The 53,851-nt window shown below is 56.9% G+C and overlaps 4 protein-coding genes across 4 annotated transcripts; all 4 read right to left on the bottom strand.

Annotated features, from left to right (window-relative positions):
- Positions 1–7,727: 7,727 nt before the first annotated feature.
- LOC134146990 (protocadherin alpha-3-like) lies at positions 7,728–10,289 on the bottom strand. Its single transcript, XM_062587687.1, has one exon. The coding sequence runs from the start codon at positions 10,224–10,226 to the stop codon at positions 7,728–7,730; it is 2,499 nt and encodes an 832-aa protein (XP_062443671.1). The 5' UTR covers positions 10,227–10,289.
- Positions 10,290–21,095: 10,806 nt separating this feature from the next.
- Positions 21,096–23,627, bottom strand: LOC134146989 (protocadherin alpha-8-like). Its single transcript, XM_062587686.1, has one exon. The coding sequence runs from the start codon at positions 23,595–23,597 to the stop codon at positions 21,096–21,098; it is 2,502 nt and encodes an 833-aa protein (XP_062443670.1). The 5' UTR covers positions 23,598–23,627.
- An 8,747-nt stretch (positions 23,628–32,374) lies between these two features.
- Positions 32,375–34,942, bottom strand: LOC134146988 (protocadherin alpha-3-like). The gene has a single exon (XM_062587685.1). The coding sequence runs from the start codon at positions 34,877–34,879 to the stop codon at positions 32,375–32,377; it is 2,505 nt and encodes an 834-aa protein (XP_062443669.1). The 5' UTR covers positions 34,880–34,942.
- An 11,130-nt stretch (positions 34,943–46,072) lies between these two features.
- Positions 46,073–48,598, bottom strand: LOC134146986 (protocadherin alpha-13-like). Its single transcript, XM_062587684.1, has one exon. The coding sequence runs from the start codon at positions 48,596–48,598 to the stop codon at positions 46,073–46,075; it is 2,526 nt and encodes an 841-aa protein (XP_062443668.1).
- Positions 48,599–53,851: the final 5,253 nt, after the last annotated feature.

Here is a 53,851-nt window from a genome sequence, read left to right as displayed (position 1 = left end):
GATCAACATACTTTCCCTGTGCCTTCCACCTACCTTGAGATTGGCTCTTCCACCTGTACCCTATAAACTACTAAGTATGCTAACAGCATCCTTGAGTTGGGGCTTTTTTAAATGATAAGATTCACCTCTCAAGATAAAAGTCAAGCTGTTGCTCTTTATGCAGATGGAGGAGTGACATCTTGCACCTGCAGAGTCAAGGTAAGGCAGTATGTAACAGCATGCGATTACTTCTGCTTTGCCTGGAACCCACACAGAGGCACTGGAAACAGTATGTCTCGAGACAGTGTCCTTTACCACTAAAATATAGCTGAACACGAGTGCCAGCTGCAGTACAACTACATCTTATGACACAGCTAAGCATGAGTATATAGCAGTATATAACTTGAGAGAAGGAAACTTCTGGCACAGTCACACAAACAGCACACAGGAAAACACACGCAAGAAATAAAACCGTCAAGAGAACAACCAAGCATGTAGCACAAATGTGAACAATGTCTGCTGGAACAACAGACTCTGGAGGGAAGACCTGAGGTTCTCTCCCAGTTCTCGTGGATGGGGACTAAGAAGTATGAGCAGGACTTCAGGAAAAAGCTCCCAGGAATCTTCCTCTTTGAAATCCATTGAGTCTTGGCAATGACTGATGCTTCCACAACTAGGATGTCTGCATGGGAAGGGTTCATAGCTCATGCTCCACCATGAGCAACAGGCACAGGAGATTACCTTCTGCTCCTGGATGATACAATGGATCCTGCAGTGAACAAACGTGCTTCACCTGCTTCCTTTGGTGAGGAGGGGGCATGAGTCAAAAACCAGAAGGGATGCAGGAGAACAGCGGAGCCCATGAGAAACAGCTCACTTCAGACTCACCTACCCTTTGTGAGGAGCTCTCAGATTGCCTCCACCTCAATGGCTGACACCATCACAGGCAGAACCATCACCACTTACTATGGGGGATCAGCTCCCTGGCATGGCACACTCGCATGTGATGAAGGGTAAGCTCATTTGGGACTAGAGCAAGCCATCATGTTTGTGCATGTGGGTGAACTCTTTTCCCCTTTCCCTCATCTTTCTATTCTTTCCCTTCTAAACTCTTCCAAATGCTTTTCACCCCTCCACATTCTCCTCTTCCCTCCATTCCTCCTCCTCTTTCTTTCGTCTGCACCACTCCTCACATAAGGCTCACACATGACTTGAGGCAACCCTTCAACCCCAACCTCTTCCTGACTCCTTCCCATCATGTCTTGCACGAGGTGCGTGAGTACTGAGGATTCTGGAGGACTCTCAGAAACTGCTTTTCGGGGCAATCTCCCCACTCCCCCACCATGTGCCTGTGGACTCGGAGCCACAGAGCACACCTGGGAAGGCCATTCACAACAGGACCCTGCCCCCGCCTCTCTCCCCCTGGGCTTGTCCTCACTTCTCTCTGCTCACCAGGCAATACAGGTCTCTTGGCTACTTGCAGACTGGGCACAGCAGGCAATCTCCCCCTGTACTTCTGCTCCCTTTTGGGGAGAAGACCTCCATCCATTGCAACTACTGAGGCTTGCATAACAACTGTCATCACATGGGACTGATTTCTGAATGATCACTGCTAACAGCAGGCACAGATTAGTCCCCCTCCCAAGGCTGGGCTTGAGACAAAAACACATGTGGCTCCGTGGCTTCATGCACTCCCCTTCTTCTTCAGAAGATGAAGATCAACAGCTGATGGGGAGAGATGGGATCTACCTCACTTAGTGGGGCATACATGTCTTGGCCAACAGGTTGGCCTGCCTGGTAAAGAGGGCTTTAAACTAGGTGGGACAGGGGAACGGGACAGTTATAAAGACAGGGTAGTCAACAAAACAGAGTTCAAGTCAGGAGGCCTCCAGAGGGTCTGTGCAGCCGGGGATGGGCATATGAGACATGGCTATGGGGGATCCCCTTGCACCCCTCCTGGGAAACCTGTGTCCACAACTACCTCTCTGAAATGCCTGTACACCAAGGAACGCAGCATGGGGAATAAACAGGAGGAACTGGAGATCTGTGTGCAGTCACAGGGCCACAATCTCATTGCGGTTCCAGAGACATGGTGGGATAGCTCGCATGATGGGAATTTTGTCATGGATGGCTACGTGCTTTTTAGGAAAGACAGGCCAGGCAGGTGAGGTGGTGGAGTGGCTCTTCATGTGAGAGAGCAACTGGAATGAATCGAGCTCTGCCCAGGGGTGGATGAACAGGGAGCAGAGAGCTTAGGGGTAAGGATTAAAGGGCAGGCTAACATGGGGGACACTGTTGTGGGTGCCTACTACAGGCCACCTGATCAGGAAGAGGAAGTCGAGGAGGCCTTCTACACACAGCTGGAAGTAGCCTCACAATCACAGGCCCTGCTTCTCATGGGGGACTTCAACCACCCCGATATCTGCTGGAAGGACTACACAGCTAGGCACAGACAGTCCCGCAGGCTCCTGCAGAGCATCAATTAGGACTTTTTGACACAGGTGGTGGAGGAGCCAACAAGGAGGGGTGTCCTGGTGGACATTGTCCTAACCCGCAAAGAAGGACTGGTTGGAGATGTGAAGGTTGGGGGCAGCCTTGGCTGCAGTGACCATGAGATGGTGGAATTCAGGATCATGCATGGAGGAAGCAAGCCAATAAGCAGGATCGCAACCCTGGACTTCAGCAGATCCAACTTTGGCCTCTTCAGAGGCCTACCGGGAGGAGTCCCACGGCTTAAGGCCCCAGGAGGAAGGGGGGTCCAGGAGAGCTGGCGAGTATTCAAGCATCACTTCCTCCAAGATCAAGAGCATGCATCCCAAGGAGAAAGAAGTCCAGCAAAGGGGGCAGGAGACCTGCATGGATGAGCAAGGAGCTCCTGCCAAAACTCCAATGGAAGAGGAAAGTACACAGAACGTAGAAGAAGGACAGGCTACTTAGGAGGATTCTGAGAATGCTGTCAGAGTATGCAGAGATTCAACGAGGAAGGCTAAGGCCCATTTGGAATTAAGCCTGGCAAGGCATGTCAAGGACAACAAGAAGGGCTTCCTCAGACACATCAGTAGCAAGAGGAAGACTAGGGAAAATGTGGGCCTGCTCCTGAATGGGGTGGGAGCCCTGGTGATGAACGATACAGAGAAGGCAGAGTTACTCAGTGCCCTCTTTGCTTCAGTCTTCACTGCTAAGGGCAGCCCTCACCAATCCCAGAGCCGCGAGAGGAGAGAGAAAGTCTGGAGAAAGGAAGACTTTCCTCTGCTCAAGGAGGATAGGGTTAGAGATCTTTTGGGCAAACTTGACATCTGCTGATCCATGGGCCCTGATGGGATGCACCCACGAGTACTGAGGGAGCTGGTGGATGTTGTTGCTAGGCCACTCTCCATCATCCTTGAAAGGTCGTGGAGAACTGGAGAGGTGCCCGAGGACTGGAAGAAAGCCAGTGTTACTCCTGTCTTCAAAAAGGGCAAGAAGGAGAACCCACGAAAAAACGGCTGGTCAGCCTCACCTCCATCCCTGCAAAGGTGATGGAACAGCTCGTTCTGGACATCATCTCCAAGCAGACGGAGGTAAAGAAGGTGATCGGGAGGAATCAGCATGGATTCGCCAAGGGCAAACCACACTTAACCAATCTGACAGCCTTCCACGATGGAATGACTGGCTGCGTAGGTGAAGGGAGAGCAGTGGATGTTGTCTACCTTGATTTCAGCAAGCCTTTTGACATTGTCTCCCATAACATCCTCCTAGGCAAGCTCAAGAAGTGCAGGTTACATGAGTGGACAGCGGGGTGGATTGAGAACTGGCTGAAAGGTAGAGCTCAGAGGGTTGTCATCACTGGCACACAGTCTAGCTGGAGGCCTGTAGTTAATGGAGTTCCCCAGAGCTCAGTACTGGGGCCAGTCTTCTTCAACTTACTCGTCAATGACCTGGACAAAGGGACACAGGGCCTCCTCAGCAAGTTTGCTGAGGATACCAAGCTGGGAGGAGTGGCTGATACACCAGAAGGCAGTGCTGCCATTCTGAGAGATCTGGACAGGCTGGACAGCCTGGACAGTCGCGCAGAGGGGAGGTTCATGAGGTTCAACAAGGGCAAGTGCAGGGCTTTGCAGCTAGGGAGGAATAACTCTTTCAGTTATTCACCAGTACAGGCTGGGGGCTGACGTGCTGGAAAGCAGCTTTGCAGAGAAGCACCTGGGAGGCCTGGTGGACAAGTTGACCATGAGCCAGTAATGTGCCCTTGTGGCCAGGAAGGCCAATGGGATCCTGGGGTACATTAGGAAAAGTGTTACCAGCAGGTTGAGGGAAGGGATCCTGCCGCTCCACTCAGCCTTGGTGAGGCCTCACCTCGAGTCCTGTGTCCAGTTCTGGGCTCTCCAGAGCAAGAGAGACACTGTGCTACTGGAGAGTGTCCAGCATAGGGCTACAAAGATGATCAGACGACTGGAGCATCTTTCCTATGAGGAAAGGCTGCAAGAGCTGGGTCTGTTTAGCCTGCAGAAGAGAAGACTGAGAGGGGATCTTATCAATGTCTACAAATACCTCAAGGGAGGGTGTCAAGGGGATGGGGGCCAAACTCTTTTCAGTGGAGACATTCAACAGGACAAGAGGCAACAGGCACAAACTGAACCACAGGGAGTTCTGCCTGGCCATGAGGAAGAACTTCTTTACCATGAGAGTGCTGGAGCACTGGAACAGGATGCCCGGAGAGGTTGTGGGGCCTCCTTCTCTGGAGATATTCAAAAGCCGCCTGGATGCAATCCTGTCTAACGTTCTCTCGGTGACCCTGCTTGAGCAAGCAGGTAGGACTAGGTGATCTCCAGAGGTCCCTTCCAACCTCTGCCATCCTATGATTCTGTGATCAGAAAGTTTAGCACAAGGCAAGGAAGTCACACTGCAAAGAACATCCCTACTAGGCCATAACAGACTGGTCCACCCTTTGAAAGACAAGCCCAGCCTGAGACACGGTGAGTGTGGACAGAAACAAACATGAGGTTTGCCTAGGAAAGCATAGTCTCTCAGCTACACAGTTGTCATTCTGAAACACCATCTGGCCTAAGTCAGATAGCTCCATGCATACATCCCCTTAGGGTTCAGAGGCCACCAAAGTGCTACAGATTCCAAGAATACTGAGAGGAGGAAAAGAACAAAACAGAACAGAACAGAAAAGAAAAAGAATGGACAGCCACAGCTCCTTAGTGCAAGACATGTTCCTCTTCCTCATTTTCTGATTGCGGCTGCATGATGCATGTCCAGTTCCTGCTTATCTCTCCAGACAGGCAAGCACTTGCAGAGCAACAGAGACAGAGGTTCAGTACGCACAGTAATGAGATCCCACACATTGCCTCACACCCGTTCACTTACATGACAGGTGTGTGATGATGTTAACAGAAGTCGTGACAGTTACACTCCTGCATTTTCCCGCAGAACATAACCACACACTCCCACTTCATGAGCTGCGATAAATGTATGCACTATGTCCACTTCCATGAGAAGGGTAGCAGCAGAAAGGAAGTTTGTCATCTGATGTCATTCCCTCGAGGTCAAACGCACCTCCGTACAGGAGAAAAGAAGTGCCCACACCGATGGCACACGGCCCCAGTTTGGATATCCCACAGACATCAGAATGAAGCGGTCTGCATCTTGCACACAGTTACTGAGATATCTCCCAAGTCATGCTGGCGACGGGGAAGGGAGCCAGTTCCAGTGGGGGGAAATGCTGTCGCAGCTGGAACCCACATGCTCACCACCAGGCACCGTGGCACCATCACAGCATATTTATCTCCACGCGCACAAAACAAGCACCGCCCACCACCACGGGACACATGGAACTGGCCCACTCAGCAACCATGAGTGACAAGCTTTCACCAGGGCTCCTGGTGACCAAAGGCAGCTCCTCGACTTATACGCCCTGGCTTACTGAGCAACACACTTTTTCATGTCTTCCACCTACCTCGAGATTTGCTCTTGCACCTGCGCCCTTTGAAGTACTAAGCATGTTAACAACGTCCTTGAATCGAGGCTTTTTCAACGACAAGATTCACCTCCCAGGATAGCACTCAAGCTGTTACTCCTTCTGTAGACAGCAGAGTGGCTTCGCGTGCCTGCAGAGTCGAAGCAACGCAGCATGCCGCAGCACGCAATTACTTCCGCTTTGCCTGGCACTCAGACACAGGCAATCGAAAGCAGTCCGTCCCGAGACACTGTGCAAGTATTCTGCAACACTGAGTCACAGCCGAACACGAGTGCCAGCTGCGGTAGAACTACACTTTCTGGCAGAGCTACGCATGAGTATGTAACAACATGGAACCCCACAGGGGGGAAACCTGCACTACAGCCGCGCAAACGGCACACAGGAAAACACACACAAGGAATGAAACCATCAAGATGACAACCAGGGATGCGGAGCGAACGGGAACCACGTCTGCTGCAACAAGACACTGGGTGGGGCACAGCTGAGGTTCTCGTTCTCTCCCGCTTCTCGCGGGCGGGGACTAAGAAGGTGGGGAACACAAATCCAGAAGGAAGAACGAGCAAAGGCAAAGAAGAAAGAAAATGAGGGAGAGAAGTCACCCGCCCCCTTCTCACCTTTCCTCCGCGAGGAGCCCTTCAGGGGCCTCACCCCCACTCCCCGCCCCCTCAGACCATCAAAGACGGAGCCATCAGCGCTAATTACGGCCACCAGCTGCCTGGCATTGTCCATTCACACCTAATGAAGGCTAAGCTCGTTAGGCACTGACTGCAGGCACTACATGGAGGTGATATCGGTTAATGACGGCAATCTCCTGAGTTTTTTTTCTACCCTTCCCTTTCCTCCCTTTCCCTTCTTTGTCGCAACATCCCCTGCCGTTACATTCCCGTCCACAACACCCTCTTCTCGCTTCCTCGTCTCCAATCCCGCCTTTTCCACTGTAGCGCTTTCTACATGTCGACTCCACTCCTGCACTAAGGACGCGCAGCACTTCAGGAAAAAGTCCTCAGGCCTCTGCCTTCCTCATTCCCACCGAACCTTCGCAAAGGCCGAGGCTTCCACAACGAAGCTGTTTGCGTGGGAACGACTCATAGTCGGCCTAATGCAGATCCTTACACTAGCAGCCACACTATTACTAAAGGAATATACGGATTGTGCCAAATAGGCAGCTTCTGGCAGAGCGTCTCAGCCAGAACCTACACGACGGGCATCGAAGCAGCAAACGGTTGCTGGGAACTCCACACACTGGAGGCAATAACATTTGTGAAGGTGCTGCCGAGACAGCTCCAACCACAAGCGGCTCTCACTTCATTCTCTGAGACGACTACCCAACTCGGGAAGAGCGAGCGACAGCTACCAGGCAGCAGATTTGGTCTGCTGGCTTTCAAAGAGCCGAGGGGCACCCTCCTCCTCATGCCTCGCTGGAAACCATCTCTGAGAAGGATAAGGCCCCAGCATCACAGCCCCAACACCTCCGGAGCCCGAGGCAAGCTCCCGGCGCCGCACGCCACGAGAACACCCCTCCGCAGCACTGTTCCCAAGAACGAAACGGGAAACGCTCAGGAGAAAGCGTTCTGGGGAGAACCCTCGGGAAGACCTCTGCAGAAGGGATCCCACCAAGCCCCACGCTCCAGAGCGCGGACTCCTTCTCCAAGCACGCACCGGCTCTGAACGCCGAGAGCGTTTGCAAGTAAAGGGAGACACAGCGGGCATCGCAGTGCCAAGAGGCGCAGACCAAAAGGCTGCCAAGTACCGGCCGAAAGGCAGAGGCAAAAGCGGGCAAGGAGCGTCAGGGCAGGCGGAAGGGTGGGAGGGGAGGAGAAAAGAAAGTGCCACTGACCGTGTCCAGCAGAGCGGGCGGATCCTGCGGCGTCTCCTTCGCCGCGCCGCCGGCGGGCGGCGGGAAGTTGGGGCTGAAAACCATGAGGTCGCTCTTGCCCGCGCCGTCCGCCACGCACAGGCTCCGGCTCTGCCGCTGCGAGTACGACCAGCTGCCCACTTCGCTGGCGCACACCAGCGTCGCCGGCCCGGGCCCCGAGAGCACGGCCGCCCGCGGCGCACACCGCCACGCCCCGTACAGCACCAGCGCCAGCAGGAAGAGGCTCGACACCGCGCAGATGGCCACCACCAGCCACACGTTCGTCGCCGCCGCCGCCGCCCCACCGCCGCCGCCCTCGGCGCCCGCCGCCGGCCGCAGCCCCAGCGACGGCGAGCCCGCCGCCGCCAGCGCCGCCTCGCCGCCCTCGCCCAGCGACACGCTCAGCGTGGCCGTGGCCGAGCGCGCCGGCTCGCCGTGGTCCCGCACCACGATGAGCAGCGTCTGCCCCGGGCCGTCCGCCTCCTCCAGCGCCCGCGCCGTGCTCACCTCGCCGCTGTACAGCCCCACGCGGAACGCGCCCTTGCCCCGCGGCTCCCGCAGCTCGTAGCGCAGCCACGCGTTGTAGCCCGAGTCCGCGTCCACCGCGCGGATCTTCGCCACCACCTGCCCCGCCGGCCACCCCCACGCCGCCCACGCCCACAGCGACGCCGACGCCGACGGCCCCGCCGACGCCGACCCCGACGCGCCGCCCGCCCAGGGCCCCGCGCCGCCGCCCGCCGGCGGCAGCAGCGCCGGCGCGTTGTCGTTCTCGTCCACGACGAAGAGCTGCACCGTGGCGTTGCCGCACAGCGCCGGCTCCCCCGCGTCCACCGCGCGCACCTCGAACTGCAGCACCTGCACCTCCTCGTAGTCCAAGGGCTGCAGCGCCCACAGACGCCCGCTCTCCGCCTCCACCGACACGTAGCTCGACGCCGAGCGCGACGGCCCCCCCGCCACGCCCTCCGCCAGCGAGTAGCTCACGCGCCCGTTGCCCGCCTCGTCCGGGTCCCGCGCCCACAGCCGCGCCAGCTCCGCGCCCGCCGCGTTGTTCTCCCGCGCCAGCACCGTGTACACGGCCTGCGCGAATGCCGGCGCGTTGTCGTTCACGTCCGACACCGGCACCCGCAGCCCGCGCCTGGCGCGCAGCGGCGGCGCCCCGCCGTCCTCCGCCCGCACCTCCACCTCGTACTCCGCCACCCGCTCGCGGTCCAGCGCCTCCCGCAGCACCAGCGAGTACGAGCCCTCGAACGTCGCCACCAGCCCGAACGGCGCCGCCGGCCACACCGCGCACCGCACGCGCCCGTTCGCCCCCGAGTCCCGGTCCGACACGCTCAGCAGCGCCACCACCGTGCCCAGCGCCGCGTCCTCCGGCACCGGCACCGACAGCGACGTCACCCACACCTCCGGCGCGTTGTCGTTCACGTCCAGCACCTCCAGCTCCACTCTGCAGTGTCCCGACAACGAAGGAGAACCCTTGTCTCTCGCTTCGATCTCCAGGTCATACGATTCTACGTCCTCAAAGTCCAGTTTCCCTACAGTACTTAGTTCCCCTGATTTCGCGTCTATTCTGAACAGATCCTTCACTTTGGCAGCAGTAGTGTCGCTAAAGGCATAAGAAACCTCTTGATTAATTCCCTCGTCCTTGTCTGCCGCTCTTAGGTGAAGAATCACCATTGCCGGAGGTGAATTCTCGGGTAACTGCACTTTATAGACCGACTGGTTGAACTCGGGCGCGTTGTCGTTCACATCCAGCACCGAGACCACCAGCTCCATGGTGCCCGACAGCGACGGTCTGCCCCCGTCACTCGCCGTCAGCAGCAGCCGGTGCACAGGCATCGCCTCCCGGTCCAGAGCCTTCGTTACCACGAGTGCTACGGATGTTTTCTTTACGTCTTTAGATATCACTTCTAGAGCGAAATGCTCGCTCGGGCTGAGTTTGTAGGAGAGCTGCGCGTTGGCTCCGATATCTGCGTCCGACGCGCCCTCCAGCGGGAAGCGCGAGCCGGGAGGGGAATTCTCCGATACGCTGAGGTTTTTGCGGGCGGCGGGGAAGAGCGGCGCGTTGTCGTTGATGTCGGTGACCTCCAGCTCCACGTGAAAGACGCGCAGCGGCCGCTCCAGCAGCACCTCCAGGCGCAGGGCGCACGGCGCGCTCTTCCCGCACAGCTCCTCCCGGTCCAGCCGCGAGCTCACCACCAGCGCCCCGCTCGCCCTGCTCACCTCCACGCTCGCCCGCCGGCCCTTCGCCACCAGCCGCAGCCGACGCGCCTCCAGCTCGCCCGCCTCCAGGCCCAGGTCCTGCGCCAGGCGACCCACCACCGTGCCGCCCTCGGCCTCTTCCGGCACCGAGTAGCGCAGCTGGCCGCCGCCAAGAGCCCAGGCCGCCTGCAGCACCAGCACCCGCAGCACAGCACGCACGCACACGCCCATGGCCGGCGCCGGCACTCGCACGGGCCCCGCGCGGCTCCCCGGCACCGCCGCCGCTCGCCGCGGCTCCCCGGCACCGCCGCCCGCGCCTTGCCGCTCCCCCCGCGCTCACAGCCGGGCTTTCCGCCGCGCCGGGGCGGAGCCGCCGCGCCGCCGCCGCCGTTCCTGAGCCTGCAGCGACACCGTGTGCCCCGACGCCAAACGCGCGCCGGCAAAGCCGCCGCCTGCGGCCCTCACGCCCCACACCGCCGACTCGCGCCCCGGCACCCGCGGCCTCTCCCGCACACGCCCCACACCGCACCTCCGCCTCCCCTCTCCGCTCAGGCGCCGCCGCTTCCGCTGCCCGACGCTCCACGCGCCTGCCCAGGCGCGGACACGCCACCGCCGCCCGCGCACCTCTTCCCGCGCTGAGCCGCCTCCCGCCCAGCGAGGCTTCCTTAACCGCAACCTTCGCCTCCCACAGCGCACTCCGTGCTGCCGCCCCCGCCGTAGGCCGAGCGCTGGCCCGTTGCACCCATGCAGTCGAAGCACAGCGAGCGCCACGGGCGTCCTGCTCCTTTTGCCTCGAGCCCGGCCAGGAGCCCTCGGCAGTGGCGTACACCCTGCATGAGTCCCGCATATCCCGGTAAGCGGAGACCTGCGGGAGCTGCACAAACGCGGTGCAGGAAAACGTGGGCAAGGGGCAGGATCTGCAACAAAACAGCAGAGGATGCAAAGGGAACGGCAACGAGCTCTGCTGCACCGGAACAACGTTCTTCTGCTAAATGGTGTGATAGGCTCTGTAGCGGACTGATGAGCTCCCCCCGCTTCCTTTGGCGAGGAGGGGGCCATGAGGCGAAATCCAGAAGGGATGCAGGAGGAAAACGGAGCTCGTGAAAAATCGCCCACTTCCGTCTTGCTTCCCTCTGCGGGGGAACTCTGGATCACCGCTTACCACGGGGCATCACTTCCCTGGCACGGTGCGATTGCTCTGAATGGTGGGTAAGCTCCTTCGTGACTAGCGGTATTCAGCAGAGAGCCATCATGCTCGCTAATGTTGGCGAATTCTTTTTTCCTCCTTCCCTCTCCTGCCTTTCCCTCTGCTTCCTACTCCTCTTCTAGCCTCTTCAAAACGCTTTCCACCTCTTTGTGTTCTCTTCTTCCCTCCATTTCTCTTCTCCTTTCTTCCCTTTTCCAAAGCGTTTTCTGAATGTCTGTGCCACTCTCGACATGAGGCTCATGCATGACTTGGGGCAAAACCTCTCCTGCCTCTTCTTAACTCTTTCCCATCTTGGCTTGCACGAGGTCCCTGAGTACTGAGGATTCCAAAAGGCTCTCGGGAAACTGCTTTTCTAGGGAAGTCCCTCGGTCTCCTCAATCTCTCCCCATCTGCCACTGGATTCAGAGCCACGGAGCATGCCTGGGAAGGCCTTCAGTGACACCACACTGCCCTCAGCTCTGTCCTCTTTGACTCGTCCTCACTTCTCTGTGCTCAGCAGGAATAAAAGGGCTCCCGCCTGCTTCCAGGCTGCACAAAGCAGGCACTCCCCCCCTCTCTGGGAGAAGACTTCCATCCACTGCACAGACCGAGGCTTATACCACAACTGTAGCCACATGGGCCTGATTTCTGAAAGATCACTGCTAGCAGCAGGCACCAATTCTTCTTCTTGCAAGGTTGCATTTGACACACACATGTGGCTCCACGGTTTCACGTACTCTCCGTCTTCACCAGAAAGCACAGCACAGAGCAAGGAGATCATGTTAAAAGGACGTCTCTACTGGACCATGACAGCATTGTCCACCCTTTCAAATGCAAGCCATCCCTGAGACAAGGTGAGCACACAGACACTCCAAAGAGATCTGACAACTGCTTACTTCAGGAGGACAATGTGAGCATATCTTGGCATGCTGACCTTCAGAGAAGGGTGAAAACATAGAGGAGAAGCACAGCTCTTTTTGGTGGTCTCTCTCTCCCCCAAGGAAGGTGCTTTTCCCTGTGCTTCGTTTTTCATTTGCAGGTGCATTTTGCTTGTCCAGCTTCTCCTTATCGTTCCAAGAAGGCAAGTACTCCCAAAACAACAAAATAGGAATTTCTGTACACACAGCAATGTGCCCCTGGATGTTCTGCCAGTGCCTGCCTCTTCAGAAAAATAAATCAGATTATTCCTCCAGAAGGCATTCTAAGCGAATTCTCCAGTGATCAGTAACAAGGATAACTTCCGTGGAAGTGGGATTTGCACAAACTGTGCATGTCTTCTCAAAGCTCTGAAATCACTGCATCACTGACTTGTTCCCATAGCCACTTCTGTGCAATTCAGAAACAGAACAGAAAGCTGAGCATGCATGCCATTCTCTCAAGGTGAAATGCATTTCAGTACAGGAGAAAAGTGCCCACAACGATGGCACGCGGCCCCAGTTTGCACATCACACGGACACCAGAATGAAGCAGTCTGCATCGTGCACACAGTTACTGAGATATCTCCCAAGTCACGCTGGTGATGGGGAAAGGGGCTGGTTCCACTGGGGGGAAATGCTGTCGCAGCTGGTACCCACATGCTCACCATCAGGCACCGTGGCACCATCACAGCATATTTATCTGCACTCTCACAAAACAAGCACGGCCCAACACCACGGGACACATGGAACTGGCCCACTCAGCAACCATGAGTGACAAGCTTTCAGCAGGGCTCCTGGTGACTGAAGGCAGGTCCTCAACGAATACATCCCAGCTAATAGATCAACATACTTTCCCTGTGCCTTCCACCTACCTTGAGATTGGCTCTTCCACCTGTACACTGTAAACTACTAAGTATGCTAACAGCATCCTTGAGTTGGGGCTTTTTTCAATGACAAGATTCACCTCTCAAGATAAAAGTCAAGCTGTTGCTCTTTATACAGACGGAGGAGTGACATCTTGCACCTGCAGAGTCAAGGTAAGGCAGTATGTAACAGCATGCGATTACTTCTGCTTTGCCTGGAACCCACACAGAGGCACTGGAAACAGTATGTCTCGAGACAGTGTCCTTTACCACTAAAATATAGGTGAACACGAGTGCCAGCTGCAGCAGAACTACATCTTGTGACACAGCTAAGCATGAGTATATAGCAGTACGCAATTCAAGAGAGGGAAACTTCTGGCACAGTCACACAAACAGCACAGAGGAAAACACACGCAAGAAATAAAACCATCAAGAGAACAACCAAGCATGTAGCACAAATGTGAACAATGTCTGCTGGAACAACAGACTCTGGAGGGAAGACCTGAGGTTCTCTCCCAGTTCTCGTGGATGGGGACTAAGAAGTATGAGCAGGACTTCAGGGAAAAGCTCCCAGGACTCTTCCTCTTTAAAATCCATTGAGCCTTGGCAATGACTGATGCTTCCACAACTAGGATGTTTGCATGGGAAGGATTCATTGCTAATGCTCCACCATGGGAAACAGGCACAGGAGGTTACCTTCTGCTCCTGAATGATACACTGGATTTTGCAGTGAACAGATGTGCTTCACCTGCTTCCTTTGGTGAGGAGGGGGCATGAGTCAAAAACTAGAAGGGATGCAGGAGCATAGCGGAGCCCATGAGAAATAGCTCACTTCAGACTCACCTACCCTCTGTGAGGAGCTCTCAGATTGCCTCCACCTCAATGGCTGACACCATCACAGGCAGAACCATCACCACTTACTATGGGGGATCAGCTCCCTGGCATGGCACACTCACATGTGATGAAGGGTAAGCTCATTTGGGACTAGAGCAAGCCATCGTGTTTGTGCATGTGGGTGAACTCTTTTCCTCTTTCCCACACCTTCCTATTCTTTCCCTTCTAACCCTCTTCCAAATGCTTTCCACCCCTCCACATTCTCCTCTTCCCTCCATTCCTCCTCCTCTTTCTTTCGTCTGCGCCACTCCTCACATAAGGCTCACACATAACTTGAGGCAACTCCTCCACTCCCTGCCTCTTCCTGACTCCTTCCCATCATGTCTTGCACGAGGTGCCTGAGTACTGAGGATTCTGGAGGACTCTCAGAAACTGCTTTTCGGGGCAATCTCCCCACTCCCCCACCATGTGCCTGTGGACTCGGAGCCACAGAGCACACCTGGGAAGGCCATTCACAACAGGACCCTGCCCCCGCCTCTCCCCTCCTGGGCTTCTCCTCACTTCTCTCTGCTCACCAGGCAATACAGGTCTCTTGGCTACTTACAGACTGGGCACAGCAGGCAATCTCCCCCAGTACTTCTGCTCCCTTTTGGGGAGAAGACCTCCATCCATTGCAACTACTGAGGCTTGCATAACAACTGTCATCACATGGGACTGACTTCTGAATGATCACTGCTAACAGCAGGCACAGATTAGTCCCTCTCCCAAGGCTGGGCTTGAGACACATGTGGCTCCGTGGCTTCATGCACTCCCCTTCTTCTTCAGAAGATGAAGATCAACAGCTGATGGGGAGAGATGGGATCTACCTCACTTAGTGGGGCATACATGTCTTGGCCAACAGGTTGGCCTGCCTGGTAAAGAGGGCTTTAAACTAGGTGGGACAGGGGAACGGGACAGTTATAAAGACAGGGTAGTCAACAAAACAGAGTTCAAGTCAGGAGGCCTCCAGAGGGTCTGTGCAGCCGGGGATGGGCATATGAGACATGGCTATGGGGGATCCCCTTGCACCCCTCCTGGGAAACCTGTGTCCACAACTACCTCTCTGAAATGCCTGTACACCAAGGAACGCAGCATGGGGAATAAACAGGAGGAACTGGAGATCTGTGTGCAGTCACAGGGCCACAATCTCATTGCGGTTCCAGAGACATGGTGGGATAGCTCGCATGATGGGAATTTTGTCATGGATGGCTACGTGCTTTTTAGGAAAGACAGGCCAGGCAGGTGAGGTGGTGGAGTGGCTCTTCATGTGAGAGAGCAACTGGAATGAGTCGAGCTCTGCCCAGGGGTGGATGAAAAATGAGCAGAGAGCTTATGGGTAAGGATTAAAGGGCAGGCTAACATGGGGGACACTGTTGTGGGTGCCTACTACAGGCCACCTGATCAGGAAGAGGAAGTCGAGGAGGCCTTCTACACACAGCTGGAAGTAGCCTCATAATCACAGGCCCTGCTTCTCATGGGGGACTTCAACCACCCCGATATCTGCTGGAAGGACTACACAGCTAGGCACAGACAGTCCCGCAGGCTCCTGCAGAGCATCAATTAGGACTTTCTGACACAGGTGGTGGAGGAGCCAACAAGGAGGGGTGTCCTGGTGGACGTTGTCCTAACCCACAAAGAAGGACTGGTTGGAGATGCGAAGGTTGGGGGCAGCCTTGGCTGCAGTGACCATGAGATGGTGGAATTCAGGATCCTGCATGGAGGAAGCAAGCCAATAAGCAGGATCGCAACCCTGGACTTCAGCAGATCCAACTTTGGCCTCTTCAGAGGCCTACCGGGAGGAGTCCCACAGCTTACGTCCCCAGGAGAAAGGGGGGTCCGGGAGAGCTGGCGAGTATTCAAGCATCACTTCCTCCAAGATCAAGAGCGTGCATCCCAAGGAGATAGAAGTCCAGCAAAGGAGGTAGGAGACCTGCATGGATGAGCAAGGAGATCCTGCCAAAACTCCAATGGAAGAGGAAAGTACACAGAATGTGGAAGAGGGAACAGGCCACTTGGGAGGATTCTGAGAATGCTGTCAGGCTATGCAGAGATGAAATGAGGAAGGCTAAGGCCCATTCGGAATTAAGCCTGGCAAGGCATGTCAAGGACAACATGAAGGGCTTCCTCAGACACATCAGTAGCAAGAGGAAGACTGGGGAAAATGTGGGCCTGCTCCTGAGTGGGGTGGGAGCCCTGGTGATGAACGATACAGAGAAGGCAGAGTTACTCAATGCCCTCTTTGCTTCAGTCTTCACTGCTAAGGGCAGCCCTCACCAATCCCAGAGCCGCGAGAGGAGAGAGAAAGTCTGGAGAAAGGAAGACTTTCCTCTGCTCAAGGAGGATCGGGTTAGAGATCTTTTGGGCAAACTTGACATCTGCAGATCCATGGGCCCTGATGGGATGCACCCACGAGTACTGAGGGAGCTGGTGGATGTTGTTGCTAGGCCACTCTCCATCATCCTTGAAAGGTCGTGGAGAACTGGAGAGGTGCCCGAGGACTGGAAGAAAGCCAGTGTTACTCCTGTCTTCAAAAAGCGCAAGAAGGAGAACCCACGAAAAAACGGCTGGTCAGCCTCACCTCCATCCCTGCAACAGTGATGGAACAGCTCGTTCTGGACATCATCTCCAAGCAGAGGGAGGTAAAGAAGGTGATTGGGAGGAATCAGCATGGATTCACCAAGGGCAAACCACACTTAACCAATCTGACAGCCTTCCATGATGGAATGACTGGCTGCATAGATGATGGTAGAGCAGTGGAAATTGTCTACCTCGACTTCAGCAAGCCTTTTTACGTTGTCTCCCATAACATCCTCTTAGGTAAACTCAAGAAGTGCAGGTCAGATGAGTGGACAGTGAGGTGGATTGAGAACTGGCTGAAAGGTAGAGCTCAGAGGGTTGTCATCACTGGCACACAGTCTAGCTGGAGGCCTGTAGTTAATGGAGTTCCCCAGGGCTCAGTACTGGGGCCAGTCTTCTTCAACTTACTCGTCAATGACCTGGACAAAGGGACACAGGGCCTCCTCAGCAAGTTTGCTGAGGATACCAAGCTGGGAGGAGTGGCTGATACACCAGAAGGCAGTGCAGCCATTCCGAGAGATCTGGACAGGCTGGACAGTCTGAACAGTCGGGCAGAGGGAAAGTTCATGAGGTTCAACAAGGGCAAGTGCAGGGCTTTGCAGCTAGGGAGGAATAACCCTTTCAGTTATTCACCAGTACAGGCTGGGGGCTTACCTGCTGGAAAACAGCTTTGCAGAGAAGCACCTGGGAGTCCTGGTGGACAACAAATTGACTATGAGCCAGTAATGTGCCCTTGTGGCCAGGAAGGCCAATGGGATCCTGGGGTGTACGATGAAGAGTGTTGCCAGCAGGTTGAGGGAGGGGATCCTGCCGCTCCACTCAGCCTTGGTGAGGCCTCACCTCGAGTCCTGTGTCCAGTTCTGGGCTCCCCAGAGCAAGAGAGACACTGTGCTACTGGGGAGTGCCCAGCATAGGGCGACAAAGATGATCAGAGGAGTGGAGGATGTTCCCTATGAGGAAAGGCTGCAAGAGCTGGGGCTGTTTAGCCTGCAGAAGAGAAGACTGAGAGGGGATCTTATCAATGTCTACAAATACCTTAAGGGAGGGTGTCAAGTGGATGGGGGCCAAGCTGTTCTCAGTGGAGACATTCAACAGGACAGGAGGGAACGGTCACAAACTGAACCAGACGAAGTTCTGCCTGCACATAGGGATGAACTTCTTTACTGTGAGAGTGATGGAGCATTGGATAAAAGACTGGGTAAACAGAAACTAACCTCTGAGGTGAGAGTGGCTAGGTAGCTGAGCAGGGGCCCAGAGAGGGTGTCAAATTGCCATCCTTGGAGATATTGGGCAAACTGACATGCAAATGCTCAGAGAAGGGTGAAAAATTAGGACAGCCACAGCTCTTTAGTGGTCTATCTCCGTCAGGCAAGACGTGTTCCTCTTCCTCATTTTCTGATTGCGGCTGCATGATGCATGTCCAGTTCCTGCTTATCTCTCCAGACAGGCAAGCACTTGCAGAACGACAGAGACAGAGGTTCAGTACACACAGTAATGAGACCCCACACATTGCCTCACACCCATTGACTTATGTGACAGGTGTGTGATGATGTTAACAGAAGTAAGGACAGTTACACTCCTGCATTTTCCCGCAGAACATACCACACGCTCCCACTTCATGAGCTGCGATAAATGTATGCACTATGTCCACTTCCATGAGAAGGGTAGCAGCAGAAAGGAAGTTTGTCATCTGATGTCATTCCCTCGAGGTCAAATGCGCCTCCGTACAGGAGAAAAGAAGTGCCCACACCGATGGCACACGGCCCCAGTTTGGATATCCCACAGACATCAGAATGAAGCGGTCTGCATCTTGCACACAATACTGAGATATCTCCCAAGTCACGCTGGCGACGGGAAAGGAGCCGGATCTGGAGAGGGAAAAATGTGTCCCAGCTGGAACCCACATGCTCACCACCAGGCACCGTGGCACCACCACAGCACTCTCACAAAACAAGCACGGCCCACCACCACGGGACACATGGAACTGGCCCACTCAGCAACCATGAGTGACAAGCTTTCACCAGGGCTCCTGGTGACCAAAGGCAGCTCCTCAACCAGTACTCCCTGCTTATTGAGCAACACATTTTCCCTGTGTCTTCCATCTACCTCGAGTTTTGCTCTTCCACCTGCACCCTTTGAAGTACTAAGCATGTTAACAACGTCCTTGGATCGAGGCTTTTTCAACGACAAGATTCACCTCCCAGGATAGAACTCAAGCTGTTACTCCTTCTGTAGACAGCAGAGTGGCTTCGCGTGCCTGCAGAGTCGAAGCAACGCAGCATGCCGCAGCACGCAATTGCTTCCGCTTTGCCTGGCACTCAGACACAGGCAATCGAAAGCAGTCCGTCCCGAGACACTGTGCAAGTATTCTGCAGCACTGAGTCACAGCCGAACACGAGTGCAAGCTGCTGTAGAACTACACTTTCTGGCAGAGCTACGCATGAGTATGTAACAACATGGAACCCCACAGGGGGGAACCTCTACTACAGCCGCGCAAACGGCACACAGGAAAAAACACACAAGGAATGAAACCATCAAGATGACAACCAAGGATGCGGAGCGAACGGGAACCACGTCTGCTGCAACAAGACACTGGGTGGGGCACAGCTGAGGTTCTCGTTCTCTCCCGCTTCTCGCGGGCGGGGACTAAGAAGGTGGGGAACACAAATCCAGAAGGAAGAACGAGCAAAGGCAAAGAAGAAAGAAAATGAGGGAGAGAAGTCACCCGCCCCCTTCTCAACTTTCCTCCGCGAGGAGCCCTTCAGGGGCCTCACCCCCACTCCCCGCCCCCTCAGGCCGTCAAAGACGGAGCCATCAGCGCTAATTACGGCCACCAGCTGCCTGGCATTGTCCATTCACACCTAATGAAGGCTAAGCTCGTTAGGCACTGACTGCAGGCACTACATGGAGGTGATGTCGGTTAATGACGGCAATCTCCTGAGTGTTTTTTCCACCCTTCCCTTTCCTTCCTTTCCCCTCTTTGGTCGCAGCATCCCCTTCCGTTACATTCCCGTCCACAACACCCTCTTCTCGCTTCCTCGTCTCCAATCCCGCCTTTTCCACTGTAGTGCTTTTTATATGTCGACTCCACTCCTGCACCAAGTACGCGCAGCACTTCAGGAAAAAGCCCTCAGGCCTCTGTCTTCCTGATTCCCACCGAACCTTCGCAAAGGCCGAGGCTTCCACAGCTGTTTGCGTGGGAAGCTGTTTGCGTGGGAACGACTCACGGCTCCTGATTCACCATGATCAACAGGCACAGGCGCAGACTCTTCGCTTTTGCAAGGCTGCCTTTGAGACACTGATGTAGCTCAGCGGTTTCAGGCGCTCTCCTTCCTTACCGAAGAGCGGATAATAGAGCAGGGTAATCCTTTTACAAACAACACCTCTGTTACGCCGTGACAGGGTACTCCACCTCCCGACATACGAGACCAGCCGAAGATATGGTCAGTGTGGACAGACTCCAGAGACACCTGATAACTCCAGGCACGCTTTCGATGGCGAGTCCCACTGAACAAAGCCCAGCAAGAAAACGCCCAGCGAAAGATGGACTTCAATAGGGGAGATACAGCTCTCCAGTGATCTCTCTTCCCCCCCCCCCCCCGCCCCAATCCCGTCAAAGAGAACTTCCGTTGTATCTCGTTCTCCACTTGCAGCGGAAGGATGAAGGTCAGGCATCCTTTTCAGGCTGCCACTCCAGGCTCGTGCAGCCTGCAAAACGGTCCTGGGCAAGCATCACTAAGCAGCTCTCTTGACTTAGGCACTTCTCTGGGCATCCTCGACACCTCACCCCGGGCACATAAGCTTTGACGCAAGTAGCCTTTCTCCCAAGAAGAGCGCTTCTTGGTTATGACACATTCTATGTCCCCCACCACCACCCTCATCTCCACGTCCCTCAGGCAAGGCTCACTCGGCGCCAGTGCCACGGTGCCAGGAAATTACTGAACACCAAGCAGCTCCCACAGTTCTGCGTTCCACTCCCAGCATGATGCGGCCTAATGCAGATCCTTACCCTAACAGCCACAGTATTAATAAAGGAATATACGGATTGTGCCAAATAGGCAGCTTCTGGCAGAGCGTCTCAGCCAGAACCTACACGACGGGCATCGAAGCAGCAAACGGTTGCTGGGAACTCCACACACTGGAGGCAATAACATTTGTGAAGGTGCTGCCGAGACAGCTCCAACCACAAGCGGCTCTCATTTCATTCTCCGAGACGACTGCCCAACTCGGGAAGAGCAAGCGACAGCTACCTGGCAGCAGATTTGGTCTGCCGGCTTTCAAAGAGCCGAGGGGCACCCTCCTCCTCATGCCTCGCTGGAAACCATCTCTGAGAAGGATAAGGCCCCAGCATCACAGCCCCAACACCTCCGGAGGCCGAGGCAAGCTCCCGGCGCCATACACGACGAGAACACCCTCCCGTAGCACCGTTCCCAGGAACGGGAAATGGGAAACGCTCAGGAGAAAGCGTTCTGGGGAGAACCCTCGGGAAGACCTCTGCAGAAGGGATCCCACCAAGCCCCACGCTCCAGAGCGCGGACTCCTTCTCCAAGCACGCACCGGCTCTGAACGCCGAGAGCGTTTGCAAGCGAAGGGAGACACAGCGGGCATCGCAGTGCCAAGAGGCGCAGACCAAAGAGCTGCCAAGTACCGGCCGAAAGGCAGAGGCAAAAGCGGGTAAGGAGCGTCAGGGCAGGCGGAAGGGTGGGAGGGGAGGAGAAAAGAAAGTGCCACTGACCGTGTCCAGCAGAGCGGGCGGATCCTGCGGCGTCTCCTTCGCCGCGCCGCCGGCGGGCGGCGGGAAGTTGGGGCTGAAAACCATGAGATCGCTCTTGCCCGCGCCGTCCGCCACGCACAGGCTCCGGCTCTGCCGCTGCGAGTACGACCAGCTGCCCACTTCGCTGGCGCACACCAGCGTCGCCGGCCCGGGCCCCGAGAGCACGGCCGCCCGCGGCGCACACCGCCACGCCCCGTACAGCACCAGCGCCAGCAGGAAGAGGCTCGACACCGCGCAGATGGCCACCACCAGCCACACGTTCGTCGCCGTCGCCGCCGCCCCACCGCCGCCGCCCTCGGCGCCCGCCGCCGGCCGCAGCCCCAGCGACGGCGAGCCCGTGCCCGCCGCCAGCGCCGCCTCGCCGCCCTCGCCCAGCGACACGCTCAGCGTGGCCGTGGCCGAGCGCGCCGGCTCGCCGTGGTCCCGCACCACGATGAGCAGCGTCTGCCCCGGGCCGTCCGCCTCCTCCAGCGCCCGCGCCGTGCTCACCTCGCCGCTGTACAGCCCCACGCGGAACGCGCCCTTGCCCCGCGGCTCCCGCAGCTCGTAGCGCAGCCACGCGTTGTAGCCCGAGTCCGCGTCCACCGCGCGGATCTTCGCCACCACCTGCCCCGCCGGCCACCCCCACGCCGCCCACGCCCACAGCGACGCCGACGCCGACGGCCCCGCCGACGCCGACCCCGACGCGCCGCCCGCCCAGGGCCCCGCGCCGCCGCCCGCCGGCGGCAGCAGCGCCGGCGCGTTGTCGTTCTCGTCCACGACGAAGAGCTGCACCGTGGCGTTGCCGCACAGCGCCGGCTCCCCCGCGTCCACCGCGCGCACCTCGAACTGCAGCACCTGCACCTCCTCGTAGTCCAAGGGCTGCAGCGCCCACAGACGCCCGCTCTCCGCCTCCACCGACACGTAGCTCGACGCCGAGCGCGACGCCCCCCCCGCCACGCCCTCCGCCAGCGAGTAGCTCACGCGCCCGTTGTCCGCCTCGTCCGGGTCCCGCGCCCACAGCCGCGCCAGCTCCGCGCCCGCCGCGTTGTTCTCCCGCGCCAGCACCGTGTACACGGCCTGCGCGAACGCCGGCGCGTTGTCGTTCACGTCCGACACCGGCACCCGCAGCCCGCGCCTGGCGCGCAGCGGCGGCGCCCCGCCGTCCTCCGCCCGCACCTCCACCTCGTACTCCGCCACCCGCTCACGGTCCAGCGCCTCCCGCAGCACCAGCGAGTACGAGCCCTCGAACGTCGCCACCAGCCCGAACGGCGCCGCCGGCCACACCGCGCACCGCACGCGCCCGTTCGCCCCCGAGTCCCGGTCCGACACGCTCAGCAGCGCCACCACCGTGCCCAGCGCCGCGTCCTCCGGCACCGGCACCGACAGCGACGTCACCCACACCTCCGGCGCGTTGTCGTTCACGTCCAGCACCTCCAGCTCCACGCTGCAGTGTCCCGACAACGGAGGCGAACCCTTGTCTCTCGCCTCTATGCGGAAGTCAAATACTTTGTCTTCTTCAAAATCCAGGGGCGCCGTCAGTCTGATCTCTCCCGTGTTTGGATTCACGCTAATGACATCTTTCCCGAGGAGTGGCAGGAAGTGGGTGGCTGTGTAGGTCACTGCGCGGTTCGATCCCTCGTCAGGATCCGTGGCGCTCAAGCGCAAAACCAGCGTCCCCTCTGCAGCGTTCTCCGCCAGCTGCACTTTATAGACCGACTGGTTGAACTCGGGTGCGTTGTCGTTCACATCCAGCACCGAGACCACCAGCTCCATGGTGCCCGACAGCGACGGTCTGCCCCCGTCACTCGCCGTCAGCAGCAGCCGGTGCACAGGCATCGCCTCCCGGTCCAGAGCCTTCGTTAACACGAGTTCGGGTAGCATATTTCGTTCATTCATTTTATGTAAATCCAGAGCGAAATGCTCGCTCGGGCTGAGTTTGTAGGAGAGCTGCGCGTTGGCTCCGATATCTGCGTCCGACGCGCCCTCCAGCGGGAAGCGCGAGCCGGGAGGGGAACTCTCCGATACGCTGAGGTTTTTGCGGGCGGCGGGGAAGAGCGGCGCGTTGTCGTTGATGTCGGTGACCTCCAGCTCCACGTGAAAGACGCGCAGCGGCCGCTCCAGCAGCACCTCCAGGCGCAGGGCGCACGGCGCGCTCTTCCCGCACAGCTCCTCCCGGTCCAGCCGCGAGCTCACCACCAGCGCCCCGCTCGCCCCGCTCACCTCCACGCTCGCCCGCCGGCCCTTCGCCACCAGCCGCAGCCGACGCGCCTCCAGCTCGCCCGCCTCCAGGCCCAGGTCCTGCGCCAGGCGACCCACCACCGTGCCGCCCTCGGCCTCCTCCGGCACCGAGTAGCGCAGCTGGCCGCCGCCCAGAGCCCAGGCCGCCTGCAGCACCAGCACCCGCAGCACAGCACGCATGCACACGCCCATGGCCGGCGCCGGCACTCGCACGGGCCCCGCGCGGCTCCCCGGCACCGCCGCCGCTCGCCGCGGCTCCCCGGCACCGCCGCCCGCGCCTTGCCGCTCCCCCCGCGCTCACAGCCGGGCTTTCCGCCGCGCCGGGGCGGAGCCGCCGCGCCGCCGCCGCCGTTCCTGAGCCTGCAGCGACACCGTGTGCCCCGACGCCAAACGCGCGCCGGCAAAGCCGCCGCCTGCGGCCCTAACGCCCCACACCGCCGACACGCGCTGAGCCGCCTCCCGCCCAGCGAGGCTTCCTTAACCGCAGCCTTCGCCTCCCACAGCGCACTCCGTGCTGCCGCCCCCGCCGTAGGCCGAGCGCTGGTCCGTTGCACCCATGCAGTCGAAGCACAGCGAGCGCCACGGGCGTCCTGCTCCTTTTGCCTCGAGCCCGGCCAGGAGCGCTCGGCAGTGGCGTACACCCTGCATGAGTCCCGCGTTTCCCGGTAAGCGGAGACCCGCGGGAGCTGCACAAACGCGGTGCAGGAAAACGTGGGCAAGGGGCAGGATCTGCAACAAAACAGCAGAGGATGCAAAGGGAACGGCAACGAGCTCTGCTGCACCGGAACAACGTTCTTCTGCTAAATGGTGTGATAGGCTCTGTAGCGGACTGATGAGCTCCCCCCGCTTCCTTTGGCGAGGAGGGGGCCATGAGGCGAAATCCAGAAGGGATGCAGGAGGAAAACGGAGCTCGTGAAAAATCGCCCACTTCCGTCTTGCTTCCCTCTGCGGGGGAACTCCGGATCACCGCTTACCACGGGGCATCACTTCCCTGGCACAGTGCGATTGCTCTGAATGGCGGGTAAGCTCCTTCGTGACTAGCGGTATTCAGCAGAGAGCCATCATGCTCGCTAATGTTGGCGAATTCTTTTTTCCTCCTTCCCTCTCCTGCCTTCCCCTCTGCTTCCTACTCCTTCTCTCCTAGCCTCTTCAAAACGCTTTCCACCTCTTTGTGTTCTCTTCTTCCCTCCATTTCTCTTCTCCTCTCTTCAATTTTCCAAAGCGTTTTCTGAATGTCTGTGCCATTCTTGATATGAGGCTTCGGCAAGATTTCAGGCACAGCCTACTCTATCACTTCCTGACTGCTTCCCATCGTGTCTTGCACGAGGTGCGTGAGTACTGAGGATTCTGGAGGACTCTCAGAAACTGCTTTTCGGGGCAATCCCCCCACTCCCCCACCATGTGCCTGTGGACTTGGAGCCACAGAGCACACCTGGGAAGGCCATTCACAACAGGACCCTGCCCCCGCCTCTCCCCTCCTGGGCTTCTCCTCACTTCTCTCTGCTCACCAGGCAATATAGGTCTCTTGGCTACTTACAGACTGGGCACAGCAGGCAATCTCCCCCTGTACTTCTGCTCCCTTTTGGGGAGAAGACCTCCATCCATTGCAACTACTAAGGCTTGCATAACAACTGTCATCACATGGGACTGATTTCTGAATGATCACTGCTAACAGCAGGCACAGATTAGTCCCTCTCCCAAGGCTGGGCTTGAGACAAAAACACATGTGGCTCCGTGGCTTCATGCACTCCCCTTCTTCTTCAGAAGATGAAGATCAACAGCTGATGGGGAGAGATGGGATCTACCTCACTTAGTGGGGCATACATGTCTTGGCCAACAGGTTGGCCTGCCTGGTAAAGAGGGCTTTAAACTAGGTGGGACAGGGGAACGGGACAGTTATAAAGACAGGGTAGTCAACAAAACAGAGTTCAAGTCAGGAGGCCTCCAGAGGGTCTGTGCAGCCGGGGATGGGCATATGAGACATGGCTATGGGGGATCCCCTTGCACCCCTCCTGGGAAACCTGTGTCCACAACTACCTCTCTGAAATGCCTGTACACCAAGGAACGCAGCATGGGGAATAAACAGGAGGAACTGGAGATCTGTGTGCAGTCACAGGGCCACAATCTCATTGCGGTTCCAGAGACATGGTGGGATAGCTCGCATGATGGGAATTTTGTCATGGATGGCTACGTGCTTTTTAGGAAAGACAGGCCAGGCAGTTGAGGTGGTGGAGTGGCTCTTCATGTGAGAGAGCAACTGGAATGAGTTGAGCTCTGCCCAGGGGTGGATGAAGAGGGAGCAGAGAGCTTATGGGTAAGGATTAAAGGGCAGGCTAACATGGGGGACACTGTTGTGGGTGCCTACTACAGGCCACCTGATCAGGAAGAGGAAGTCGAGGAGGCCTTCTACACACAGCTGGAAGTAGCCTCACAATCACAGGCCCTGCTTCTCATGGGGGACTTCAACCACCCCGATATCTGCTGGAAGGACTACACAGCTAGGCACAGACAGTCCCGCAGGCTCCTGCAGAGCATCAGTTAGGACTTTCTGACACAGGTGGTGGAGGAGCCAACAAGGAGGGGTGTCCTGGTGGACATTTTCCTAACCCGCAAAGAAGGACTGGTTGGAGATGTGAAGGTTGGGGGCAGCCTTGGCTGCAGTGACCATGAGATGGTGGAATTCAGGATCCTGCATGGAGGAAGCAAGCCAATAAGCAGGATCGCAACCCTGGACTTCAGCAGATCCAACTTTGGCCTCTTCAGAGGCCTACTGGGAGGAGTCCCATGGCTTAAGGCCCCAGGAGGAAGGGGGGTCCGGGAGAGCTGGCGAGTATTCAAGCATCACTTCCTCCAAGATCAAGAGCGTGCATCCCAAGGAGACAGAAGTCCAGCAAAGGAGGTAGGAGACCTGCATGGATGAGCAAGGAGCTCCTGCCAAAACTCCAATGGAAGAGGAAAGTACACAGAATGTGGAAGAGGGGACAGGCCACTTGGGAGGATTCTAAGTATGTTGTCAGGGTATGCAGAGATGAAATGAGGAAGGCTAAGGCCCATTTGGAATTAAGCCTGGCAAGGCATGTCAAGGACAACAAGAAGGGCTTCCTCAGACACATCAGTAGCAAGAGGAAGACTAGGGAAAATGTGGGCCTGCTCCTGAGTGGGGTGGGAGCCCTGGTGATGAACGATACAGAGAAGGCAGAGTTACTCAATGCCCTCTTTGCTTCAGTCTTCACTGCTAAGGGCAGCCCTCACCAATCCCAGAGCCATGAGAGGAGAGAGAAAGTCTGGAGAAAGGAAGACTTTCCTCTGCTCAAGGAGGATAGGGTTAGAGATCTTTTGGGCAAACTTGACATCTGCTGATCCATGGGCCCTGATGGGATGCACCCACGAGTACTGAGGGAGCTGGTGGATGTTGTTGCTAGGCCACTCTCCATCATCCTTGAAAGGTCGTGGAGAACTGGAGAGGTGCCCAAGGACTGGAAGAAAGCCAGTGTTACTCCCATCTTCAAAAAGGGCAAGAAGGAGAACCCACGAAAAAACGGCTGGTCAGCCTCACCTCCATCCCTGCAAAGGTGATGGAACAGCTCGTTCTGGACATCATCTCCAAGCAGAGGGAGGTAAAGAAGGTGATTGGGAGGAATCAGCATGGATTCACCAAGGGCAAACCACACTTAACCAATCTGACAGCCTTCCATGATGGAATGACTGGCTGCATAGATGATGGTAGAGCAGTGGAAATTGTCTACCTCGACTTCAGCAAGCCTTTTTACGTTGTCTCCCATAACATCCTCTTAGGTAAACTCAAGAAGTGCAGGTCAGATGAGTGGACAGTGAGGTGGATTGAGGACTGGCTGAAAGGTAGAGCTGAGAGGGTTGTCATCACTGGCACACAGTCTAGCTGGAGGCCTGTAGTTAATGGAGTTCCCCAGGGCTCAGTACTGGGGCCAGTCTTCTTCAACTTACTCGTCAATGACCTGGACAAAGGGACACAGGGCCTCCTCAGCAAGTTTGCTGAGGATACCAAGCTGGGAGGAGTGGCTGATACACCAGAAGGCAGTGCAGCCATTCCGAGAGATCTGGACAGGCTGGACAGTCTGAACAGTCGGGCAGAGGGAAAGTTCATGAGGTTCAACAAGGGCAAGTGCAGGGCTTTGCAGCTAGGGAGGAATAACCCTTTCAGTTATTCACCAGTACAGGCTGGGGGCTGACGTGCTGGAAAGCAGCTCTGCAGAGAAGCACCTGGGAGGCCTGGTGGACAACAAATTGACTATGAGCCGGCAGTGTGCCCTTGTGGCCAGGAGGGCCAATGGGATCCTGGGGTACATTAGGAAAAGTGTTACCAGCAGGTTGAGGGAAGGGATCCTGCCGCTCCACTCAGCCTTGGTGAGGCCTCACCTCGAGTCCTGTGTCCAGTTCTGGGCTCCCCAGAGCAAGAGAGACACTGTGCTACTGGGGAGTGCCCAGCATAGGGCTACAAAGATGATCAGAGGAGTGGAGGATGTTCCCTATGAGGAAAGGCTGCAAGAGCTGGGGCTGTTTAGAGTGCAGAAGAGAAGACTGAGAGGGGATCTTATCAATGTCTACAAATACCTCAAGGGAGGGTGTCAAGGGGATGGGGGCCAAACTCTTTTCAGTGGAGACATGTGACAGGACAAGAGGCAACGGGCACAAACTGAACCACAGGGAGTTCTGCCTGACCATGAGGAAGAACTTCTTTACCATGAGAGTGCTGGAGCACTGGAACAGGATGCCCGGAGAGGTTGTGGAGCCTCCTTCTCTGGAGATATTCAAAAGCCGCCTGGATGCAATCCTGTCTAATGTTCTCTCGGTGACCCTGCTTGAGCAAGCAGGTAGGACTAGGTGATCTCCAGAGGTCCCTTCCAACCTCTGCCATCCTGTGATTCTGTGATCAGAAAGTTTAGCACAAGGCAAGGAAGTCACACTGCAAAGAACATCCCTACTAGGCCATAACAGACTGGTCCACCCTTTGAAAGACAAGCCCAGCCTGAGACACGGTGAGTGTGGACAGAAACAAACATGAGGTTTGCCTAGGAAAGCATAGTCTCTCAGCTACACAGTTGTCATTCTGAAACACCATCTGGCCTAAGTCAGATAGCTCCATGCATACATCCCCTTAGGGTTCATGGGTAACCAAAGTCCTACAGATTCCAAGAATATTGAGAGGGGAGGAAAAGAGAAAAAAAGATAAGGAATGGTTTTGCATTATCTGAATGCAAGGCTCACCAACAGCCTGAATGGTGAGGACACTTCTCTTCCCTCAGTTAAAAAAAAATCAAATTGCAGGGAGAAGAATTGGGAGAGGTTTGTTTCAAGCTCGCAGCATGATCAGAGTCTGAAACAGCTTCTGTTGGAGCAGCAGCTCCCCATACTCAGCAAGAGAGGACTGCAGGGCCGCATGGCAGCTCTCTTCAAAACTAGGGCTACAGTGTGCAACAGTGAGACCAAGGATAAGGGACTGGGTAAACAGAAACTAACCTCTGAGGTGAGAGTGGCTAGGTAGCTGAGCAGGGGCCCAGAGAGGGTGTCAAATTGCCATCCTTGGAGATATTTGGTAATTGACATGCAAATGCTCAGAGAAGGCTGAAAAATTAGGACACCCACAGCTCTTTGGTGGTCTATCTCCGTCAGGCAAGACGTGTTCCTCTTCCTCATTTTCCGATTGCGGCTGCATGATGCATGTCTAGTTCCTGCTTATCTCTGCAGACAGGCAAGCACTTGCAGAGCAACAGAGACAGAGGTTTCGTACGCACAGTAATGAGACCCCACACATTGCCTCACACCCGTTCACTTACATGACAGGTGTGTGATGATGTTAACAGAAGTCATGACAGTTACACTCCTGCATTTTCCCGCAGAACATAACCACACGCTCCCACTTCATGAGCTGCGATAAATGTATGCACTATGTCCACTTCCATGAGAAGGGTAGCAGCAGAAAGGAAGTTTGTCATCTGATGTCATTCCCTCGAGGTCAAATGCGCCTCCGTACAGGAGAAAAGAAGTGCCCACACCGATGGCACACGGCCCCAGTTTGGATATCCCACAGACATCAGAATGAAGCGGTCTGCATCTTGCACACAATACTGAGATATCTCCCAAGTCACGCTGGCGACGGGGAAGGGAGCCGGTTCCAGTGGGGGGAAATGCTGTCGCAGCTGGAACCCACATGCTCACCACCAGGCACCGTGGCACCATCACAGCATATTTATCTCCACGCGCACAAAACAAGCATGGCCCACCACCACGGGACACATGGAACTGGCCCACTCAGCAACCATGAGTGACAAGCTTTCACCAGGGCTCCTGGTGACCAAAGGCAGCTCCTCGACTTATACGCCCTGGCTTACTGAGCAACACACTTTTTCATGTCTTCCACCTACGTCGGGATTTGCGCTTCCACCTGCGCCCTTTGAAGTACTAAGTATGTTAACAACGTCCTTGAATCGAGGCTTTTTCAACGACAAGATTCACCTCCCAGGATAGAACTCAAGCTGTTACTCCTTCTGTAGACAGCAGAGTTGCTTCGCGCACCTGCAGAGTCAAAGAAATGTAGCATGTGGAAGCATGCAATTACTTCTGCTTTGCCTGGGATCAGACACAGGCAATCGAAAGCAGTCTGTCCCGAGACACTGTGCAAGTATTCTGCAGCACTGAGTCACAGCCGAACACGAGTGCCAGCTGCGGTAGAACTACACTTTCTGGCAGAGCTACGCATGAGTATGTAACAACATGGAACCCCACAGGGGGGAACCTCTACTACAGCCGCGCAAACGGCACACAGGAAAAAACACACAAGGAATGAAACCATCAAGATGACAACCAAGGATGCGGAGCGAACGGGAACCACGTCTGCTGCAACAAGACACTGGGTGGGGCACAGCTGAGGTTCTCGTTCTCTCCCGCTTCTCGCGGGCGGGGACTAAGAAGGTGGGGAACACAAATCCAGAAGGAAGAACGAGCAAAGGCAAAGAAGAAAGAAAATGAGGGAGAGAAGTCACCCGCCCCCTTCTCACCTTTCCTCCGCGAGGAGCCCTTCAGGGGCCTCACCCCCACTCCCCGCCCCCTCAGGCCGTCAAAGACAGAGCCATCAACGCTAATTACGGCCACCAGCTGCCTGGCATTCTCCATTCACACCTAATGAAGGCTAAGCTCGTTAGGCACTGACTGCAGGCACTACGTGGAGGTGATGTCGGTTAATGACGGCAATCTCCTGAGTGTTTTTTCCACCCTTCCCTTTCCTTCCTTTCCCCTCTTTGGTCGCAGCATCCCCTTCCGTTACATTCCCGTCCACAACACCCTCTTCTCGCTTCCTCGTCTCCAATCCCGCCTTTTCCACTGTAGTGCTTTTTATATGTCGACTCCACTCCTGCACCAAGTACGCGCAGCACTTCAGGAAAAAGCCCTCAGGCCTCTGCCTTCCTGATTCCCACCGAGCCATCGCAAAGGCCGAGGCTTCCACAGCTGTTTGCGTGGGAAGCTGTTTGCGTGGGAACGACTCACGGCTCCTGATTCACCATGATCAACAGGCACAGGCGCAGACTCTTCCCTTTTGCAAGGCTGCCTTTGAGACACTGATGTAGCTCAGCGGTTTCAGGCGCTCTCCTTCCTTACCGAAGAGCGGATAATAGAGCAGGGTAATCCTTTTACAAACAACACCTCTGTTACGCCGTGACAGGGTACTCCACCTCCCGACATACGAGACCAGCCGAAGATACGGTCAGTGTGGACAGACTCCAGAGACACCTGACAACTCCAGGCACGCTTTCGATGGCGAGTCCCACTGAACAAAGCCCAGCAAGAAAACGCCCAGCGAAAGATGGACTTCAATAGGGGAGACACAGCTCTCCAGTGATCTCTCTCCCCCCCCCCCCCAATCCCGTCAAAGAGAACTTCCGTTGTATCTCGTTCTCCACTTGCAGCGGAAGGATGAAGGTCAGGCATCCTTTTCAGGCTGCCACTCCAGGCTCGTGCAGCCTGCAAAACGGTCCTGGGCAAGCATCACTAAGCAGCTCTCTTGACTTAGGCACTTCTCTGGGCATCCTCGACACCTCACCCCGGGCACATAAGCTTTGACGCAAGTAGCCTTTCTCCCAAGAAGAGCGCTTCTTGGTTATGACACATTCTATGTCCCCCACCACCACCCTCATCTCCACGTCCCTCAGGCAAGGCTCACTCGGCGCCAGTGCCACGGTGCCAGGAAATTGCTGAACACCAAGCAGCTCCCACAGTTCTGCGTTCCACTCCCAGCATGATGCGGCCTAATGCAGATCCTTACCCTAACAGCCACAGTATTAATAAAGGAATATACGGATTGTGCCAAATAGGCAGCTTCTGGCAGAGCGTCTCAGCCAGAACCTACACGACGGGCATCGAAGCAGCAAACGGTTGCTGGGAACTCCACACACTGGAGGCAATAACATTTGTGAAGGTGCTGCCGAGACAGCTCCAACCACAAGCGGCTCTCATTTCATTCTCTGAGACGACTACCCAACTCGGGAAGAGCGAGCGACAGCTACCTGGCAGCAGATTTGGTCTGCCGGCTTTCAAAGAGCCGAGGGGCACCCTCCTCCTCATGCCTCGCTGGAAACCATCTCTGAGAAGGATAAGGCCCCAGCATCACAGCCCCAACACCTCCGGAGGCCGAGGCAAGCTCCCGGCGCCGCACGCCACGAGAACACCCTCCCGCAGCACCGTTCCCAGGAACAAAACGGGAAACGCTCAGGAGAAAGCGTTCCGGGGAGAACCCTCGGGAAGACCTCTGCAGAAGGGATCCCACCAAGCCCCACGCTCCAGAGCGCGGACTCCTTCTCCAAGCACGCACCGGCTCTGAACGCCGAGAGCGTTTGCAAGCGAAGGGAGACACAGCGGGCATTGCAGTGCCAAGAGGCACAGACCAAAGAGCTGCCAAGTACCGGCCGAAAGGCAGAGGCAAAAGCGGGTAAGGAGCGTCAGGGCAGGCGGAAGGGTGGGAGGGGAGGAGAAAAGAAAGTGCCACTGACCGTGTCCAGCAGAGCGGGCGGATCCTGCGGCGTCTCCTTCGCCGCGCCGCCGGCGGGCGGCGGGAAGTTGGGGCTGAAAACCATGAGGTCGCTCTTGCCCGCGCCGTCCGCCACGCACAGGCTCCGGCTCTGCCGCTGCGAGTACGACCAGCTGCCCACTTCGCTGGCGCACACCAGCGTCGCCGGCCCGGGCCCCGAGAGCACGGCCGCCCGCGGCGCCCACCGCCACGCCCCGTACAGCACCAGCGCCAGCAGGAAGAGGCTCGACACCGCGCAGATGGCCACCACCAGCCACACGTTCGTCGCCGTCGCCGCCGCCCCACCGCCGCCGCCCTCGGCGCCCGCCGCCGGCCGCAGCCCCAGCGACGGCGAGCCCGCGCCGGCCGCCAGCGCCGCCTCGCCGCCCTCGCCCAGCGACACGCTCAGCGTGGCCGTGGCCGAGCGCGCCGGCTCGCCGTGGTCCCGCACCACGATGAGCAGCGTCTGCCCCGGGCCGTCCGCCTCCTCCAGCGCCCGCGCCGTGCTCACCTCGCCGCTGTACAGCCCCACGCGGAACGCGCCCTTGCCCCGCGGCTCCCGCAGCTCGTAGCGCAGCCACGCGTTGTAGCCCGAGTCCGCGTCCACCGCGCGGATCTTCGCCACCACCTGCCCCGCCGGCCACCCCCACGCCGCCCACGCCCACAGCGACGCCGACGCCGACGGCCCCGCCGACGCCGACCCCGACGCGCCGCCCGCCCAGGGCCCCGCGCCGCCGCCCGCCGGCGGCAGCAGCGCCGGCGCGTTGTCGTTCTCGTCCACGACGAAGAGCTGCACCGTGGCGTTGCCGCACAGCGCCGGCTCCCCCGCGTCCACCGCGCGCACCTCGAACTGCAGCACCTGCACCTCCTCGTAGTCCAAGGGCTGCAGCGCCCACAGACGCCCGCTCTCCGCCTCCACCGACACGTAGCTCGACGCCGAGCGCGACGCCCCCCCCGCCACGCCCTCCGCCAGCGAGTAGCTCACGCGCCCGTTGTCCGCCTCGTCCGGGTCCCGCGCCCACAGCCGCGCCAGCTCCGCGCCCGCCGCGTTGTTCTCCCGCGCCAGCACCGTGTACACGGCCTGCGCGAACGCCGGCGCGTTGTCGTTCACGTCCGACACCGGCACCCGCAGCCCGCGCCTGGCGCGCAGCGGCGGCGCCCCGCCGTCCTCCGCCCGCACCTCCACCTCGTACTCCGCCACCCGCTCTCGGTCCAGCGCCTCCCGCAGCACCAGCGAGTACGAGCCCTCGAACGTCGCCACCAGCCCGAACGGCGCCGCCGGCCACACCGCGCACCGCACGCGCCCGTTCGCCCCCGAGTCCCGGTCCGACACGCTCAGCAGCGCCACCACCGTGCCCAGCGCCGCGTCCTCCGGCACCGGCACCGACAGCGACGTCACCCACACCTCCGGCGCGTTGTCGTTCACGTCCAGCACCTCCAGCTCCACTCTGCAGTGTCCCGACAACGAAGGAGAACCCTTGTCTCTCGCTTCGATCTCCAGGTCATACGATTCTACGTCCTCAAAGTCCAGTTTCCCTACAGTACTTAGTTCCCCTGATTTCGCGTCTATTCTGAACAGATCCTTCACTTTGGCAGCAGTAGTGTCGCTAAAGGCATAAGAAACCTCTTGATTAATTCCCTCGTCCTTGTCTGCCGCTCTTAGGTGAAGAATCACCATTGCCGGAGGTGAATTCTCGGGTAACTGCACTTTATAGACCGACTGGTTGAACTCGGGCGCGTTGTCGTTCACATCCAGCACCGAGACCACCAGCTCCATGGTGCCCGACAGCGACGGTCTGCCCCCGTCACTCGCCGTCAGCAGCAGCCGGTGCACAGGCATCGCCTCCCGGTCCAGAGCCTTCGTTACCACGAGTGCTACGGATGTTTTCTTTACGTCTTTAGATATCACTTCTAGAGCGAAATGCTCGCTCGGGCTGAGTTTGTAGGAGAGCTGCGCGTTGGCTCCGATATCTGCGTCCGACGCGCCCTCCAGCGGGAAGCGCGAGCCCGGCAGCGTTAAGGATTCCGCGACACTGAGGTTTTTGCGGGCGGCGGGGAAGAGCGGCGCGTTGTCGTTGATGTCGGTGACCTCCAGCTCCACGTGAAAGACGCGCAGCGGCCGCTCCAGCAGCACCTCCAGGCGCAGGGCGCACGGCGCGCTCTTCCCGCACAGCTCCTCCCGGTCCAGCCGCGAGCTCACCACCAGCGCCCCGCTCGCCCCGCTCACCTCCACGCTCGCCCGCCGGCCCTTCGCCACCAGCCGCAGCCGACGCGCCTCCAGCTCGCCCGCCTCCAGGCCCAGGTCCTGCGCCAGGCGACCCACCACCGTGCCGCCCTCGGCCTCCTCCGGCACCGAGTAGCGCAGCTGGCCGCCGCCCAGAGCCCAGGCCGCCTGCAGCACCAGCACCCGCAGCACAGCACGCACGCACACGCCCATGGCCGGCGCCGGCACTCGCACGGGCCCCGCGCGGCTCCCCGGCACCGCCGCCGCTCGCCGCGGCTCCCCGGCACCGCCGCCCGCGCCCTGCCGCTCCCCCCGTGCTCACAGCCGGGCTTTCCGCCGCGCCGGGGCGGAGCCGCCGCGCCGCCGCCGCCGTTCCTGAGCCTGCAGCGACACCGTGTGCCCCGACGCCAAACGCGCGCCGGCAAAGCCGCCGCCTGCGGCCCTCACGCCCCACACCGCCGACTCGCGCCCCGGCACCCGCGGCCTCTCCCGCACACGCCCCACACCGCACCTCCGCCTCCCCTCTCCGCTCAGGCGCCGCCGCTTCCGCTGCCCGACGCTCCACGCGCCTGCCCAGGCGCGGACACGCCACCGCCGCCCGCGCACCTCTTCCTTCGCTGAGCCGCCTCCCGCCCAGCGAGGCTTCCTTAACCGCAGCCTTCGCCTCCCACAGCGCACTCCGTGCTGCCGCCCCCGCCGTAGGCCGAGCGCTGGCCCGTTGCACCCATGCAGTCGAAGCACAGCGAGCGCCACGGGCGTCCTGCTCCTTTTGCCTCGAGCCCGGCCAGGAGCGCTCGGCAGTGGCGTACACCCTGCATGAGTCCCGCATATCCCGGTAAGCGGAGACCCGCGGGAGCTGCACAAACGCGGTGCAGGAAAACGTGGGCAAGGGGCAGGATCTGCAACAAAACAGCAGAGGATGCAAAGGGAACGGCAACGAGCTCTGCTGCACCGGAACAACGTTCTTCTGCTAAATGGTGTGATAGGCTCTGTAGCGGACTGATGAGCTCCCCCCGCTTCCTTTGGCGAGGAGGGGGCCATGAGGCGAAATCCAGAAGGGATGCAGGAGGAAAACGGAGCTCGTGAGAAATCGCCCACTTCCGTCTTGCTTCCCTCTGCGGGGGAACTCTGGATCACCGCTTACCACGGGGCATCACTTCCCTGGCACGGTGCGATTGCTCTGAATGGTGGGTAAGCTCCTTCGTGACTAGCGGTATTCAGCAGAGAGCCATCATGCTCGCTAATGTTGGCGAATTCTTTTTTCCTCCTTCCCTCTCCTGCCTTTCCCTCTGCTTCCTACTCCTTCTCTTCTAGCCTCTTCAAAACGCTTTCCACCTCTTTGTGTTCTCTTCTTCTCCCCATCTCTCTTCTCCTTTCTTCCCTTTTCCAAAGCGTTTTCTGAATGTCTGTGCCACTCTCGACATGAGGCTCATGCATGACTTGGGGCAAAACCTCTCCTGCCTCTTCTTAACTCTTTCCCATCTTGGCTTGCACGAGGTCCCTGAGTACTGAGGATTCCGAAGGGCTCTCGGGAAACTGCTTTTCTAGGGAAGTCCCTCGGTCTCCTCAATCTCTCCCCATCTGCCACTGGATTCAGAGCCACGGAGCATGCCTGGGAAGGCCTTCAGTGACACCACACTGCCCTCAGCTCTGTCCTCTTTGACCCGTCCTCACTTCTCTGTGCTCAGCAGGAATAAAAGGGCTCCCGCCTGCTTCCAGGCACTCCCCCTCTCTGGGAGAAGACTTCCATCCACTGCACAGACCGAGGCTTATACCACAACTGTAGCCACATGGGCCTGATTTCTGAAAGATCACTGCTAGCAGCAGGCACCAATTCTTCTTCTTGCAAGGTTGCATTTGACACACACATGTGGCTCCACGGTTTCACGTACTCTCCGTCTTCACCAGAAAGCACAGCACAGAGCAAGGAGATCATGTTACAAAGAACGTCTCCACTGGACCATGACAGCATTGTCCACCCTTTCAAATGCAAGCCATCCCTGAGACAGGGTGAGCACACAGACACTCCAAAGAGATCTGACAACTACTTACTTCAGCAGGACAATGTGAGCATATCTTGGCATGCTGACCTTCAGAGAAGGGTGAAAACATAGAGGAGAAACACGGCTCTTTTTGGTGGTCTCTCTCTCCCCCCACCCCGAAGGAAGGTGTTTTTTCCTGTGCCTCGTTTTTCATTTGCAGGTGCATTTTGCTTGTCCAGCTTCTCCTTATCATTCCAAGAAGGCAAGTACTCCCACAACAACAAAATAGAAATTTTTCTGCCCACAGTAATGTGTCCCCACACATTGCCTCACACCCATTTGTACCAGCCATCTGTTAAGCAACAAAACAGAAGCCGTGAAGGTTACATGCCTGCATTTTCATGCAAAACATCCACACACAATCCCCCCACATCCACTGAGATTAACACACCAGGCAGCCTCCCACACTAAATCACACGGGCTTCCTACCACCCCCTCACACACTGCCAGGAAGCAACGTGGAAGGCACGAGGTCACTCACAAGTTCTGCCGGCTGGGATAAGCTTATAGCCATGACCCGGGCAACATTACATCAATCCTAACAATCATATCATGACTGAACGGGAACACAGAGACATCTCCCTGTCAGACATATCTTCCTCCCTTGTAGTTGAAGGCACCTGGACGTTCTGCCAGTGCCTGCCTCTTCAGAAAAATAAATCAGATTATTCCTCCAGAAGGCATTCTAAGGGAATTCTCCAGTGATCAATAACAAGGATAACTTCCGTGGAAGTGGGATTTGCACAAACTGTGCATGTCTTCTCAAAGCTCTGAAATCACTGCATCACTGACTCGTCGCTATAGCCACTTCTGTGCAATTCAGAAACAGAACAGAAAACTGAGCATGCATGCCATTCTCTCGAGGTCATCTATGTACAGGAGAAAAGAAGTGCCCAACCGATGGCACGCGGCCTCAGTTTGTACATCCCACAGACATCAGAATGAAGCAGTCTGCATCTTGCACACAATTACTGAGATATCTCCCAAGTCACGCTGGTGACAGGGAAAGGAGCTGGTTCTGGTGGGCAAAATTCTGTCCCAGCTGGTACCCACACGCTCACCACCAGGCACCGTGGCACCATCACAGCATGTTTATCTGCACTCTCACAAAACAAGCATGGCCCAACACCACAGGACACATGGAACTGGCCCACTCAGCAACCATGAGTGACAAGCTTTCAGCAGGGCTCCTGGTGACCAAAGGCAGCTCCTCAACCAGTACATCCCAGCTAATAGATCAACATACTTTCCCTGTGCCTTCCACCTACCTTGAGATTGGCTCTTCCACCTGCAAGGATGCTAACAGCATCCTTGAATCGGGGTTTTTTCAAAGACAAGATTCACCTCCCAAGATAAAAGTCAATCTGTTGCTCTTTATGCAGATGGAGGAGTGACATCTTGCACCTGCAGAGTCAAGGTAAGGCAGTATGTAACAGCATGCGATTACTTCTGCTTTGCCTGGAACCCACACAGAGGCACTGGAAACAGTATGTCTCGAGACAGTGTCCTTTACCACTAAAATATAGCTGAACATGAGTGCCAGCTGCAGCAGAACTACATCTTGTGACACAGCTAAGCATGAGTATATAGCAGTACGCAATTCGAGAGGGAAACTTCTGGCACAGTCACACAAACAGCACAGAGGAAAACACACGCAAGAAATAAAACCATCAAGAGAACAACCAAGCATGTAGCACAAATGTGAACAATGTCTGCTGGAACAACAGACTCTGGAGGGAAGACCTGAGGTTCTCTCCCAGTTCTCGTGGATGAGGACTAAGAAGTATGAGCAGGACTTCAGGGAAAAGCTCCCAGGACTCTTCCTCTTTAAAATCCATTGAGACTTGGCAATGACTGATGCTTCCACAACTAGGATGTTTGCATGGGAAGGATTCATTGCTAATGCTCCACTATGGGAAACAGGCACAGGAGGTTACCTTCTGCTCCTGAATGATACACTGGATTTTGCAGTGAACAGATGTGCTTCACCTGCTTCCTATGGTGAGGAGGGGGCATGAGCCAAAAACCAGAAGGGATGCAGGAGCATAGCAGAGCCCATGAGAAATAGCTCACTTCAGACTCACCTACCCTCTGTGAGGAGCTCTCAGATTGCCTCCACCTCAATGGCTGACACCATCACAGGCAGAACCATCACCACTTACTATGGGGGATCAGCTCCCTGGCATGGCACACTCGCATGTGATGAAGGGTAGGCTTGCTCTAGTCCCAAATGAGCTATCATGTTTGTGCATGTGGGTGAACTCTTTTCCCCTTTCCCTCACCTTCCTATTCTTTCCCTTCTAACCTCTTCCAAATGCTTTCCACCCCTCCACATTCTCCTCTTCCCTCCATTCCTCCTCCTCTTTCTTTCATCTGCGCCACTCCTCACATAAGGCTCACACATAACTTGAGGCAACTCCTCCACTCCCTGCCTCTTCCTGACTCCTTCCCATCATGTCTTGCACGAGGTGCCTGAGTACTGAGGATTCTGGAGGACTCTCAGAAACTGCTTTTCGGGGCAATCCCCCCACTCCCCCACCATGTGCCTGTGGACTCGGAGCCACAGAGCACACCTGGGAAGGCCATTCACAACAGGACCCTGCCCCCGCCTCTCCCCTCCTGGGCTTCTCCTCACTTCTCTCTGCTCACCAGGCAATACAGGTCTCTTGGCTACTTGCAGACTGGGCACAGCAGGCAATCTCCCCCTGTACTTCTGCTCCCTTTTGGGGAGAAGACCTCCATCCATTGCAACTACTGAGGCTTGCATAACAACTGTCATCACATGGGACTGATTTCTGAATGATCACTGCTAACAGCAGGCACAGATTAGTCCCTCTCCCAAGGCTGGGCTTGAGACAAAAACACATGTGGCTCCGTGGCTTCATGCACTCCCCTTCTTCTTCAGAAGATGAAGATCAACAGCTGATGGGGAGAGATGGGATCTGCCTCACTTAGTGGGGCATACATGTCTTGGCCAACAGGTTGGCCTGCCTGGTAAAGAGGGCTTTAAACTAGGTGGGACAGGGGAATGGGACAGTTATAAAGACAGGGTAGTCAACAAAACAGAGCTCAAGTCAGGAGGCCTCCAGAGGGTCTGTGCAGCTGGGGATGGGCATATGAGACATGGCTATGGGGGATCCCCTTGCACCCCTCCTGGGAAACCTGTGTCCACAACTACCTCTCTGAAATGCCTGTACACCAATGAATGCAGCATGGGGAATAAACAGGAGGAACTGGAGATCTGTGTGCAGTCACAGGGCCACAATCTCATTGCGGTTCCAGAGACATGGTGGGATAGCTCGCATGATGGGAATTTTGTCATGGATGGCTACGTGCTTTTTAGGAAAGACAGGCCAGGCAGGTGAGGTGGTGGAGTGGCTCTTCATGTGAGAGAGCAACTGGAATGAATCGAGCTCTGCCCAGGGGTGGATGAAGAGGGAGCAGAGAGCTTATGGGTAAGGATTAAAGGGCAGGCTAACATGGGGGACACTGTTGTGGGTGCCTACTACAGGCCACCTGATCAGGAAGAGGAAGTCGAGGAGGCCTTCTACAGACAGCTGGAAGTAGCCTCACAATCACAGGCCCTGCTTCTCATGGGGGACTTCAACCACCCCGATATCTGCTGGAAGGACTACACAGCTAGGCACAGACAGTCCCGCAGGCTCCTGCAGAGCATCAATTAGGACTTTTTGACACAGGTGGTGGAGGAGCCACAAGGAGGGGTGTCCTGGTGGACATTGTCCTAACCCACAAAGAAGGACTGGTTGGAGATGTGAAGGTTGGGGGCAGCCTTGGCTGCAGTGACCATGAGATGGTGGAATTCAGGATCCTGCATGGAGGAAGCAAGCCAATAAGCAGGATCGCAACCCTGGACTTCAGCAGATCCAACTTTGGCCTCTTCAGAGGCCTACTGGGAGGAGTCCCATGGCTTAAGGCCCCAGGAGGAAGGGGGGTCCGGGAGAGCTGGCGAGTATTCAAGCATCACTTCCTCCAAGATCAAGAGCGTGCATCCCAAGGAGACAGAAGTCCAGCAAAGGAGGTAGGAGACCTGCATGGATGAGCAAGGAGCTCCTGCCAAAACTCCAACAGAAGAGGAAAGTACACAGAATGTGGAAGAGGGGACAGGCCACTTGGGAGGATTCTGAGAATGCTGTCAGGCTATGCAGAGATGAAATGAGGAAGGCTAAGGCCCATTTGGAATTAAGCCTGGCAAGGCATGTCAAGGACAACAAGAAGGGCTTCCTCAGACACATCAGTAGCAAGAGGAAGACTGGGGAAAATGTGGGCCTGCTCCTGAGTGGGGTGGGAGCCCTGGTGATGAACGATACAGAGAAGGCAGAGTTACTCAATGCCCTCTTTGCTTCAGTCTTCACTGCTAAGGGCAGCCCTCACCAATCCCAGAGCCGCGAGAGGAGAGAGAAAGTCTGGAGAAAGGAAGACTTTCCTCTGCTCAAGGAGGATAGGGTTAGAGATCTTTTGGGCAAACTTGACATCTGCAGATCCATGGGCCCTGATGGGATGCACCCACGAGTACTGAGGGAGCTGGTGGATGTTGTTGCTAGGCCACTCTCCATCATCCTTGAAAGGTCGTGGAGAACTGGAGAGGTGCCCGAGGACTGGAAGAAAGCCAGTGTTACTCCCATCTTCAAAAAGGGCAAGAAGGAGAACCCACGAAAAAACGGCTGGTCAGCCTCACCTCCATCCCTGCAACAGTGATGGAACAGCTCGTTCTGGACATCATCTCCAAGCAGAGGGAGGTAAAGAAGGTGATTGGGAGGAATCAGCATGGATTCACCAAGGGCAAACCACACTTAACCAATCTGACAGCCTTCCATGATGGAATGACTGGCTGCATAGATGATGGTAGAGCAGTGGAAATTGTCTACCTCGACTTCAGCAAGCCTTTTTACGTTGTCTCCCATAACATCCTCTTAGGTAAACTCAAGAAGTGCAGGTCAGATGAGTGGACAGTGAGGTGGATTGAGGACTGGCTGAAAGGTAGAGCTCAGAGGGTTGTCATCACTGGCACACAGTCTAGCTGGAGGCCTGTAGTTAATGGAGTTCCCCAGGGCTCAGTACTGGGGCCAGTCTTCTTTAGCTTATTCATCAATGACCTGGACAAAGGGACACAGGGCCTCCTCAGCAAGTTTGCTGAGGATACCAAGCTGGGAGGAGTGGCTGATACACCAGAAGGCAGTGCAGCCATTCAGAGACAGATCTGGACAGTTAGGCAGAAAAGACCCTCAGGAAGTTCAACAAGGGCAAGTGCAGGGCTTTGCAGCTAGGGAGGAATAACCCTTTCAGTTATTCACCAGTACAAGCTGGGGGCTTACCTGCTGGAAAGCAGCTTTGCAGAGAAGCACCTGGGAGTCCTGGTGGACAACAAATTGACTATGAGCCAGTAATGTGCCCTTGTGGCCAGGAAGGCCAATGGGATCCTGGGGTGTACGATGAAGAGTGTTGCCAGCAGGTTGAGGGAGGGGATCCTGCTACTCTACTCAGACTTGGTGAGGCCTCATCTCGAGTCCTGTGTCCAGTTCTGGGCTCCCCAGAGCAAGAGAGACACTGTGCTACTGGGGAGTGCCCAGCATAGGGCTACAAAGATGATCAGAGGAGTGGAGGATGTTCCCTATGAGGAAAGGCTGCAAGAGCTGGGGCTGTTTAGCCTGCAGAAGAGAAGACTGAGAGGGGATCTTATCAATGTCTACAAATACCTTAAGGGAGGGTGTCAAGTGGATGGGGGCCAAGCTGTTCTCAGTGGAGACATTCAACAGGACAGGAGGGAACGGTCACAAACTGAACCAGACGAAGTTCTGCCTGCATATAGGGATGAACTTCTTTACTGTGAGAGTGATGGAGCATTGGATAAAAGACTGGGTAAACAGAAACTAACCTCTGAGGTGAGAGTGGCTAGGTAGCTGAGCAGGGGCCCAGAGAGGGTGTCAAATTGCCATCCTTGGAGATATTGGGCAAACTGACATGCAAATGCTCAGAGAAGGGTGAAAAATTAGGACAGCCACAGCTCTTTAGTGGTCTATCTCCGTCAGGCAAGACGTGTTCCTCTTCCTCATTTTCCAATTGCGGCTGCATGATGCATGTCCAGTTCCTGCTTATCTCTCCGGACAGGCAAGCACTTGCAGAACGACAGAGACAGAGGTTCAGTACACACAGTAATGAGACCCCACACATTGCCTCACACCCGTTCACTTCTGTGACAGGTGTGTGATGATGTTAACAGAAGTAAGGACAGTTACACTCCTGCATTTTCCCGCAGAACATACCACACGCTCCCACTTCATGAGCTGCGATAAATGTATGCACTATGTCCACTTCCATGAGAAGGGTAGCAGCAGAAAGGAAGTTTGTCATCTGATGTCATTCCCTCGAGGTCAAATGCGCCTCCGTACAGGAGAAAAGAAGTGCCCACACCGATGGCACACGGCCCCAGTTTGGATATCCCACAGACATCAGAATGAAGCGGTCTGCATCTTGCACACAATACTGAGATATCTCCCAAGTCACGCTGGCGACGGGAAAGGAGCCGGATCTGGAGAGGGAAAAATGTGTCCCAGCTGGAACCCACATGCTCACCACCAGGCACCGTGGCACCACCACAGCACTCTCACAAAACAAGCACGGCCCACCACCACGGGACACATGGAACTGGCCCACTCAGCAACCATGAGTGACAAGCTTTCACCAGGGCTCCTGGTGACCAAAGGCAGCTCCTCAACCAGTACTCCCTGCTTATTGAGCAACACATTTTCCCTGTGTCTTCCATCTACCTCGAGTTTTGCTCTTCCACCTGCACCCTTTGAAGTACTAAGCATGTTAACAACGTCCTTGGATCGAGGCTTTTTCAACGACAAGATTCACCTCCCAGGATAGAACTCAAGCTGTTACTCCTTCTGTAGACAGCAGAGTGGCTTCGTGCGCCTGCAGAGTCGAAGCAACGCAGCATGCCGCAGCACGCAATTACTTCCGCTTTGCCTGGCACTCAGACACAGGCAGTCGAAAGCAGTCCGTCCCGAGACACTGTGCAAGTATTCTGCAGCACTGAGTCACAGCCGAACACGAGTGCCAGCTGCGGTAGAACTACACTTTCTGGCAGAGCTACGCATGAGTATGTAACAACATGGAACCCCACAGGGGGGAAACCTGCACTACAACCGCGCAAACGGCACACAGGAAAAAACACACAAGGAATGAAACCATCAAGATGACAACCAGGGATGCGGAGCGAACGGGAACCACGTCTGCTGCAACAAGACACTGGGTGGGGCACAGCTGAGGTTCTCGTTCTCTCCCGCTTCTCGCGGACGGGGACTAAGAAGGTGGGGAACACAAATCCAGAAGGAAGAACGAGCAAAGGCAAAGAAGAAAGAAAATGAGGGAGAGAAGTCACCCGCCCCCTTCTCACCTTTCCTCCGCGAGGAGCCCTTCAGGGGCCTCACCCCCACTCCCCGCCCCCTCAGGCCGTCAAAGACGGAGCCATCAGCGCTAATTACGGCCACCAGCTGCCTGGCATTGTCCATTCACACCTAATGAAGGCTAAGCTCGTTAGGCACTGACTGCAGGCACTACGTGGAGGTGATGTCGGTTAACGACGGCAATCTCCTGAGTGTTTTTTCCACCCTTCCCTTTCCTTCCTTTGCCCTCTTTGGTCGCAGCATCCCCTTCCGTTACATTCCCGTCCACAACACCCTCTTCTCGCTTCCTCGTCTCCAATCCCGCCTTTTCCACTGTAGTGCTTTTTATATGTCGACTCCACTCCTGCACCAAGTACGCGCAGCACTTCAGGAAAAAGCCCTCAGGCCTCTGCCTTCCTGATTCCCACCGAACCTTCGCAAAGGCCGAGGCTTCCACAGCTGTTTGCGTGGGAAGCTGTTTGCGTGGGAACGACTCACGGCTCCTGATTCACCATGATCAACAGGCACAGGCGCAGACTCTTCCCTTTTGCAAGGCTGCCTTTGAGACACTGATGTAGCTCAGCGGTTTCAGGCGCTCTCCTTCCTTACCGAAGAGCGGATAATAGAGCAGGGTAATCCTTTTACAAACAACACCTCTGTTACGCCGTGACAGGGTACTCCACCTCCCGACATACGAGACCAGCCGAAGATACGGTCAGTGTGGACAGACTCCAGAGACACCTGACAACTCCAGGCACGCTTTCGATGGCGAGTCCCACTGAACAAAGCCCAGCAAGAAAACGCCCAGCGAAAGATGGACTTCAATAGGGGAGACACAGCTCTCCAGTGATCTCTCTTCCCCCCCCCCCCCCCCGCCCCAATCCCGTCAAAGAGAACTTCCGTTGTATCTCGTTCTCCACTTGCAGCGGAAGGATGAAGGTCAGGCATCCTTTTCAGGCTGCCACTCCAGGCTCGTGCAGCCTGCAAAACGGTCCTGGGCAAGCATCACTAAGCAGCTCTCTTGACTTAGGCACTTCTCTGGGCATCCTCGACACCTCACCCCGGGCACATAAGCTTTGACGCAAGTAGCCTTTCTCCCAAGAAGAGCGCTTCTTGGTTATGACACATTCTATGTCCCCCACCACCACCCTCATCTCCACGTCCCTCAGGCAAGGCTCACTCGGCGCCAGTGCCACGGTGCCAGGAAATTGCTGAACACCAAGCAGCTCCCACAGTTCTGCGTTCCACTCCCAGCATGATGCGGCCTAATGCAGATCCTTACCCTAACAGCCACAGTATTAATAAAGGAATATACGGATTGTGCCAAATAGGCAGCTTCTGGCAGAGCGTCTCAGCCAGAACCTACACGACGGGCATCGAAGCAGCAAACGGTTGCTGGGAACTCCACACACTGGAGGCAATAACATTTGTGAAGGTGCTGCCGAGACAGCTCCAACCACAAGCGGCTCTCATTTCATTCTCTGAGACGACTGCCCAACTCGGGAAGAGCGAGCGACAGCTACCTGGCAGCAGATTTGGTCTGCCGGCTTTCAAAGAGCCGAGGGGCACCCTCCTCCTCATGCCTCGCTGGAAACCATCTCTGAGAAGGATAAGGCCCCAGCATCACAGCCCCAACACCTCCGGAGGCCGAGGCAAGCTCCCGGCGCCGCACGCCACGAGAACACCCTCCCGCAGCACCGTTCCCAGGAACGAAACGGGAAACGCTCAGGAGAAAGCGTTCCGGGGAGAACCCTCGGGAAGACCTCTGCAGAAGGGATCCCACCAAGCCCCACGCTCCAGAGCGCGGACTCCTTCTCCAAGCACGCACCGGCTCTGAACGCCGAGAGCGTTTGCAAGCGAAGGGAGACACAGCGGGCATTGCAGTGCCAAGAGGCACAGACCAAAGAGCTGCCAAGTACCGGCCGAAAGGCAGAGGCAAAAGCGGGTAAGGAGCGTCAGGGCAGGCGGAAGGGTGGGAGGGGAGGAGAAAAGAAAGTGCCACTGACCGTGTCCAGCAGAGCGGGCGGATCCTGCGGCGTCTCCTTCGCCGCGCCGCCGGCGGGCGGCGGGAAGTTGGGGCTGAAAACCATGAGGTCGCTCTTGCCCGCGCCGTCCGCCACGCACAGGCTCCGGCTCTGCCGCTGCGAGTACGACCAGCTGCCCACTTCGCTGGCGCACACCAGCGTCGCCGGCCCGGGCCCCGAGAGCACGGCCGCCCGCGGCGCCCACCGCCACGCCCCGTACAGCACCAGCGCCAGCAGGAAGAGGCTCGACACCGCGCAGATGGCCACCACCAGCCACACGTTCGTCGCCGTCGCCGCCGCGCCGCCCCCGCCGCCCTCGGCGCCCGCCGCCGGCCGCAGCCCCAGCGACGCCGAGCCCGCGCCCGCCGCCGCCAGCGCCGCCTCGCCGCCCTCGCCCAGCGACACGCTCAGCGTGGCCGTGGCCGAGCGCGCCGGCTCGCCGTGGTCCCGCACCACGATGAGCAGCGTCTGCCCCGGGCCGTCCGCCTCCTCCAGCGCCCGCGCCGTGCTCACCTCGCCGCTGTACAGCCCCACGCGGAACGCGCCCTTGCCCCGCGGCTCCCGCAGCTCGTAGCGCAGCCACGCGTTGTAGCCCGAGTCCGCGTCCACCGCGCGGATCTTCGCCACCACCTGCCCCGCCGGCCACCCCCACGCCGCCCACGCCCACAGCGACGCCGACGCCGACGGCCCCGCCGACGCCGACCCCGACGCGCCGCCCGCCCAGGGCCCCGCGCCGCCGCCCGCCGGCGGCAGCAGCGCCGGCGCGTTGTCGTTCTCGTCCACGACGAAGAGCTGCACCGTGGCGTTGCCGCACAGCGCCGGCTCCCCCGCGTCCACCGCGCGCACCTCGAACTGCAGCACCTGCACCTCCTCGTAGTCCAAGGGCTGCAGCGCCCACAGACGCCCGCTCTCCGCCTCCACCGACACGTAGCTCGACGCCGAGCGCGACGCCCCCCCCGCCACGCCCTCCGCCAGCGAGTAGCTCACGCGCCCGTTGCCCGCCTCGTCCGGGTCCCGCGCCCACAGCCGCGCCAGCTCCGCGCCCGCCGCGTTGTTCTCCCGCGCCAGCACCGTGTACACGGCCTGCGCGAACGCCGGCGCGTTGTCGTTCACGTCCGACACCGGCACCCGCAGCCCGCGCCTGGCGCGCAGCGGCGGCGCCCCGCCGTCCTCCGCCCGCACCTCCACCTCGTACTCCGCCACCCGCTCTCGGTCCAGCGCCTCCCGCAGCACCAGCGAGTACGAGCCCTCGAACGTCGCCACCAGCCCGAACGGCGCCGCCGGCCACACCGCGCACCGCACGCGCCCGTTCGCCCCCGAGTCCCGGTCCGACACGCTCAGCAGCGCCACCACCGTGCCCAGCGCCGCGTCCTCCGGCACCGGCACCGACAGCGACGTCACCCACACCTCCGGCGCGTTGTCGTTCACGTCCAGCACCTCCACCACCACCTTGCAGTGTCCCGACAACGGAGGCGAACCCTTGTCTTTCGCTTCCACTTGTATCTCGTATAGACGAACGTCCTCAAAATCCAGGGGACCCGCGAGCCTCATCTGCCCTGTGCTTGGATCTAGCACGAACAGGTCCATTGCACTGGCAGGAAAGCCGTTGCTTGCAGTGAACATAACTTCGCTGTTCATTCCTTCGTCCGGATCCGTGGCGCTGATGCGCAAAACCAGTGTTCCCTCTGCAGCGTTCTCTGCCACCTGCACTTTATAGACCGACTGGTTGAACTCGGGTGCATTGTCGTTCACATCCAGCACCGAGATCACCAGCTCCATGGTGCCCGACAGCGACGGTCTGCCCCCGTCACTCGCCGTCAGCAGCAGCCGGTGCACAGGCATCGCCTCCCGGTCTAGAGCCTTCGACAGCACCAGAAATAACGATTCTCGGTAGTCTTCACTCTGCTGCCTCTCTAGAGCGAAATGCTCGCTCGGGCTGAGTTTGTAGGAGAGCTGCGCGTTGGCTCCGATATCTGCGTCCGACGCGCCCTCCAGCGGGAAGCGCGAGCCCGGCAGCGTTAAGGACTCCGCGACACTGAGGTTTTTGCGGGCGGCGGGGAAGAGCGGCGCGTTGTCGTTGATGTCGGTGACCTCCAGCTCCACGTGAAAGACGCGCAGCGGCCGCTCCAGCAGCACCTCCAGGCGCAGGGCGCACGGCGCGCTCTTCCCGCACAGCTCCTCCCGGTCCAGCCGCGAGCTCACCACCAGCGCCCCGCTCGCCCCGCTCACCTCCACGCTCGCCCGCCGGCCCTTCGCCACCAGCCGCAGCCGACGCGCCTCCAGCTCGCCCGCCTCCAGGCCCAGGTCCTGCGCCAGGCGACCCACCACCGTGCCGCCCTCGGCCTCCTCCGGCACCGAGTAGCGCAGCTGGCTGCCGCCCAGAGCCCAGGCCGCCTGCAGCACCAGCACCCGCAGCACTGCTCTCCCGAGCAGCCCGGGTGGCTCCCAAAAGCCCATCGCAACCAGTGTTTTCTTCTTCTGCCACCGTTTATACTGACATTTGCAGGAGAACGAATCTGGATGACTGTTGAATAACAATCGTTTCTCGGTTGATGAACATCCGTTTCCCTGCAGCTTTTTTTCTAATCTGCGGGGAGGAGGTCGGTACTGGAAACCGTTCCCCCACCCCCACCCCTCTTTATCATTCTTGTTTTTTAGGTCAGAGCGGCATCATGTGGCATTCTGTACGAATTGCCTCTTCTCCTCATTTCTCACCAGATTGGCTCTATCCCTGTGATTTTTCATTCTATACTCTTCACTTCTGCTTCAATTTGGTGCTTAGTATTTTTCACCATCATTTTCGCTGTACTAATTTAAGAAACGTGCATATAGTTTTTGTAACGAGATCTCACCTCGTCCTGCTTTTATTTTTTCATCTTCCTCGTAGAGCATGCTTCATTTTATACTACTAATTGTCCCTTTCACCGTTGATGGATTGTGCCCCCTCCCCCAAATTCCCTCCGAGGGTCGAACGGTTCAGACGATAACTTCTTCACAGATGATGATTCCCTGCTACCCATCAGGACACGAAGTTAGTGCACACTCTCAGAAACGCAAATTAAGCCACACTCCCTCCTATTCAGCGCGATGGGAGGGAGAGGAGGGCGCAGAGGCCAGCGATGAGAGGAGATGTATTCAACACGCGTGGTATCTCGGGTTCCGTGGGAGTAAGAAGGAAAAAGTCAGGTCCTCGGCAAGATCTTTCCTTTATAAAAGACAGGACTGAGACCTACGCTTTGATAGTGTCTCTGTTCTCCATTCGTGTTCACCATCTGCCGAGTCACGCAGGGGCATTTGCACATTGATTTCGCGTGAAGCCCATATCTACAGCTAAATGCCACCATCCTCCCCACCTACTCGCCCCGAAAAGCCGGTGCGGGGCTGTGGGAAGAGTTTGGACACATTCTCCAGCTTCAGGATACAATGAGGGCACAGCCCACCTCTTGCCTACACAGCTCTTCTCTGTCCACCTTCGCATTCACTGTCCCACACTGCCCTTCTCTTCTGCTCGTACCCTGCTCTAAGGCGTAGAGCACCTTCAGTCCTCACCTCTGCAGCTCGTCTTTACTCTGCTGAGGTCAGAAGAATGCCAAAGCACCATCGTGTATTACTGATCCGGGTTACGTCCCTTTTTGCATTCCGACTTACCTCCACAGAGCTGCTGCTTCATTCTCGCCACCTCTGTTACGGAAAGCTGATGCTGAAGGTAGCCAACCTTTCTAGGGACAGCAGCAATGTCGCGAGTCTGGCTCCGGATCTGGCCACTGCCGCCAGTTTTGTATAGCCTGTGTAGTCAGTTTACCACGGGTAAACCGAGTGAACTCTTTTGCCTACTTCATCTTTGCAATCTTACTTGCTTTTCCTTGTTCCAGACAGGGAGAGACTCATCTCCCCGACAAAGGCGTTCAAATAGATCACGTTTTCTATCTCAAACCTTTCAACACAGAGTATAGTGAAAGTAGAGTCTTTGAAAATGAAGCATGGAGATAATTTCCCTCCAGCGCTGCTTCCCAGTGAACAGGCCCGCAGGAGATGGCTAAAGGGACCACTGTGTCCAGCCGCACCTCTGGCCAGACTCTGCTGCTACCGATGACCAGGACTTACTAAGCCCATTAGCACATTCCTGTTACATTCAAAACAGGATTTGTTTTCCACTTCATCCTTTATATCTGTTATCAAGAAGAGGGATTCTACGAGTAAGATTTGACAGGCGATGATCTTGCAAAATTAATCTAGAGCCTCGCTCCTGACCTCTAGATTTCTCGGAGAATATGATCCGTACGCAGTTTCTTGACAACTTACCCATGCAGCAAAAGGAATGAATGGAGACCACTGCTTTGATTCGTGGATGTGAAGGGGTGCTGCGTTAGGTCTTCTATGTGTATAGCCATCATGCATATCCAGGAAGAAAGGTGTTTGAACAGATTTTTTCCTCTACTTTCCTTGTTACAAAGTTCATCCACTTACCTGGAATAAGTGTATCTTCTCTGGAGGAAACATTCCACAACATATTCAAAGGGATGAAAGGATTCTTAAAGGTCCACATCGAGCTTGCTGTAGAACTGGGACATTTTGATCAACAAAACAGTTGTTTAATGAGAAAACAAACACTGATGTCAATACACTATGTCCCTTTTCCTATGCTTTGAATAGTTCCCTGAATCATTTCCATATCCATCGGGCTGCAAATCCAATAAACGGTTCCATAACACCAGAGATCTGATTTTAGCTGGATGTAAAGCTATTTCTGTACACAAAGAAGCAGTTAAATAATCCGAAAAAAACCTATCCATTGGAAGAGCTGTTTTTTGCTTACCCAGATCCAGTCCACGTGAGGTTTTCATGCAGGAGATTCCCTTCATGCTAAGTTCTGATGAAATTCAGCTATTTCTATCCTCTGCCAGGTGTAGAGAACAGCATACACTGTAAATCCTGAAGCACAGAAGAATTGCACTGCTAACAAAGATGTATAACTAAATTACCTTTTATACTACATTCATCTGTACTGAGAAGCTGAGAAGATCATACTCTTATACTGCAAAAAGCACCTGAGCTGGTGGATTTTCTGTTGATAAAAGCACTTAGCTTAGTTCCCCCGATTTCGGTCAGTCTCAGTGTATGCCCTGTGCCTCTGATCGAGCAGCAAGAGGTGCAGACAGGTGATCCATCAGTTAAAAGTCCTTGCCGGAGGCCCGGACGGCCCACCAAGTACTCGTGCGTTACTCTGTTAGCCTCCTGAATAGGCAGAAGAGGTGACCGGGTAGTTGAAAATAAACTACTGCAAAATAATGGTGTTTCTTGGCATCCTGAGTTCAGTTTATCTGTCATCGGAGATCACTAATTGAACGCTGGGTTCTTAGAAAAGCCGTTGTAGGAGGTTTTCACACTACCTAATGCAAAGTACTTACAGAAGCTCAGACCAGCGAAGAGATTCGTCTTCTGCCCTTCTTTAGGCAGTGCAAAGAGACAAACAGACACACTTCCCGGGGATATTTGGAGAAGTCTAATTCCTCCACTGAACTCGAGTATGACTTTAATTATACGGCGAAGAGAGACGGAGAATTAGCAAGAGAGAGAAAAGTAGCGGCTTCGGCAGAATCTGCAGGAGATACGGAACATTTCCAGCTTTCTCATCACTGAGACAGAAAAGCGCTGACCAGCAGCTCCAGATCAGCCAGCTCAGGGCAGTCGACAAGGATCCGGAAGGAAGAGTGTCCTCTCCTGAGGGGCAGGAGAGCTCCAGGCTTGCACTATCGGATTCGTCCTCCTACAAACTCGGTCCCTATCGTCTCTTCATACAGCCGAGTGGTTACAGCACGGCCCAGAAAAGGGGCAGATCAGGTTTCAAAGCCTTCCCGAGGCGGGAAAGCTTTAAAATCGCCTCTCCCACCATTCAAGCATTCAACTACCCGTAACCTCTGGAAAGGAGACCGTCCGTATGGGGCCACACCAGCCCTTCTGCAGGGCTCTCTGCAACAGCTAATGCCGGAGGAGAGCCCGGGGACGGACGATCACTTGGTCGCTTAGCAGCTAAAGCCTCCGCGGGGTTTAGTCTTCGCTTTTGCATTTCACCTTCAGCAGTCACCGAATATAACATAGGCAAGATTAGAGAGCAGGGACGGAGACCAGATCCGTCCATTCCTCCACACACATACACACACACCGGCCTTCAGGACGCTGGCAGAGCTGTAACTTTCCTGGGTTTTCTTGGGAAGTGCTCGGCGATGTCCATTGCTTTGTACCTACCGCTAGATGGGTGTTACCGGCACCCAGCCTATGCCCCAAGGGTGACCGCCGTGACCTGTCCCCGTTGCTGTCACTAGGACGATGACAAGATCCTTTGCAGGGTCACACAGACACCTTTCTCAGGGCTCCTGCTGGTGGCCCGCGTGGCTTCCCCCGACCAGCCGAGCTCCGTCGTGCGAGCCCCTGCCCGCGCCTGGTGCCGCTCGCACGGCGATGGGGGTGACAGCCCCCATCGCCGCCTCGCGTCAGGCTCCCAAGCCGCCAGCCCCGGGAAGGTCGCGCACGGAGAAGGCGTGAAAAATCAGCCACTTCCAAACCACCCCCAAGCCAGCGCTTTCTCTCGCGCCGGGTTTGCACAGAGCCGCTTCTTGATACTCGTTGGGTTCCGCAGTGTTAGCAGGGGCTCTCTAAGGAGCAGGCGAAAATCCGCTGTTTGCTTCCTATTTTCTCTTCCTCCAGCACAGGAAATATCCCGGCAGCGTTTGCTCCCGCCGCAGCGCTCTGGGTAGGCAACGCGCCGGTGCCGGCTTGCAGCGGGCAACAGCGACATCGTGAGCACGGAGCGATGATCGCCGCGACGGCGCCGCCGCCACCTCCCTCGGCCCCCGGCGTGGTGGTCAGGCCTCGTCCCGCCGCGACAGCCCCGGGGCCGGTAGTGCTCGTGCCGCCGCGCTGCCGCCCCCGGCTCGGTGCCAGGGGCCGCGGCAGATTCAGGCGCCGCCCCCGCCACCACCCCATCGGGCTCCTGCGCGCCGGTTGGGTGCCGCTGCTCACGGGGGGAGGGCGGGAGTGTAGGGGGGGGGCATCTCGTCCCCCTCTGGGCGGCACAGGACAAGTCAAGGGGAGGTCTCGCCTTTTCCCAACGGGTGACAGCGGGCAGGCGACAGCAGCTGGCGAAACTAGCGGTGTCGGGGACTGCTTTCCTGAGCGCCGGAGCAATCTGGGCTCTCGCTCGTGCCCCTCAAAGGAGGCAGACACCGACCATGCCCGACTCTCCACCGCCGTGTGGGCATGACTTTGCAGACTGGGCACCACCAGCCCGGCCAAAGCAGCGACTACGTTCGTCCCTTTCGGACTCTCTCCTATTGCTGCAAGTTTCGCCTTCAACTCGCCTTCATTTAGTACAGAGCAGCAGCACAAGCCGCCTCCTCAATCTCACTCTCAATTCTCCGAGTGGGGTTTATTGGAGCCCCAATTTTCACACTCATTGGTATTTTAGAGCCGCAGTGCATGCAGGCTGTCCAGGCCTGGATTCTTCTTCAGCAGGAAGACTGTTCCTCTTTCCCCGTCCTTCTGGACCGTGTCTACTACCACGGCCCCCACTCCCTCAAGCTGACTGCGGGAATACACAGAGCTCTTCACCATTTTGCCTATTCCCACCGTGACAGAAGCTCATGTAATAGTTTCTCCACATCACCAGTCCTCTCCAAATTACATCAGTGATGGATATTCTCATCCACATTT

This window comes from Rhea pennata, chromosome 14, assembly GCF_028389875.1.
Source record: "Rhea pennata isolate bPtePen1 chromosome 14, bPtePen1.pri, whole genome shotgun sequence".
Lineage (NCBI taxonomy): Eukaryota > Metazoa > Chordata > Aves > Rheiformes > Rheidae > Rhea > Rhea pennata.
This window is presented reverse-complemented; position numbering and strand designations above follow the sequence as displayed.

Bases quoted from the DNA above. Each gene is read 5' to 3' on its own strand.
- LOC134146989 (XM_062587686.1), bottom strand. From the start codon at position 23,597: ATGGGCGTGTGCATGCGTGCTGTGCTGCGGGTGCTGGTGCTGCAGGCG.
- LOC134146990 (XM_062587687.1), bottom strand. From the start codon at position 10,226: ATGGGCGTGTGCGTGCGTGCTGTGCTGCGGGTGCTGGTGCTGCAGGCG.
- LOC134146988 (XM_062587685.1), bottom strand. From the start codon at position 34,879: ATGGGCGTGTGCGTGCGTGCTGTGCTGCGGGTGCTGGTGCTGCAGGCG.
- LOC134146986 (XM_062587684.1), bottom strand. From the start codon at position 48,598: ATGGGCTTTTGGGAGCCACCCGGGCTGCTCGGGAGAGCAGTGCTGCGG.